The sequence below is a fragment of the Cibotium barometz genome, chromosome 11 (genome assembly GCF_041138505.1).
Source record: "Cibotium barometz isolate CiBa-2024 chromosome 11, ASM4113850v1, whole genome shotgun sequence".
NCBI lineage: Eukaryota > Viridiplantae > Streptophyta > Polypodiopsida > Cyatheales > Cibotiaceae > Cibotium > Cibotium barometz.
In genome coordinates, this window is record NC_141056.1 from 44,473,145 (window position 1) to 44,545,233 (window position 72,089).

General features: G+C 39.2%; 1 protein-coding gene and 1 pseudogene across 1 annotated transcript; one reads left to right on the plus strand and one right to left on the minus strand.

Annotated features, from left to right (window-relative positions):
• Nucleotides 1-17,322: 17,322 nt before the first annotated feature.
• LOC147634215 (jasmonate-induced oxygenase 4-like) lies at nucleotides 17,323-19,033 on the minus strand. The gene is made up of 4 exons (XM_086805640.1): nucleotides 18,758-19,033; nucleotides 18,388-18,641; nucleotides 17,863-18,187; nucleotides 17,323-17,442 (listed from the first exon to the last, which is right to left on the minus strand). Exons 1-4 carry the CDS (start codon nucleotides 19,031-19,033, stop codon nucleotides 17,323-17,325), a joined length of 975 nt encoding a protein of 324 aa, XP_086661766.1.
• Nucleotides 19,034-42,911: 23,878 nt separating this feature from the next.
• LOC147634216 (jasmonate-induced oxygenase 4-like) lies at nucleotides 42,912-44,638 on the plus strand (annotated as a pseudogene).
• Nucleotides 44,639-72,089: the final 27,451 nt, after the last annotated feature.

Here is a 72,089-nt window from a genome sequence, read left to right on the forward strand (position 1 = left end):
ATTGTAAAAATAAATAGTCAGAATTTAAGGCTGAATAGTTACCATGAAAAGAATATTTAGAATTCATGCTATCATGGAAAGTTCACGCAACCATGGGAGCATGCTCGTGTGTGTTAGGAAATTTTGGAGCATGATCATGCATGTGCCATGCTCTCTCTCTCTCATATGATTATCTTAATACAATAGAGCTCTCTCTCTCTCTCTCTCTCTCTTCTCATATGATTATCTTAATACAATAGAGCTCTCTCTTTCTTTCTCCTCATACGCTTGTCTTAACATATCTATGGAGATGACAAGAGAACATGCTGCACATAAAATCTATCTATTTCTAGTTTTCTCTTTCCAAATCTTCATGATCTCATGAGACGGATTATTCTAGCATGGCAGACACTTATTTTTCTTGTGCTGAGCTTCTTCATCTATCTCCCTGTGGCTCACAAGAGTTGTTCTACATTCATGAGCTCTTTCTATCTGTATGCTACACACACACACACACACACACACACACAAAGTGTATCTCCCTCCACTTCTCTCCCTATTTTCTTTCCTCCTAAGATAGCTAGATGGCTGCAAGGAGATGTACTACATTCCATCTCTCTCTCTCTCTCTCTCTCTCTAGCAACCTCCAAATCTCTCTCTCCCTATCTCTCTCTCTAAAACACACCGAAACACCCATTGCAACCTGAATACCTATTTTATGAGTAATCTTTTAAGGTCAAAAAAACTTGTAAAGTATGGTTGGTTAGGGCTAGAATATTCTAATACAATATTTTCACCTCATTTCAGGATGAATATTGATGGGCATGCAATGGGACAAGATGAATTTTTACACAATGTAGAGGTGCAAGAAAATGGAGGTAGGTTTATGCTTGGTCAGGAAGGCATTGAGAAAATAAAACATTATTGGGTTGCAAAGCAAAGGGAGATTTGATAAAAAGCCAAGGAGAAGTAAAGGGCTAAAGTGAATAGGTCCATCTTGAGGATGAGAAGGAAAGAAAGAAGATTTGTAGAGTTGTAGCTTGTTGAGATATCGAGCTTGTCTAGTGAGGCGATGGACACTGATGACCCGCCTGGGGGATAGGCCCCACACTTACACCACTGGCATGGTTGGTGAGATCTTGGGTGATATGCAGCCAGTGGGATGACAGGCTGTGTGACAGCCATTCTAGAGACTGGCATAGTTATAGTGCCAGCTCATTTAATCGGGTTCACACTATAGAGAACCCGTGTATGTATTGGTTGAGTACCTTTCATATTATGTGTACTCTTATCTTGTATATGGTGTGTTGAGTATTGAGTGAAGAAGAAGAAGACTTTCAACCTCTCACCTTGTGTGTTCTCTATTAGGGTTTTGTGAGTGTGTGTGTGTGCTTGTAAGATCTCAAGCTCTCTTCCCCCCTGCATCTTTTCATGGTATCAGAGCCTGGTTCATGCTAAGGGCTGAGCTGCAAGCAAGAGAACCATAGGAAGCGGTACGAGGGTAAGAACTTCAACTACTCTTCCCTATTTATGTTGGTGACTACACCCTTGTCTCAGGAGCTCTACGGGAGGCACCGACAAATGATCTCTGATTGAGGAGCTTTTTTCACGGGAGTAAAGCTATAGGGAAACTATACTATCCTATTGGGCCTCCATTTCTGGGCCGAAAACGCGTTTCGGGCGCATTTGGACCTCCGTTTTTCAGAAAGCAGGCAATTTCGAGCACTGCGCGAGTAAGTCATCGATTCTCTACATAACTTTGTTTTAAGAACTGCAGGAAGACAGATTGACAGTGCAGACACTGTGGGTGCTGCAAAGAGGTCAACAGTTACCATTGGGTGTATGTATGCACATTGAAGTCACTGGTTGTGACATTTGAGAGTTCTACAGTACCGCTGCAAAAAATACAGTAGTTTGTGCAGGGCAAATTAGAGTGTTGTTTCTGGTAAAATTGTGTGTTTACCAAGACGTCAAATGATGGGATAACTCAGATTGTGGCTGAGAAGCTTGATAAGAATAACTTCCATGCTTGGAAGTTCAAGTTAACGAATTTCCTGATGGGAAAGGGCTATTGGGACTACATAGAAGGTGAGCATGAAGAGGCACCAGAGATACCGGACATAAATCCGACTGCTAAAGATGTGAAAGAGTTTAAAGACTGGAACCAAGGAGCCAGGAAAGTTATGTATTGGCTTTCCATTAGTATACAGGACACCATGATTGGGAACATTTAGGATGCCAAGTCCCCCAAGGAGGCATGGGACACCTTGGTAAAGCTCTATGAAACAAATACCAAGGCACGTAAGATACAGTTGAAGAATGAACTTCATACTGTGGAGAAAAAGAGCATGTCTGCTGTGAATGACTATGCGTTGAAGATAAAGGGTATTTCACAGGCAGGGGGAGTCAAAGAGGCCGTGGAAATTGGCAAAGGCAATATAATGATGCACGTGAATGCTATTATTGTGGTAAGCCTGGACATGTGCAGGCAAAATGTTATTATTGTGGCTGACATGCAAAATGGCAAAGTGCAGCAAAACAACTATGTATCCTCAAGCAGAAATAACGAGGATAATGAAAGGTTGTTTGTTATGTAGCATGTCGTGAATGCCATGTCTGCAAATGTTGAAGCAACACAAAAAGATGATGTGTGGTATATGGATTCAGATGCTTCGAACAACATGACAAGTCATGGGGAGTGGTTCAAGGAGATGAAAAACCCGGAAAGATTAGGTTTTATGGAAACAGGGGATGACACTGCTCATCCAATTGCCCATGTTGGAGATGTGCCATTGTCTATGCAGGATGGCAAAGTGAAGTACCTTGCAGATGTACTTCACGTTCCGAACATAACAAAGAATCTGGTTTCAGTTGGCCAGATGATTGAGCAGGGTTTGCAGGTTTGGTTTAACCCTGATGGTTATGTTGAAGATTTTAAAGACAAGTACAGGTTGGTTGCAAAAGGCAATAGAGTGGGCAGAATGTTTACGTTGAATGTAGACATGCTTGAAATGAGTGCTGCGATGTTTGTAAATGGTTCAAGAATTGTTGCAGACACAGACATTTGGCATAAAATAATTGGACATGTGAATGTGCAGAGAATGAAGTCTATGCAAACTAAAGGAATTGTGACAAGGCTGCCAAAGTTTAAAGTGGAAGGTATGCAGAAAATATGTGAAGCATGCCAATTTGGGAAGCAAACAAAGCATGTGTTTCCACGTAACAGATATGTGAGCAAAAATGCACTAGATGTTGTGCATTCAGATGTATGGGGTCCTATGAAGACCATATCTATGGGAGGCTGCAGGTAACCCTCTGCTTGTTTCTTTGCCTCCTTCCACTCGCGTTTGTGCGCAGTGGTGGCAGGTTTCTCGGCAGGATAGCCACCCACAGCTACATTTAGCCGGTCATCGTACGCGAGTTTTTTAAGGTGAGATCTTTTATTACTTAAGATCTCCCTTATTCGCGTCCTTCCCCATACATCCGAGAATGTAGCATGTGGGGGATTGGGGTACCGACTATGTACAGCCTCTATCACCTCCCCAACTAATCGGCTATTTTGATCTTTAAATTTAATAAAACAATTTCTATATGAGTTTGATACTACCCCACGCATGTACTCCATTACCTCCCTCCCCCTCGCATCCACACTATCCCGCCCCTATCCGTCACATCATAGCAGACCACTCTCTCCATCTCTCTCATCTCCTCCTCTTTCGAACTGTCTCCTCTAACTCTTCTCCCTCTATCTCCTCTCTCACCGCGTGCCCTACTACCTCCCCCACCTCCCCCACCTCCCCCACCAAAGCACTCGCCGCATCCTCCACTCCCACTCTTCCTACTACTGCGGGTGGAGTCACGACTGGGGGATTGTCTACGTGACGGTGGCTGTGAGCCCCTGACGTGACGGTGGCTCTGAGGGAGCACGTGATGGTGGCTGTGAGGGTATACGTGAGTGTGTCTGGGACGAGGTATGTCTCCTCGGTGGACGTGGAAGAGGAGAAGCTGCATGCCGTCTCGTCGGACTCGGAGGAATAGACGGCACTGGAGTGCCTTGGATACTCGCGGTAGGGGTATAGACACCAGGTAGGGAAGGAGGGGGATGGGCATACATATACTCTGTAAGCTCAACTGGACCAAGATGGCGCCCAAAATGATTCAGCATCTCCATCAGCCAATTACTGTACGCAAATGAATCGGATGAAGAACCTGGAATATCCATAAAGAACCTGCAACAAACATCTTCATGTACATCATGGGCTGTCTCTTGACTCACACAAATATCATCATTCAAGTCAGTTGTGTTGCCTGCCAATCATGAATTCTGAAACGCAGTCTCGTGTATACACCCGTGCAGAAACGCGTGTATACAAACGTCCAAAAACGCGTGTATATCCGCGTGAACAGACTCTGCAAACAGAGTACACGCGCTTTTACACGCGTTTCTACACGCGACCTGCGAATTTTTTTTTTCAAAAGGACCGACCTCCGACAAAGACAAAGTGTCCTTATAAAAGGACCATTGTCGCCCCTGTCAGAATCATTCACCCAATCGTGTGCACAGAAGCAAAACGACGCAGACAAACCCAAAAAGCAAAAAGCAAATAGCATAAACAAATCTGAGGAAAGAGACAAGGCACAGGACAAACTGACTCACCTCTGAAAAAGTGAGTCTTCTTTCTTGCGCGGTTTCCTCCCGTGTGTGCTCCTTCTCTGCTCCCTCCTTGCACTTAGGTTTCGTTTCTGTTGGAAGAGGCTAAAATGAAAGCAGTGTTGATATGTTAGTTCAAAATCTATATTTGGGGAAGGCGGGCTATTTTTAGTTTAAACAGACCGTCGCGTTTATAAACGCGTGTATATTCGCATGTATGATATTTTAGTTGCGTTTATACACGCGTTTTGCAGGAATTACCCACGTTAATACACACGATTTTTAGGAAATAGCCGCGTTAATACACGCAATTTAGGATGTCATCAACCTCTTCAAGCAGTTCTGGGGAAGATGAGACAATGCGTCGTCGTAATCGCGATGTGTGGTTGGGACAACGGATCAAATGTATGTGTAATCGATGTCAAGGATGCATTGTATGACCACGTCGAATTACCTTGAATCACATCTCCATGTATGGAGAATGGAATCAAACAGGTTTAGAGGTGAGTAGATGTAAATTGACGGTATTCAAATGACTCATGGTATCCAAATTAAATTAATAGAGTTGTAATATATAAACTCTAATTGAAGCAGGATGCAGTACCACACCCTAACATGGTACCCTACGCGCGACGAGAGCACGCAAAGCGTCGACGAGATGATGCTGGAGCTTCGCGATCTATTGTCAGAGATGAGTGGGAAAGGGATGACAATAGCCCTGCACCCCACGAAGTTGTGGAAGAGGAGGTGCTTGATGATATGGTGCGGAATCTTTTTAAGGATGATCCCAAAGGTATGGACGACGATGATATGGAACAAGAGCATCTTTATAAGGCTTCATCGACACCGGTGTTCGAAGGGTGCACATTCTCTGTTTTACGTGCTTCACTTGAACTACTCAATATACAAACAGTTTATGGATGGAGCAATGCAAGTCTTGACGCATTATTGAAGTAAGCATTCTAACTTACAAATTTGAATTAGTGGTTTAAGGTTTAGGATTTAAGACTAATTATAATTGATGATATTAGATGTAGGTTATTATCAAACATGCTTTAAAAGGAAAATAGACTACCCACCTCAAGAGACATAGCGAGGCGCTATGTGACATCTCTTGGAGGACTTCGCTTGGTGTACATGAGATGGACACTACAAGGGATCGGGCTCATACCCGCGCTCCTAGCCGCTAAAAATGACTTGTGAAAAAAAGTAGCGGACCCGTGTACCAGCGCGTGTATCATCGCGGCCACAGACATGCGTATAAAAGCACGTGTATAGGACCTCTCAGACGCGCTTATACACGGGTGTATAGCCGTGTTCTTTTCACAGACGGGTTGATACAAGCGGCTATACACGCCTTTCTTTAATTTAGACGCGCTTATACACGGGTGTATAGCCGCATTCTGTTCAGTTCAGATGTACTCAGACGCGTTGATACCTGTGTCTACACACGCGTTTCTTTAATTTAGATGCGCTTATACATGCACAATTGTCACTTTTGATGCATTAATACACGCGTATTTTACAGATTATATGCGTATATACACTCGAGTTTTAGCAGTTCTGACGCGTTTATACACGCGAACAGAGAGCAAAAAAAAAAATCCAGAGAGTGCTATTTGGTGCCTGAATACTGTTCCAGCATTCCAGCACCCAATAACACTCTCTAGATTTTTTTTTTTTGTGCATTAGACCATCCATGAAGAACAGATGCACGAGGGAGATTAAGACAAGAACGACATGAATGCATACATTGTCAATACACGATTCAAGACAGACATGAATGTAATACTATCGATTCACGATTCAATATTACTATCAAAATTTCATACATGTATACAAGGGAGTCCATATCTCGAAGTAGCCCATGGCTTCAGTTTACAAAAAAATATATACAACCACATCCTTAATATGGAATGTGATACTATAAGTCTGAGTACTACTCAGATCCAGATGATGACTCGGTGCTCCCTCCATGCTCAGATGAGCTCACATCGATCGGAATGTCGACTCACGTCCACCCTCTGCAGTGGCGGCGGGTGGATCATCAGCAGCTTGTGCCTGTTCAAGTAATATATAGTATATAAGTATATATATATGTAATTCAATAAACCAAAATCATTGGTTTAGAATTTTCAAGTACCTGTCGACCGTATGGTCTCATGGCCATCTCAAACTGCGTGTCCGTAATACGTCCCTCGGCTCTGAAGATGGCCCACGTGTCACGTCTGCTCTTGCCGGCGAGCATACGCAGTATCGTGGGTTGTGGGCTTCCTCCCCGTAACCCGTTGTCGCTGTATCATAATCAACACAATTTGTAAGATTAAAACAATCATAGAATCAATGAATTAAGTAAACAATCAAATAAAGTGGCAAGATACTTACGAACTCTACCTCCCATGACTCGACGCCGCCAGATCCGAAATGCGAAGATCCAATGGTCTCCATCTGGATCCGTCGTGCCTCCACATGCTGCCTGCTCTTCACGCCACCCTCTGCTCGTTTCTTTGTCTCCTTCCACTCGCGTTTGTGCGCAGTGGCAGGTTTCTCGGCAGGATAGCCACCCGCAGCTACATTTAGCCGGTCATCGTATGCGAGTTTTTTAAGGTGAGATCTTTTATTACTTAAGATCTCCCTTATTCGCGTCCTTCCCCATACATCCGAGAATGTAGCATGTGGGGGATTGGGGTACCGACTATGTACAGCCTCTATCACCTCCCCAACTAATCTGCTATTTTGATCTTTAAATTTAATAAAACAATTTCTATATGAGTTTGATACTACCCCACGCATGTACTCCATTACCTCCCTCCCCCTCGCATCCATCACTATCCCGCCCCTATCCGTCACATCATAGCAGACCACTCTCTCCATCTCTCTCATCTCCTCCTCTTTCGAACTGTCTCCTCTAACTCTTCTCCCTCTATCTCCTCTCTCACCGCGTGCCCTACTACCTCCCCCACCTCCCCCACCTCCCCCACCAAAGCACCCGCCGCATCCTCCACTCCCACTCTTCCTACTGCTGCGAGTGGAGTCACGACTGGGGGATTGTCTACGTGACGGTGGCTGTGAGCCCTGACGTGACGGTGGCTCTGAGGGAGCACGTGATGGTGGCTGTGAGGGTGTACGTGAGTGTGTCTGGGATGAGGTATGTCTCCTCGGTGGACATGGAAGAGGAGAAGCTGCATGCCGTCTCGTTGGACTCGAAGGAATAGATGGCACTCGAGTGCCCTGGATACTCGCGGTAGGGGTATAGACACCAAGTAGGGAAGGAGGGGGATGGGCATACATATACTCTGTAAGCTCAACTGGACCAGGATGGCGCCCCAAATGATTCAGCATCTTCATCAGCCAATTGCTGTATGCAAATGGATCGGATGAAGAACCTGGAATATCCATAAAGAACCTGCAACAAACATCTTCATGTACATCATGGGCTGTCTCTTGACTCACACAAATATCATCATTCAAGTCAGTTGTGTTGCCTGCCAATCATGAATTCTGAAATGCAGTCTCGTGTATACACTCGTGCAGAAACGCGTGTATACACCCGTCCAAAAACGCGTGTATATCTGCGTGAACAGACTCTGTAGACAGAGTACACGCGCTTTTACACGCGTTTCTACACGCGACCTGCAAATTTTTTTTCTCAAAAGGACCGACCTCCGACAAAGACAAAGTGTCCTTATAAAAGGACCACTGTCGCCCCTGTCAGGATCATTCACCCAATCGTGTGCACAGAAGCAAAAGGACGAAGACAAACCCAAAAAGCAAAGAGCAAATAGCATAAACAAATCTGAGGAAAGAGACAAGGCACAGGACAAACTGACTCACCTCTGAAAAAGTGAGTCTTCTTTCTTGCATGGTTTCCTCCCGTGTGTGCTCCTTCTCTGCTCCCTCCTTGCACTTAGGTTTCGTTTTTGTTGGAAGAGGCGAAAACGAAAGCAGTGTTGATATGTTAGTTCAAAATCTATATTTGGGGAAGGCGGGCTATTTTTAGTTTAAACAGACCGTCGTGTTTATAAACGCGTGTATATTCACGTGTATGATATTTTAGCTGCGTTTATACACGCGTTTTGCAGGAATTACCCGCGTTAATACACGCGATTTTTCGGAAATAGCCGCGTTAATACACGCAAATGTATGTGTAATCGATGTCAAGGATGCATTGTACGAGCACGTCGAATTACCTTGAATCACATCTCCATGTATGGAGAATGGAATCAAACAGGTTTAGAGGTGAGTAGATGTAAATTGATGGTATTCAAATGACTCATGGTATCCAAATTAAATTAATAGAGTTGTAATATATAAACTCTAATTGAAGCAGGATGCAGTACCACACCCTAACATGGTACCCTACGCGCGACGAGAGCACGCAAAGCGTCGACGAGATGATGCTGGAGCTTCGGGACCTATTGTCAGAGATGAGTGGGAAAGGGATGACAATAGCCCTGCACCCCACGAAGTTATGGAAGAGGAGGTGCTTGATGATATGGTGCGGAATCTTTTTAAGGATGATCCCAAAGGTATGGACGACGATGATATGGAACAAGAGCATCTTTACAAGGCTTCATCGACACCGGTGTTTGAAGGGTGCACATTCTCTGTTTTACGTGCTTCACTTGAACTACTCAATATACAAACAGTTTATGGATGGAGCAATGCAAGTCTTGACGCATTATTGAAGTAAGCATTCTAACTTACAAATTTGAATTAGTGGTTTAAGGTTTAGGATTTAAGACTAAATATAATTGATGATATTGGATGCAGGCTATTATCAAACATGCTTCCAAAGGAAAATAGACTACCCACCTCAAGAGACATAGCGAGGCACTATGTGACATCTCTTGGAGGACTGGATTATGATCGCATACATGCATGCGTCAATGATTGCATTCTCTTTCGTGGGACGCATAAGGAGGCTCTACATTGTCCCACTTGTGGTGAAGCAAGGTATAGAATAGATATGAAGAGTTTTGATGTACCTCGTAAAGTTTTGCGACACTTTCCTATAATTCCTCGCATCAAACACATGTTCAAGTGCAAATCCATAGCAGAGCTCATGTCATGGCATTCCTCACATCGATCGGATGATGATGGCATGTGGAGAATTCCCGCAGACACTCCTGCTTGGAAGCATATTGAAGATGAGTGGCCCAGCTTTAAAACAAAGCCCAGAAACTTGAGACTTGGCCTAGGTATGGATGGAGTGAATCCATTTGGTTTCAAAAGCACCGCATACAGCGTGTGGCCAGTTGTGTTGGTGAATTACAACCTTCCACCCATCAATGGCGATCAAGAAGGGACATCTTATGTTATCCCTTCTAATTCCAGGGAAACATAAAGTCAAGCATATGGATGTTTATCTTGAACCATTGATTGAGGAGTTGGAGGAACTATGGAGAGGTGTTGCGGTGGTGGACATTAGTAGGCCTCCCTCCTCTCGACACTTCGACTTAAAAGCAGTGTTGATGTGGACAATGCATGACTTTCCAGGATACAACAATTGTTCTGGTAAGAATTCTAATTACCTCCCTACTCTATTACTATTGGCTATATATATTAATTATACATATTGACTTTATTATTCTAACTTTTATTTATATTTTAACAGGTTTGAAAACATCGGGTAAACATGCATGTCCTGTTTGTGGCCCTTCGTTAGTACATGAGTATGCTGACGGTTTGTGTAAGACTATATTCCATAATCATCATCGATTTCTCCCCTTAGATCATCCTAAATATGTTGCTAGTAAGAGTAACATTCCTCCACAAACACTTCGTGCAAAAGATTGGAAGCGTATTTGGGAGTCTACAACTATTCTTCCTCCAGATGGCATGAACAGGTATAGTAATGTTTTTTCAATCTTGTTTTGTGTAGTCTCTAATTGGATTAAAGGTCACATAGAGCAATCCCTTGTGTAGGTACTCCATTTTTTTTCGGCTGCCATATTGGACCCATCTTAAGATCAACCGTCTTCTTGATCCCATGCACATCTTCAAGAATGTGGGATCTGGTATTTGGGAACATATTATTGGTAAACGAGACAATGTTAGCGTACGTGAGGACTTACGGGTCGCAGGACGTATGCGTCAAGCTTGGCCACGAGAGGTGGGTGGGCACGTTCGTCTTCCGCCTGCACCATGGATTATATCAAAGAAAGAGGAGAAGCAGGTAAAGCAGGCCATCACCACTTTGCGTACTCCCACTGGATGCATGAGATCATTGAAGGGAGCCTTTACAACCACTAAGAAAAGAGGCGTTGAGCAACTATATGGGTTGAAGTCCCACGATTGGCACAAGATGCTTCAAGTAAGTGTTTTCCAAGTCTTATACGTACGTTGAAATTAAATTTTGTAATGCCATAAACCATACATACATGTGCTCTTATGTGCGCAGTTCATACTACCTACTAGCATCGACCATTGTGCAAATAAGAGTTTGAAAAAATGTATTTATAAGATGGGCGAGCTTGTGAGGTATGTAAAACCCATGCTCAGATCACCCTTCATTATACCTTGCAAAATGAACGTGCATGAGGTATAACGTACTATTTATTTATTTTTCAGATATGTTAGTTCCAAAGCAATTGATCCAGCCACGTTGGATGATGCGCGTGTTATGGCAGTGGAGGTGGTTTGTTTGGTAGTGGAGACTTTTCTACGAACCATTCTCACAAGTCAACTACATCTCAATTAGTGGACGAAATCGCTTTATGTCGTACTGTGCATGCACGTTGGATGTTCTTCCTAGAGCGCTTCATGAAGACCTTAAAAGACTTTGTGAGGCAAAGTGCAAGGCCTAAAGGAAGCATGGCCGAGGGTTGGTTGATACAAGAGTCTCTTGTATATATTTCAGAATTTCTTAGTCAGGTGGACAGCTCTTTGCCACGACTATGGAGCAATGAAGAGGACTTGAGGATGACCTCTATTGTGCCTCAAGAAAAAGGACAGAGTAAAGTAATTGATAGAACATTGATTGATGATCTCAATTTCACTTGTATCCTTAATAGTGATGTGATGAGCAGATGGGTTACAAGATATGAGGATGCAAAGACAAAAAGGCAAGCAGAAAGAGCTCTCTTTCGGAGGCAACATGGCTCTCGGAAGGCGTACCCTAAGCATCTAGCAACACTTCCGAATGATATCCATGTTGATTGGTTGCATGAGGAAATGGAGAGAGCAGAGAGCGACGAGGGGCTGCATATCACGGCGGAAGAATGGGAGTATGCACGAGGATGCATGTCAAAGGTACATAGAACTAATGTTTTGCATTAGTTGTAAGTGATTTGCTTTTAATATTTATTCACATTGCTTACACAAATATTGCTTCTATTTTGGTCCAGTGCACTATGTTCATTGCTATATGGTGTGAAGGCAAGCATTTTTTAACACAAAGAATTGATGAAAAGAGAAATACACAAGATTGCGGTGTCATTAGTAGCTTTGAGGGAGCTAATGGAAAAATGGATGATTATTGTGGCATAATCCAAGACATATTTAGGCTTGACTTTCGTCGCTTCTTTGTGTATGTTTTGGATGTCAAATGGCAAATGAACGTGGTGGAAAAAGGACCTGATGCAACGATAAAACGCCATGCAAGTGGATATGTAACTATTGACTCTACAAAGTTCTGGCAAACAAAGAAAGATAGGCTCGTATTGCCACAACAATGTGAGCAGGTATGCATTTTTTTACTAATGTGTTTCATGTACATATATATCTAAGCTCGCGTATCCCTTGACTTTTGATATGCTAATTAATTACTGTACTATGTGTATTTGAGTAGGTTATCTATCTACCAATGGTGCATGACATTAAATGGTGGTACATCATCCCTATTGCACCACGTTCCAAAGTGATGTATAATACATTCACTGATATGGAGCATATGGAGGATGTAACAAGTCGCAATGAAGATGATGTCGAACATGCCATTGAAGATGTTGTGATCGATGATCAAGAAATAAGAGATGATCATGATAATGAGGATGAGCATGCCATTTCTCATGATTATGAGAATGACCCTACCATTGAGGATGATGGTGATGTTGATGAGGATGATCAGGACATCGATACCATTATCAATGGAGTACAGAATATCGATAGTGGAATAAATTTAATCGTAGCCTTACAAATTGATCAAATGGATATTGATGTTGATCGTTTGGCAAGGATGGATCTTATTGAAGATGAGATCGAACCCTAACCAATCCGTCACTGTACGTTCTAAATTGATGACATTTTTATCATCTCATATGCATGATTTATTTTTTAATATATTTCATTGTTGTAAATGCATGTATTTCTTCAGTTTTTCTTCAGTTTTTCTCTGCCATGCGTGTATTAATCCGTGTATAGTGGCGTGTATTAATCCGTGTATAATAGCGTGTATTAATCCGTGAATATTAGCGTGTATTACTGCGTGTATATATACGCGTTGATAAATGCAAATATACACGCGAACTTAAATGCTAAAATACACGCGCCCGATTCTATTCAAATACAAGCGCGACCATACACGCGCTCGTAATTTATCGCGTGTATGAAACGCGTGTATGGCAGCATTGTCTTGTAGTGGGAGTTGAGCTCGAGGGGGAGTGTTGAGATATCGAGCTCGTCTAGTGAGGAGGTGGACACTGATGACCCGCCTGGGGGATAGGCCCTACACTTACACCACTGGCATAGTTGGTGAGATCTTGGGTGATATTATGCGGCCAGTGGTATGATAGGCTATGTGACAGCCATTCTAGAGACTGGCATAGTTATAGCGCCAGCTCATTTAGTTGGGTTCACACTATAGAGAACCCGTGTATGTATTGGTTGAGTACCTTTCATATTATGTGTACTCTTATCTTGTATATGGTGTGTTGAGTGTTGAGTGAAGAAGAAGAAGACTTTCAGCCTCTCACCTTGTGTGTTCTCTATTAGGGTTTTGTGAGTGTGTGTGTGTGCTTGCAAGAGCTCAAGCTCTCTTCCCCCCTGCATCTTTTCATAGCTAACTCTTGGTATGAGAAGATGAAGGGCCTCGACAAAGCTACCCCACAAGAAAATATTTGAATAATTCCTCCTCCATCCCAATTGCAAGAAAGCTTGAAGAAATGGGTTGCGAAAGAGTTGTGCTGGCCAACATTCGTAACACTTTGACACTAGTCAAAGTGCCCTCATCAAAAGATGAGCTTTTCTTGAAGAGGTCATCTCTAATGATAGAACTTAATGTTTATGATTTCCATGGACATGGTGGCAATAGAAAATCTATCAGCTTACCAAAGGCACCAAAGGTTCTAGTTATCCACAAGAGAATCCTTGCTGCCTAATCCTTGCCTATAAATAGAAGAGGATGAAGTCTTTCCCCTGCAAACATGCCAAAGATAGAAACCTCAAAGTAGCATCATGACACATAAAGTTAAAGATTTTTTTTTTGAATTTTGGAGATTAGAGACATGAGTCTCCCCCAACAAAAGAGATGTGTGTAGCAAGTCGATAGGGAGATGTTGTATTGTAAAGCATCCTATACATTTACGACAAACCTTAGTTTTGTACCCTACTTTTATCAAAGTCAGATTTAAAACACTCCTAGAGCACCTTAAGTAGAGTTAAAGTACTTTATACAGTGGCCCTAAAACATTTTTAACAGATTTGAAGCACTTTTAGGTGGTCCTATAGAACTTTCAATATCACAAAATAACTTATTTTAAAGTGATAGTGAAACACTTCCAAATGGTCCCAAAGTAATTATACATCATGGTCCTAAATTACTTTACGCTGGCCCTAAAATATCTTTAGTAGATGTAAAGCACTTTTAGGTGGTCCTACATAATTTTCAATGGCACAAAAGCACTTGGTGTAAGTATTTTAAAGTGATATTGAAAGGCTTCCAAGCACAAAAGAACTTGTTAGTACCACCTGGAAGTACTCAATATTTAAAATACTTACAAGTTCTTTTGTGCCATTGAAACTTGAAGTAATCAATATCTATTTTCTTTTATGCCATTGAAACTTGAAGTAATCAATATCTATTTAAAATACAAGTTATTTTGTGTTATTGAAACTTTCCAAGTGGTACTAACAAGTTCTTTTTTTGTGCTTGGAAGCCTTTCAGTATCACTTTAAAATACATTCTTTTGTGCCATTGAAAGCTCTATAGGACCACCTAAAAGTTCTTTACAGCTACTAAAAGTATTTTAGGGCCTATGTAAATTACTTTAGGACCATGTATAAGTACTTATACTAGTTTATAAAGTCGTTCGCAAAGTCCATGAAGTACTTTTAAGAGCTCTAAAGCACTTTCAGGTGGTCCTAAAGTGTTTTTAATATAAAAAAAACTTATAAGTAATTGAAAGTGATCTAGAGTACTTCCAAGTGGTCCTATAACAAGGTCTCTATTAATGCACATGATGTTTTTAAAGCTTAAAGTACTCATGTACCACTTAATAGTACTTTTGCATCACTTGATAGTACTTTTGACCACTTATTAACAATATTGTTAGACCACTCATTAGAAGTTCAGAACCACTAAATAGTATTTGAGGACCACTTTAAAATAGTTCAAAACCAATAAAAAGTAGTTAAGGACCACCTAAAAATAAAAAGGCTTTTTTAATGTAAAAATAACAAGGTAGATTTTTTTAACAAAAGGTGCCTAAATCATGACCATAAAAAAAGACTATGTTTTCAAAACCTTTTAGGCACTACATATTCTCTCTCAATGAATATCTTCTATATTAAAAATTTCTTCAAAATAAATATACTTAACTTTTTTTTTTCAAGCATTTCTTAAAGCCACAAGGTGGCTTTCTTTCTAACAAAAGGGGGTTAATGTTTTTTACATAAATTCACACAATTTAAAGTTTTTATGTGATAATGAGAGAGAGAGAGAGAGAGAGAGAGAGAGAGAGAGAGAGCTCACGTGCTTATCAACATAAAAGACAAGTCTTGCAATTTTGTGGAAATGAAAATGTCAACCAAAGTAAAATTTCATGACACTTTTTAAGAATAATTGGTTAGAATGCCTCTACCTATGGTGGAAGTTTTTGGGGAAAGAAAATTATATATCTAGTACTTTCTTATTTTAAAATTGCTAAAAATAACATAAAAATATTGCAATAGCCTTACTTCAAGGATACCTATATAAAAAAGTGTTTCTTTATTAAGTGATATAATGGACATGCCAATATCCTATGCACATATAGAATAGTTTTTAATCGTACAATTGTAGGTGTTGAAAAAGTATCTAATTTATTTACCTAAATCATGACTATGGAAGAATATGTTTGAAATGTTTTTGGCACTTATTCTGATCTCTCAATGAATATCTTGTGTTGATATTATTTTCTTGATATAAATATCTTTTAAAAAATAAAAATAAAAAATTCTTAAACAAAAATTTCTTAAAGCCACAAAAGTGGTTTTTTTCTACAAGACTAGTGCTAATTTCTAATATATAAATCCACCCAATATGAAATTATTGTGATATTAAGAGAGAGAGAGAGAGAGAGAGAGGAGGGGGGCGCTACTATTGTATTCACTCACTTTCAAAAGATGCCTAAACTTAAATTATCATCTTAAAAAGCATAAAGATAGGGGCTTTCCCTTCAAGGATCATACGAACATTATAATAATAGAAATGGTAGACTAGATATAAGGGGTCGAATTTAGTGAGGAATAGGTGGGCTTTACATGTGCACCTATTAAAAGGAACAAAGAACCATCATGAAAATGTTGACTCTTAATATGCGATCAGTAAAACTAGCTTAATAGATATTCAAATATTAATTTTTATATTTTCATTTATTCTGTTTCAGTAAAACCACTAGAGTGTTCCTTCTACAAAATCTATTCGAGCATTCCTTCTACAAAAATCGACTCTAGAAGAAGGAAGTAATGTCATAAGCATGAGATGATCCTAAATGGTGTATGTCACTATGGTGGAGTCACTGTGGTGGAGACCAAACAATTATTTATGTATTTCTCACATCTACATATAGGTGAAACAAAGTAGATTTAGAGAATGAAAAAGCAAACTAGAACAATTGACAATGTCTTGTGAAAAAAATATATAGTCATGGAAAGTTGAAACATGTTATCTATTCTTCATGTTTTTTGTGAAAAAATTGTCATGATCGTACTGTAGTAGTAGGCACAATATCCCATGCATATTGTATCCTAAATTGATTTTTTGGTTTGAGGGGGCACAAATCGAAATCGATTTTGGTTTCAAAGAAGACAGGAAAAATTATTCAATCTCGTGAGGTACAAGAGTCCCTATTTGTATATATTCGTAATAAAGAGTGCAAGATGAAAGCATGTACATATCCTTAATCCATCAAATCCATTCATACAAGATCATACGTTTATGACATAGTTAATCAAATTATGGCCACTATTAAAGCTCTTACCATTAATTCTCTTTTACAAGCTTTTCTCCTTAAGTACAAAAGCTATTCATGCTATTAGTGACATGCACATAAAATATCAATATCATTAAGCATGAAGTGTGATATATATGTCCAAGAACATATTAAAGCGTCTCAAGTCTCTATCTATATATGATATTTGATTATACGTCTAAGGGTTGCTACCACCTTCTTTAGGGGTGATCCATGCGATACATGTCTAAGGACAATTATGCTTCAAATTAAAGTGTCTCAATCTCTAGCTAAATATGATATTTGACTATAATGTGCCAATTAGTGTGTTGTTACAACCTTCTCTGGAGGATCCAAGTGTGCAACAAGGGTCATTATAGTTTGATTGTTGCTCACCACACCACGGTGTAATGCGCTTTTGTACTTGCCATTGGTTAGCATCTATAATCAAAAAATAAAAAAGAGTCAATATATATATCAAGATGATATCCTAAATTTACAGTTTTACAAAAGAGAAGCATGGCACAAGGTGTTCACTAGTGTGTAGCCTAGTAGTAAAAGGAATTCATCTTTTAGAAAAGAGAAGCATGGCAAAAGTTGTTCACTAAAGTGTAGCAAGGAATTCACCTTGTAGGATGAGGACCCCCTACTAAGCTACATCTATTAGAGTGTAGCAAGGAATTAACCTTGTAGGATGAGGACCCCCTACTAGCTACATCTATTAGACATGATCTTTGGGTATCACTAAATATTTATAAACCTTTTTTTTAAAGACAACAATATGGCACAAGTTTGGTGGTTTTAAGTGTGTTAATGATGTGGCTCTTACAAACTGGTTAACTTAGGGCTGGAGGACTTTACCTGTAATTGATCACCAATATTGATGACTAATGCGTTGGGTATGGGATCCACTGCGAACCATTGGCCATCCTTGCACACTTGAAGTCCATCCATATCTTTGTCTTGTAGTAGAACCGTCATGCATCCATGGTCCTTGTGTCCATGTGTCCCAAGAACAAGGTCAGGTTGAGGGCAAGGAGGGTAGTAGTTTGCTCGGAAGAACAAGTTGTAATGTTGAAAAGCCTTCTCTAGATGGTCATCCGTCATACCAAGGCTTTTGGACAATGCGGCGAGCAAACTTTTGAAAAGGTTCTGTAGCTCGGTGCCATAGGAACCCACCATGCCCCTAGAGTGGTCACATCACAAAGTGGTGTTGGGCCATGTGATATAATGGAAAAAAAAGTGTGTGTGTGTCCGTGTGTAAGGGGGGGTGTATGTGTGTACTGTCTCTGAGAGAGAGACTGTGTGTGTGTGTGAGAGAGAGAGAGTGAGTGAGTGAGTGAGTGAATCAGTGAGAGAGAGAGAGAGAGAGAGAAGGGGTTGGACCTTAATCCTTCGGGTTGGGAAGGCCACATGTCGAGTTTCTTCAATGAGGGGGGAGCCAGGTAGCCAAAGAGGGAGTCCATCCAGTCATTTGCGGCTCCTTGGAAGAAGTTAGTGTGGCCATATCCGAGCAAGCCTTCAGTGCTCTGATCCTTCACAGAGTAACCTTCCTTGTCGTCCATGGGGAGCTCAAAGAACTGCCTGGCTGCCTGTCTGGTCCCTTCAATAACGCTCGCGGGTATGCCATGGTTAACCACCTGCAGCACAGCAGCAAACAGTACAGACCACATCAGCTATACGCTTTTATCTCCTCTTCATTATTATCTAATCTTAAAAGCTAGCTAGCGCAGGCACGTTAATGTAATTAACCTACTTGGAAGAAGCCCCACTCCTCGCAGGCTTTGGCGATCTCTTTCAGGGTGTCCGCTTCCGAGTCTTCATGAAGGCCGGCCATATCCACGAAGGGAAGGAGGCCCGTGTTTCTTTGGGCGGGATGAGGCCGCTGCTCATGGGGGACCAAGAACTCCTGGGGCACCTCCGGCACGGCCATCTGGGATAATTTCTGCACAAGATGGCGTTTCTCGTGATCCGTCACCTTCTGTGCACTCTCCGGCACAGCTAGACGTTGGCTGGAGAAGATGGTGGTCATGGTAATTAACGACGTAATTAAGTGCTAATCGACGCTCAAGCAGAGAAGGCTTGCGAAATTCAGAGGAGATCTAATGCATTTATATAGATTGCTGATTGTGTAAAACCAGCAGGGAGCAGTGAAGCATGCGGCGCCCATCGGAGAAGGCGAGGTGGCCGGCGACATTGAAAAAATACGCTCCTAGCTTATTTTGATTGCGGTTGAAACTTTTTTGTTGTTGAAAAAAGGACAACAAACATTGATGTGTGGATTCTTGACTAGACGACAGGCCAATGCCAAGACGTCTCCTTAATTTGACCTAGTTGTTTGTAAATAATTTTATTAAATACTAGTTTCTTTCTTTCTTTTTCTCGGGAACAAGTAATTATATATATTAATATTAAAAAAAGACAGCCCTTTACAAAAAGTTCTCTTACAATCCTTCTCTTAGTTTTTTCCCTTTTTTAAGATCAATAATAGTTATATATATTAACTGAAACTGTTCAAAAACTGCAAATACAACCAAATCAGGGCTACAATGTCCATATTTACTACTCCTTCTCAACTTCATTCAGAATTTTACACAAAAATTCCCATCTCTCTTCTTGATGCTCCAAAAGTATTCTGGCCTCCATCATAGCTTCTGTAGTGCATCCTCCAGGGGACTGTTTTTCCAGCATTCCCCCTTTCTTGGACCAAACTTTAATAGTGGGTCTGGTTCGCACCTGGTTTTCTATGAGGGCGACAAATGTACGATCAACTTGTTTTTCTTTACGGTACCACCTTAGAGTTTTTGGTCCAAACTTGGGAGGTCTTTTCTTCCCTTCCCAAAATCTCACTTGCAGCACCATATAGACCAAAGTTAGGGGTTTATTCCTAGTATGTTTGAAGCTCACCAAACTCTGAGGCAAAATTCAGATCATATTCGTTTGCAGGTTCTAAATCACCATATCCAGCTCAAAACATCTTATTTTATTCACATTACACACCGACCAGCACATGTAACACACTTATGCATCAAGTCTGACTCTTGCAAGCCTGTCATACTGCCTTCCTAAATACAATTGCATTCCTGCTAGACCAGATTTCCATCAAGATACAAGCTCTGATGATATTAAAAACCAAACCAATATATTCATTACTAATTGACCATTTACCCAAGCTCCAGTCCCCCCAACATGTTCGCATACCCAAGCTCTTCTCTATCCATTTACACATTTTGGACCAAGTACCCCTAATTGCTAGGCATTCCCAAAACACAAGTGATGACCTACACCTGGGACAAATGCCAATAGATACATTAGATTTTAAAGCCAGCGGAATCATCAACCATATAAAGATCCTCCAATTTACAATTAGGTAATCTGCACATGAGGTCCCACCTTTCATCTTCCCAAACAAAAGAACATTGTCCCCATGAAATGTGATATCCTAGCTGCATATAGGCAATCATCATGGCTTCAGAACTGCAGCCCTTAGGAGATTGCTTCTCTAGGACCTCTCCACTTGACTAGATCTTCCAAATTAGTCTGGTTCCCAGGGGGTTCATAATAAAAACCACAAAAGTCTAGACAATGTGATGACGTGGCATGTAACATGCCACGTCTTCACCAATTTGGGGACTTCTTGAATAATCAAAATTTTCCATCATGATATATATACTTGGAAAGGTCTCGATGAATAGATTCCAAATGTGCAATAATCGCTAACTATTCATTTGATTTGAAAAAAATTCACCATGAGCCCATTTTTCTAGAGAGAGGAGGTGTGGAAATCCTTAAGGGACAAAAATGAGAGTCCAAATTTTACCTAATGGTAGATATAGGATACCAATGCCTCCTTCACTCTTTGGCATACTCACTTTGTCCCACGTAAGCAAAGCTACCACTCTCCTACTACTACACCTATTTCTCCATAGAAAGTCCCTTATTATAGGCCCCATACTTTTCTTGAGTGTTGCCAAAGTTAAGCACTAGGCATAGGAACATGGTGTAGGCATTTAAAACAACATTACAAATGGTCACCCTTTCATGAAAGGGAACCCTAACCCCCTCCCATTTATTCAAGTTCTAGATGAATCTCTCTAGGGTCCAATCACTTATTACAACCCTTATCTTAGATACATTAGATTTTAAAGCCACCAAAATCCTCAACCATATAACATCCTCCAATTTACAATTAAGTAATGTGCATATGATGTCCCACCTTTCATCTTCCCAAACAAAAGAACATTGTCTCCATGAAATGTCACGAGACCCTTTTGTATTTCTTGAAGAAATTAATTTAAAAAAACTCACAAATTATTTCATAATTGAAACAAAGATGTGAATTAATTTAAAAAACCAGATAACATAGCATAACACAAGGCAAGAGAAATAAAATAACATCACCATCAAGAGTAAAAGGAGTAAAGGATAGTGAATACCACACAGAAGAAAAGAGTGGGTGCAATCTTCCCCCTCAAATTTGTAGCTCTACTTCCACCACTTGAGTATTTAGAGAATTTTATTCATAAAAATAGCCCAAGGAGCTTAGAATAGATGTGCGTACAAATTGGGCTTTCTTTTCCCCAATTTTGGGTATTGCTTTACATATTATTAACCATATGAAGTCTCCCTAAGGTTTGTACATATAAAAACCTTTACCCAAATATAATTGCTAATGGGCCTTGTTACATAAAATAACTTTGTGCACATTTGCACATATAATAATGTTATACACATTTGCACATTCCATTAAGTTGAATCCTGCACAAATTAAATTAGGCATATTTTTGGATGATTATTAATTCATCAAAATATGATAAAATATATACCTAACAATCCTCCCATTTGGGGAAGCAACTGTCCTCCGTTGTGTAAGAAAATCATCGAGAGAATAAGATTATGCTGTAGGTATTGATGCCATAACTTGTAAGGTAAACTCAGAGGTCCGAACATGGCTCAAAGGCACAAAGGCATGGCTCAGAGGTTCTTATGGACATGGGATACCAACAAGAAAACTCATGCGACACCTAAATTGGTGATCATCTCACTGATTATCAAATAAAAAATAACATGCATAAAAAGTCTAATACATGATTTACAAAACAAAAATGATCATCATCTTCACACCACCGCTCAATCCACTAGCCATACGACACCTCAATTGGTACCCTCGTATAGTGCAATACCTCAATCGGTACCCTCACACATCTCGTGCAGTGGGACACCTCAATCGATACCCTTTCACTTTTCATTGGTTATACTCAGACACTGTCCACATTAGTTAAACAATTAATTGAACACATCAATTAATCCCAACTTTGTCTTGAGATATAGACAACCCATAAGTATTCAAATAACAGCCACACACATGTTTGCCAGGCGTAAGTAACCCGAGAATCACCCCTCCATACAAACCAATTGAAAAAAACAGTGGAGGCCCACAAGCATGCCATATACAGGCATCTCCGATATATAGTTGCATAAACGCATGAGAGGATGGCTTCATGATTGGTGTGGAAGACTAGATCTACACATAATGCATATGCAATGAACCAATCAAATGAATGTATGTAAGATGAGCCTAAGTGTCCCATACCACATAGGCACGTTGCACATACACGCATAGGATGGTAAAAGATAGAAGACCTAAATGTGTCTAGAGTAAGTATATAAAACCAATCTAATGTCCCAGACCACCATACATCACTTCCTTCAGAATAGAAGTTTTAGGCGGAGTGGCCAGCTCCCTCTGAAACTTAAATTCTGACACAAATTTTCTCTATCTAGAAATTTTATTTAATTTAATGAACTTCAACGAATCTTAATGTTGAATCTATGGTTTAGTAATTAGGTTTTTATGTTGGAATAATATTATAGAAATACTTATGAAAAAATTGTATAAAAGGAAGTGAATATATACATACCTCCATCATTAGTGTCATTGAAATTATCTATCAAAATAATTTTGACACTCAAAGAGACACGAGTTTTTAAACAAAATTCACGATGAGAAGCTTAACATTATAACAAATAAATTGATTATGGATAGGAAATACTAACCTTGAGTTGAAAAGTTATTTGGAAGCATGTGAAATTATAAATGAAGAGTGGATAAATTTGATTTCTCAAGAGCTCAAGCAAAAATTAAATATGAATGACTAGTAACAATTCTAACAATCTTGATTAATTAAACAAGTCTAGATGATGAAAGCTTAATTTTCATTTTAAGTTAAAATAAACTTGAATAATAAATATAAATTTAGCCATCATAAGGTTGAGTTAGGTGTAAGAGGATTGTACCTTACATATATTCGATTGACATGATGTTCTATATTGAGAAAAATGAGAAAGCAATACGAATGGATTGAAATATAATTATTCTTCCAAACATAACTAGGGTTATATTAAATTATTAATTTATAAGAAATAAAACTTATAGTACTAATATGGTTTGAAATTCTATGCATAAATGATGATATGGAGCCACACATGCAAGAGGATATTGAGCCACATGTACAAGAAGATTTTGTGGAAGAGATAATTGAAGCAATGTTTAAAGGTAATAGACACGATGGTCAAGACACAATGTCCCAAGAATTACATCTTCAAACTCTTGGATCAGTGTATTAGAATTATTCAAGTAATCTCTATATCCTCTTTCTCTTTCTTAATCTCATCCTCTTTAAAAATAAACTAGCTAACAACACATCATGTGTCACAATTGTGCAAGGTTGTTGAAATGTATAATATTACTGGAGAGAGACTCCATGCCTAAGCCATGAGATGATGGAAAGAATATTCTAAGTTCCATTAGCATGGAACTTAGCATGTACTTCATTAGCATGGAGTACATGTGTATACATGTCTACCCCAATGATTATTTTCTCTTCCATGCAAACACCAACTCTTTCACCTCTTAGCTAATTGAGTTGCCCCGTTGTTGTTGCTTGCATGATGATAGTAGAATATCTTCATTGGCCATGTCACGCACCCTAGATTTTGTCAAATATAACTTAGTCTCCTATACATATTCAAGAACCTTGACATGGCAGCCAAGTTTGGTTGAGAGGACTCCTTTTTTGTATCATTTACTAACATCATTAAACTGGACCATTTGAAAAACAATTGATCTATAGATTTTGGCCGCTTCACCATAGCAAGGCTATTGTGTACACCCCATAGAAGAGCTGCAACACTGTTCTCTTCATTCCCATATATGCCCCTCAAGGAGGGATGGCCAAGAAATCTCCTGAAAATGTCTCTTTTGATTTCTTCATCCATTCCAAGAGTCTGTCTCTGAAAATATCCAGCCATATTGCAAGATATCATCTGTCTGTTTTTGTCGTCAACATCATCCTATATGAAGACTTCATATCTTGATATTGATTTCGTATGCTGCTCTCTTATCCTCTTTTCTTCATATTCCCTTATTATCCCACATTGTTCCATAGCACACTGTGTACAATCCATTGATGCAGCATTCTTACATTTGCAAGGATTTTGTTGAAGTAATTTTGTTGGAATATAGGCAATATTATCCATCACACCTCAACCCAAACAAATAAAACCTGAACAAAATTCAATCAAAAATTAAAATTGGGAGAAACTAAACCTTTCAATAGAATGTGGAGTCTGAGCGACGATAAACATTGGTCGTGATAGTGTATTCAATTGTGTATTAAGAGAGAGAGAGGGGGGGAGAGAAGTGCAAGTCGACTCTCCTACAGGCAAAACGAGGAGAGAAAAATGAAGACAATCATACTTGAATCAAAGAATGTGTTTAGTTGTGCATTGAGAGAGAGAGAGAGAGAGAGAGAGAGAGAGAGAGAGAGACCTGATAGAGTATTCAGTTGTGTATTATTGAGAGAGGGATAGTGAGAGAGAGTCACTATAACTATGGGAGAGAGAGAGTCGATGTAACTAAGAGAGTCGATGGTTGAACGAAGCTTAATCTTGAAGGCATTGGCTTTCTTTTAGTATGAGAAGCTGAAAAATAGAGTAAACTGGGGTACTATGGGATGCAAAACAGTAGAGCAAACAGGGTGGGAAAGAAGGAGAAGTGGTTGGAAAAGAGAGAGAGAGAGAGACAGAAGGTGATGTGGGGAAGATGGCCCAATTTTTTTCACCTAAAATAAAGGCTGTTTCAAATGCATAACTCCCAAAGAAGAGTGGGAAAAAAATGCATATAATTTTAAAAAAAGAAACAATTCAAGTTGTTTTTGCCACGACTAATAGCTTGTGTTTTTTAGTACTATGGGACACCACTATTTGTGCACCTTAGCATGCATATACCCTGTTATGTTTCACCTTCTACACCCACTTACATCCAATTGCTTTCTTGCCTTCAAAGCATTGGCACCAAATCCTAAGTCTCATTTCCATACAATGCATCTTTCTCCCAATACACATTTCCAATAGCCTCATCAAAACATGTGGGCTCTATAACTTGAACACCTTTTGTCATGTAAGCAAAGTGAAGTGCCACATAACCATTGTAAGTCAACCTATGCACATGGTTTTTCACTCTTCTAGATCATCGTAACTTTGTGTTCATGGATTCCAAATCCTTCTTCACACCAGGTGTCCTTATTGTTGGTATCCCAAGCTCCTCATTAAGGCTCATTTCAGATCCACTAGACTCTCCATCAATAAGAGAATGCCATGCAGAAATATCAGGCATACCAAGGGACTGAGCCACTTTCTTTTTTCTATTATGTGATGTACCAACTACATTTCTAGGACTGGTATTATGACGTAGCCTGCCACTCCATGGTTTATCAATAGAACCGCTACATGAGGACTCTCCTAGTCCACTCAATGATTGTGATTGTTGACTTGCATTCTGTGCAACCACATTTCCACTTACATTAGTCCCAATAGAATCTTTTTCAGCAGCATACTAGCATTAGGAAAAATATGGACTCTCCATTTTGCCCCTTAAGGAGTGAATAAAAAAAGATTGGCCTGACCAATGAGAGAGCTGGGATTATAGATCCATGAAACATAGATCTGCTTGTCATATCTTTGCCCAAATCTCTTAAGACAATAAAATAATAGAGTCCATATCTTAAAAAAATAGAGAAATGTCAGATTCCATATCTTTCATGTCAGATGTACCTTGTGGTCAGCACATGGAAGTTTGAAAACCGAATTTCATTTTTTTCCTTTTTTTAATGTTTATCTTGTTACTCTCCTTCCTTTTACATTTCACTACCTTTTCAGTTCTCACCTTTTTTTAGCAAAATTTAATTTTGCCATATCTTCTACAACTCTAGTTCGTTCTTCACGAAATTTTGCAGGTATATTGTTCTCCACCTTAGCTCTATCTCCTCATAAAATTTTATCTCATTTAGACAAAACCTCTATGAGAGTTATGTACGTTTTCTCACATGAACTTTCTCTTCTTTGCGCCACAAATAGCTATCTTGATTTGAAGTGGCATCAAATTCTTATGAGTAATGATCATATGTTTAGGGTTTGTCTATGTTTTGTCTTGATGTAAGATAGGTTTGTTTATGTTTTGTCTTGATGTGTTGTTGTTTATTTTCACAGGAGCAAGGTTGTGAGCAACAAGATTGTGCAAATCAAAGCAGTAAGTTGCTGTTTATTGCATATTGTTTTAATCTTTATTGGTTTCTTATAATCTTTATTGGTTGCTTATAATCTTCTCTACACCACATATAACTATCTTGATTTTAAGTGGCATAAAATACTTGTGAGTAATGATCATAGGTTTAGGGTTTGTTTATGTTTTGTCTTGATGTGTTTATGTTCATTTTCATTAGTTGTAAGCAACAAGATTTGTCTTGCCTGCTGTGGGGCCATAAAAGGTTGTCTCACTAACAACATAAGGGATACAATATACAAGATTGGCATTGTGGTGCATTGGATTTCATTGAAGGAGATAAGAAAAGACACTTTGGAATTAGACCGCTTAAATGCCATAGAATCAATTGCGTTGGTGGAGAAGTTTCTCCCAACCAGCATCTTAACCATAAAAATGCATATCCTAGTTCATGTTGTGGATGAGGTGGGTGTGGCAGGGGTCGTCCATTCACGTTGGATGTTCTTTTTGTAGAGATTCATGAAGATTCTAAAAGGGCTTGTTCGTCAAAAGAGATCACCTAGAGGGAAGTATGACAATGGGATGGCTTGTACAAGAATCCCTCATATACATCACAGAGTTTCTTAGTACCATAGACCTTGAAATGCCTAAACCGTGGTCAATGGAAGATGATGATAGGGTAGTTGGAGAACAGCCACAAGGATAAGGGATTGAGAGAAGCATGGATGTGGCCTTACGAGAGATAAGATCAATAAATTTTACATCTTAAATTCAAAGAGTATGCAAACGTGGATCGAGCAGCATGGAGAGGCCAAGAACGAAAGGAATCAAGCTCATCAAGCTTTTCAAAGGATTCGAACTACAACTCGCCAACCATACCCTTCATTGCTTGCTATACTTCTAGACTTTCCACCAAGTAGATGGCTCCAACAAACCTTACAAGACACAAAACTTTGTGATAAAGTTATTACGGAGGATGAGGAAGTTGCATACGGTTGTGACTACCCGTTGCGTGTAGGTGATTTCATTCATTCTAAGCCTCGATATGTTCACATGTTTTCCAAATATTGTTTACAAATTCTCCTTAATCTAACGATGTGCTATTTTCTTTTATTACCAAAAATTTGTAGCACTGTGGTCACATGGATGCCATTTTCAAGTGCAGCGGATCGATAAGAAGAGAACAACATTCAATTGTGGTGTTAAAGCAAATTTCTGTAGGAAAGAAGGACTAGTGCAAGTGATTCAAATAAAGATGTGAACATGCTCGATTACTTTGGAACCATCCAAGATATCATCAAGGTTGGCTTTAGAAAGTTTCATATGTTTATCTTTGATGTTAAGTGGTTCAAGGTAGTCACAACAAGAGCTCGTGCAACCATATGAAGAGACAGACTCCCGGATTAATTCAAGTGGACTCCACAAAGATATGGAAAGACCAAAAAGATAGATTTTAAGGAGGACCCAAGAGATCTAAGATGGTGGTTTGTAATCCACGTGAAACCACATAGTATACAAATATATGAAGACATGGAATAGATGGAGATGAAGTAGATATTTGTGTGGGCTAACAAGATAAAGTTCCACTACATGTTGAAGTACAACAAGAGAAAGGGTTAGAAGAAGGTATAGAGATCAAACAATTAGACACGTGAGATGTTTCAGACACAGTAGACGGTGATCTTGACGAAGAGCCAACAACAAATGAGGAACCAGAGCTAGAGCTAGAAGATTTAGAGGCCTACATAGATGCATCGTCTATTCTCACACGATTTTAAGGTGGAGGGATTTTCCTTGCAATAGATCTTTTTGGGGCTAATGATCTTTCTCAAGATGAGAGAGTTGATAATAATCAATTATGATTTTGTAAACATGCAAATATTCTCACATGTTATGATTTGATGGAAATGTATTTATTGGTTTCATTTACTTTTACAAGTATTTTTATATACAAAGAGTGAAAAAGAAACATATATATTTATAAGGATATAAATAAGGTTTTTTTTAAAATAATTTTTGACTTTCATTGTGCCACGTTTATTAAGACGACAATTTTGATGATCTTACGGACATTTTTACTGATGCTAATATAGAAAGCATTATAGACATATATTTGGACGCCACGACAATCGTCAAAACATAGGCATCGTGTAGTAGTGAATCTCCCAAGGGCTGCAGTTCTCAAGCCATGATGATTGCCTGTATGGTGGAGCACAACAGTTTTGGCCTTAAATAGGTTAGGAGGAATAGTTATAAGGATTGGCTGTGTTGTATGGTGGGCTTAGGGGGGGTGTCTATCGTGGGGTGAGATGACCATTCTTTAAAAAAATCTTAAACCTTGTATAGTTTCAAATCACCCTAATGGTACGGTTCATGTAGTTTAGATCCATATTGGGGGTGAGAGGCTATGGGTGGTGAATGTGTATGGAGCTCACAACTATAAAGTAAGGTGTGGAACGTGGGAATGGATCTCCAACCTAGATATTCAGGGCCCTTGCATCCTGATGGGGGACTTCAACATGGTTGAAAGGCATTCAAAGAGTTGTGGGGGAAACACTATACTGATGGGTCAATAAAAAAACGAATTGGGAAGAGTTGAGGGGAAAAATGGAGCTTGCTAATGGGTGGAGCATGGGCAACTAGAGATTTGACCCTGGCCACACTTATTTTAGTCTATAATATTATGCCTCTTTCTCCATAATTGAAAGAGTATTCTTTAGCCAGCAAGCTGTATGGGTTCCTCACACCCTAAAGGTTGAAATTGACCCTTGCACTACCTTATCTAACCACATGCCCTTAAAGTGGGAATGGTATGTGAAATACTAGGAGGAGGAGAAACTGAACCAATTTCCTAAAAGGAAATTAAGGGTCAACAATCTTGTGCTCAAGGATGATTTGTTTACTGCCTACATTGAAGAAGCCATTAGTAGATTAAGAGAGAGAGGGAACAAGGAAGGTTCATGGAGATCCTTTGCCAATGATATGCGAGGAATTATCAGAAGGGTTGGGAAATTGAGAGTCAATGAGAGAAGGTAGGAAAGGAGAAGATAGAGTGAACAACTAGAGGCTGTTCAAAGGAAAAGTCAGGTTGGGAAATTGAGAGTTAATGAGAGAAGGTAGGAAAGGAGAAGATGGAGTGAACAACTAGAGGCTATTCAAAGGAAAAGTCAGGTTGGGAAATTGATTGAGGAAGAGATAAGCCTTTATACTAGATCTCAAGAATGCTTTAAAAATGAAGATGACAAGCTTGCCAATGAAGGCCTTGGAGGAAAAAGATGGAGAATGTGCAACACCAGGAAAAAACTTGATAGATACTTATTTAGACTAGTAGAAGGTAAAGGAAATATGTAACTAGTGGGATAGATCAGGGATGAAAAAGGGCAAAACTTGGGGGATATTGACTAGGTAGCAAAGAGATGGGTGGAGTTCCTAGGTTTTACTTTAAGCTTGAAAGAAGATTGTTAAAAAAAGGCTCCAAGCTAAGAACAAACTTTTAGGATTGATCAACCAGAGGGTGGATGCAAAAAAGGCTAGATGGCTAGAGAGAGAGGTTGAACTACATGATTGCTGGCTAGCCCTACTTAAGCTAGGGACAGTGAAGTCCCTAGGTTGGGATGGGCTATCTGTGGAATCCTTCATTGCCTTTTGGCCTTCATTAAAGGAATTGGTATGGAACATATGTAGAGAGGCATTCAATATTCGTATCCTAGATAAAGATCTAAAGGAGGGAGAGGTGAAACTTATCCCCAAACAGGCTCCATGCAATAGGTTTAACCATTGGAGACCCATAACTTTACTAACTAATGATTTACAAAATTCTTACCAAAGTCATTGCCTTGAGGATCTCTCCTATTCTCCAAGAGATTGTGTCTCTACGAAACAATAAGGTTTCATTATGGGTAGATCCATATATGATAACATATTTGTAGCTATGCTAGGGAGGGATGTGGCTCACAAGAATAATTAGAAATGCATTCTGCTTCAGCTTGGTTTGGAGAAATCATATGATTGGATCCATTGGTCTTTTGTGGTGGCAAGGGTAATGAAGAAAATGGTCTTTGGATTTAAGATGGTTTACTGTATTTATGCACTCACCCTTGGGGGACACTCTAAACTGCTTTTAAATAGAAGACTTATGTGAGGGTTTAAGGTGAGGAGGTCTATGAGATGGGGATGCCCTCTTTCCCCCTTGCTGTTTGCTAGTACCTCTCTCATCCCCTCATTGTGGCCCTTGAAGATGCCTATGAAAAAGGGAGGGTGACTGGACTAAAGTTGCGAAGTGGTAAGCAACAGGTAATTCAATGTTTTGCTGATGAATCATTGCTCTTCCTGCTGCTGAGAGCAGAGTGATAATTTGAGGAACACTACAAGGGATCGGGCTCATACCCGCGCTCCTAGCCGCTAAAAATGACTTGTGAAAAAAAGTAGCGGGCCCGTGTATCAGCGCGTGTATCATCGCGGCCACAGACATCCGTGTAAAAGCGCGTGTATAGCACCTCTTAGACGCGCTTATACATGGGTGTGTAGCCGCGTTCTTTTCACAGACGCGTTGATACATGCCGCTATACACGCTTTTTTTAAATTTAGACGCGCTTACACACGGGTGTATAGCCGCATTTTGTTCAGTTCAAATGTCTCAGACGTGTTGATACCTGCGTCTATACATGCATTTCTTTAATTTAGATGCGCTTATACACACGTAATTGTCAGTTTTGACGCATTAATACACGCGTATTTTACAGAGTATCCGCGTAGATACACGCGAGTTTTAGCAGTTCTGACGCGTTTATACACGCGAACAGAGAGCAAAAAAAAAAATCCAGAGAGTGCTATTTGGTGCCTGAATACTGTTCCAGCATTCCAGCACCCAATAGCACTCTCTGGATTTTTTTTTTGTGCATTAGACCATCCACGAAGAACATATGCACGAGGGAGATTAAGACAAGAACGACATGAATGCATACATTGTCAATACACGATTCAAGACAGACATGAATGTAATACTATCGATCAATCAATTCAATATTACTATCAAAATTTCATACATGTATACAAGGGAGTCCATATCTCGAAGTAGCCCATGGCTTCAGTTTACAAGAAAATATATACAATCACATCCTCAATATGGAATGTGATACTATAAGTCTAAGTACTACTCAGACCCAGATGATGACTCAGTGCTCCCTCCATGCTCAGATGAGCTCACATCGGTCGGAATGTCCGATGAGTAGTGCTCACGTCCACCCTCTGCAGTGGCGGCCGGCGGTGGATCATCAGCAGCTTGTGCCTGTTCAAGTAATATATAGTATATAAGTATATATATATGTAATTCAATAAACCAAAATCATTCGTTTAGAATTTTCAAGTACCTGTCGACCGTATGGTCTCATGGCCATCTCAAACTGCGCGTCCGTAATACGTCCCTCGGCTCTGAAGATGGCCCACGTGTCACGTCTGCTATGCCGGTGAGCATACGCAGTATCGTGGGTTGTGGGCTTCCTCCCCGTAACCCGTCGCTGTATCATAATCAACACAATTTGTAAGATTAAAACAATCATAGAATCAATGAATTAAGTAAACAATCAAATAAAGTGGCAAGATACTTACGAACTCTGCCTCCCATGACTCGACGCCGCCAGATCCGAAATGCGAAGATCCAATGGTCTCCATCTGGATCCGTCGTGCCTCCACATGCTGCCTGCTCTTCACGCCACCCTCTGCTCATTTCTTTGCCTCCTTCCACTCGCGTTTGTGCGCAGTGGCAGGTTTCTCGGTAGGATAGCCACCCGCAGCTACATTTAGCCGGTCATCGTATGCGAGTTTTTTAAGGTGAGATCTTTTATTACTTAAGATCTCCCTTATTCGCGTCCTTCCCCATACATCCGAGAATGTAGCATGTGGGGGATTGGGGTACCGACTATGTACATCATCTATCACCTCCCCAACTAATCGGCTATTTTGATCTTTAAATTTAATAAAACAATTTCTATATGAGTTTGATACTACCCCACGCATGTACTCCATTACCTCCCTCCCCCTCGCATCACTATCCCGCCCCTATCCGTCACATCATAGCAGACCACTCTCTCCATCTCTCTCATCTCCTCCTCTTCCGAACTGTCTCCTCTAACTCTTCTTCCTCTATCTCCTCTCTCACCGCGTGCCCTACTACCTCCCCCACCTCCCCCACCTCCCCCACCAAAGCACCCGCCGCATCCTCCACTCCCACTCTTCCTACTGCTGCGGGTGGAGTCACGACTGGGGGATTGTCTACGTGACGGTGGCTGTGAGCCCTGACGTGACGGTGGCTCTGAGGGAGCACGTGATGGTGTCTGTGACGGTGTACGTGAGTGTGTCTGGGACGAGGTATGTCTCCTCGGTGGATGTGGAAGAGGAGAAGCTGCATGCCGTCTCGTCGGACTCGAAGGAATAGACGGCACTGGAGTGCCCTGGATACTCGCGGTAGGGGTATAGACACCAGGCAGGGAAGGAGGGGGATGGGCATACATATACTTTGTAAGCTCAACCGGACCAGGATGGCGCCCAAAATTATTCATCATCTCCATCAGCCAATTGCTGTACGCAAATGGATCGGATGAAGAACCTGGAATATCCATAAAGAACCTGCAACAAACATCTTCATGTACATCATGGGCTGTCTCTTGACTCACACAAATATCATCATTCAAGTCAGTTGTGTTGCCTGCAAATCATGAATTCTGAAACGCAGTCTCGAGTATACACCCGTGCAGAAACGCGTGTATACACCCATCACAAAATGCGTGTATACACTCGTCCAGAAACGCGTGTATATCCGCGTGAACAGACTCTACAGACAGATTACACGTGCTTTTACACGCGTTTCTACACGCGACCTGTGAAAATTTTTTTTCAAAAGGACCGACCCCCGACAAAGACAAAGTGTCCTTATAAAAGGACCATTGTCGCCCCTGTCAGAATCATTCACCCAACCGTGTGCACAGAAGCAAAAGGACGGAGACAAACCCAAAAAGCAAAGAGCAAATAGCATAAACAAATCTGAGGAAAAAGACAAGGCACAGGACAAAGTGACTCACCTCTGAAAAAATGCCTACATCATGTTCCTGTGCCTAGTGCTTAACTTTGGTAAAAGTCAAGAAAATTATGGGGCCTGTAAGGGACTTTCTATGGAGTAATAGGAGTATTAGCATGAGAGTGGTAGCTTGGCTTTCCTGGGACAAACTGTGTATGCCAAAGAGTGAAAGGGGCATTGGTATCCTACATCTACCGTTAGGTGAAATATGGACTCTCATGTTTTTCCCTAAAGGATTTTCACACCTCCTCTCTCTAGAAAAATGGGCTTGGTGAATTTTTGTCAAATCAAATCAAACGTTGGCAGAGATTGCACATTTGGAATCCATTCATCGAGACCTTTCCAGTGATATATATCATGATGGGAAATTTTTATTATTCAAGAAGTCCCCAAATTGGTGAAAACATGGCATGTTACATGCCATGTCATCACAATGTCTACAGTTTTGTGTCTTTTATTGAGAAGCCCCTGGAAACGAGACTAGTTGTGAAGATCTAGTCAAGTGGAGAGGTCCTGGAGAAGCAATCTCCCAAGGGCTAGTTCTGAAGCCATGATGATTGTCTGTATGCAGCTAGGATATCACATTTCATGTCATGGGACCCTTTTGTACTTCTTGAAGAAAATAATTTAAAAGAACTCACAAATTAAATCATAACTAAAACAAAGACTTGAATTAATTTGAAAAACCAAATAACATAGCATAACACAAGGCAAGAGAAATAAAATAACATCACCATTAAGAGTAAAAGGAGTAAAGGATAGAGAATACCACACAGAAGACAAGATTGGGTGCAATCCCCCCTCAAGTGTGTAGCTCCACTTCCACGACTTGAGTATTTAGAGAATTTTACTCATAAAAATAGCCCAAGGAGCTTAGAATAGATGTGCGTACAAATTGGGCTTGCTTTTCCCCACTTTTGGGTATTGCTTTACATATTATTTACCATATGAAGTCTCCCTAAGGTTTGTACATATAAAAATCTTTGCCCAAATATAATTGCTAATGGGTCTTGTTATATAAAATATCTTTATGCACATTTGCACATATAATAATCTTGTGCACATTTACACATTCCATTAAGCTGAATCCTGCACAAATTAAATTAAGCATATTTTTGTACGATTATTAATTCATAAAAATTATAATAAAATATATATCTATAATAGTGTGTGTGTGTGTGTGTGTGTGTGTGTGTGTGTGTATATATATCCATCGTCAATCCTAGGTCGATGGCCATGAATGCACGAATATAGAGTGGCACAGGTTTTTAAAATTAAAGGTAAATGTTTAGGAGGACTCCATGTCTCTTACATGCTAGCTGCTTTATAACCTTTAGTGGTTTTACCTCGAAACTAAAATTCAAGCTTTTAATAGCTTTAATAATCTTTCTAAAAAGCTTAGATAAAACCTAGGAAAAACTTATTACTATAAGCTTCAAAAATCTTAATACCAATATAAATATAACTCTAGGGTACACACTTTAAATTTTTATAACACCAAATATTTTCATAGACCCAAAGAGAAAGGAAAAGAAAAGTCTTGTAAAATGACCATCGTAGGGTTAGACAAGTAGTCTAGTGAAGCCTACATTAAACTATCCAATTTATCACTCTCGCAAAAGAAAACATTTATAAACTTATCCTCAAGATCCCTCAACTCACCTCATCTCTAATTTAATTATACTGACTACTCATATGTTTTATTCTTTCTTCATCTTAACAAATTTTCAGTGCCTTCTCACTATGTTTAATAGTAAAGCATAGCATATAAATAGGGGTAGTTTAAAATTATGCTTTTTGTTCAATTGTTATTTTTTTTTTCTTGATTGAATGTTTAAGAGACGCTTACCTAAAAATTTAGATAAAATACATTTACTTACAAGCTTCTTTGTCTTGTAAAGTTCAACTATTTTGGGCTTAAAATCAATATCGGTAAAATGGCTGGACAACCCTCGACCCGACCACTTTTATTGGTCCTCAGAGAGACTTCTGGACCACATATCTATCTTCTAGTATAGAAACTCACCAACCATGAACCTCCCCCATGGCCATTCTGTGAGGGATGGACTTCTATCACTCTATGGGTGGAAGGAATCGTTAGGGACTCAACAACAAAAGTCATGGATTTGGACATCACGGTAGTTACCCATAATACCTTTCTTGATGCCTTACCTAAGGTGTACAATCTATACTTTTTTGACATGGTTTCTAAGCTGTACAATCTATACTTTTTTGACATGGTTTCTAAAATTTATATCCACGTACCCAACTATTTGGAACACCATATTAGATAATTTGGGAAAAATCCCATTCTCATTTGAAAAATGGGATCATGGTGAACCTATCCAAGCTTTTCAAAACCCCATCATGTGACATATCATTGGAAAGATCTTGAAGAGTAAGATCTAAATCTATAATGTCCGACAAATTTGGAGTTAATATGCTCAAGATATGCCAAAACTATGTTAAAAAGGTAATTCCCAAAGTATGAGATTTTTCCCAAATTATCTAATATTGTCTTTTGGCAGCATTCTCCATACTAGCTATCACAAACCTCATGAATACTTTTCCCCTACATCTTTTTAGACTGTTTGAGTAGGACTCCTGGCATCCTTAGTCCTAGACAAAGGATGTAATTAAATTTATTTTGTCTTGAAATTGTGTTCCTTCCTTTCGTCTTTTTTTCAATCTAGATTGTTAAAATTGCTATTAGTTTTTCATTGTATTTAAATCATAATAGTGCATAACCTTAAGACTCTCAAAAAAACCAAAATTAATTACACAACATCGCACCAACTACACTCAACAAGTCCTCATGACAATTTGTTTTTTTAACTATAGCATTATGACAATTTGTTTTTTTGACTATAGCATTATGACTTGATCATCATCTCATGATCCTCATACATCTTTGGAGCTCATGTGACTCATGACACAATGCACCCATTTAGCATATATATCTGAATGAAATCATGCTAATTTTCAACAGCTACTACGACCGACAACAAGATGAATGGTCAAAGATCTGGATGCATGATGACGAAGAATGTTTTGTTTTCATAGCCATTGGAAACACCACAGTTTTTACTCCAAACATATGCTTTTGTCACCTTCTAAAGCGGATCGACATCATACGTGGATATTCTATAGAAGATGATTCATCTCGATAATAATAGATGAAGAGTTTATTAATCGACTCCATTACCTTAGAACCAAATTAACCCCTGAGAAAATGATAATAGCTGACCATACATGCATCATTAGAAGAATGTAAATATTGTTCGACTTCTTGTATTCATTTCTCTTGTTATTTTATAACTTTTTTTTGAAGTTGGTATCTCTTTATCTTTTTCACCATAGCAAATTGTTTCTCCATTTTCCATAATTTTAATCTTCATAGAAAAATATGCTTGTAGTATTTGTGTCCTTTTCAATAATGTATCTTGTAGCAGAACTAGTCAACACCTACATTATAACCTAGTAAATAATTCTTCCAATATTTCTATGTAAGTTTTTTCTTTCTGACAGTGATTCAAACACCTTCCAAGTAAGTTTCTCATTTATATCCTTACAATAATGATCACGCTTAAATATTTATGCATGGAATTTCAAACCATATTACTATAAGTTTTATTTCTTATAAATTCATAATTTAATATAACCCTAGTTACATTTGGAAGAATAACTATATTTTGATCCATTTGCATTGCTTTCTCATTTTTCTCAATATAGAACATCATGGCAATCGAATATATGTAAGGTACGATCCTCTTACACCTAACTCAACCTTATGATGGCGAAATTCATATTTATTATTCAAGTTTATTTTAACTTCAAACGAAAATTAAGCTTTCATCATCTAGACTTGTTTAATTAATCAAGATTGTTAGAATTGTTACTAGTCATTCATATTTAATTTTTGCTTAAGCTCTTGAGAAATCAAATTTATCCGCTTTTCATTTATAATTTCACATGCTTTCAAACAACTTTTCAACTCAAGGTTAGTATTTCCTATCCATAATCAATTTATCTGTTATAATGTTAAGCTTCTCGTGAATTTTGTTTAAAAACTCGCGTCTCTTTGAGTATCAAAATTATTTTGATAGATAATTTCAATGACACCAATGATGGAGGTATGTATATATTCACTTCCTTTCATACAAATTTTTCATAAGTATTTCTATAATATTTTTCCAACCTAAAAACCTAATTAATAAACCATAGATTCAACATTAAGATTAGTTCAAGTTCATTAAATTAAATAAAATTTCTAGATAGAGAAAATTTGAGTCAAAATTTAAGTCTCAAAAGGAGCTAGCCACTCCGCCTAAAACTTCTATTCTGAAGGAAGTGATGTATGGAATTAATCTGGTGGTATGGGACATTAGATTGGTATACTTACTCTAGACACATTTATGTATTCTATCGTTTACCATCCTATGCGTGTATGTGCAACGTGCCTATGTGGTATGGGACACTTAGACTCGTCTTACATACATTCATTTGATTGGCTCATTGCATATGCATTATGTGTAGATCTAGTCTTCCACACCAATCATCATGAAGCCATCCTCTCATGCATTTATGCAACTGTATATCGGACATGCCCATATATGGCATACTTGTGGGCCTCCACTGTTTCTTTCAATTGGTTTGTATATGGAGGGGTGATTCTCGGGTTACTTATGCCTAGCAAACATGTGTGTGGTTGTTATTGAAATACTTGTGGGTTGTCTATATCTCAAGATGAACTTCGAAATGCATTTTCGGCCCCCAAAATGTATAGGACAACAGAGTTGCCCTAGCACAGCTTTAGTCCCGCGAAGAAAGCTCCTCAATCAGAGATCGTTTGCTGATGCCTCCCATAGAGCTCCCGACAAGGGTGTAGTCGCCAACACAAATACGGAAGAGTAGTTGAAGCTCTTACCCTCGTACCGCTTCCTATGCTTCTCTTGCTTGCAGCTTAGCCCTTAGCATGAACCAGGCTCTGATACCATGAAAAGATGTAGGGGAGAAGAGAGCTTGAGCTCTTGCAAGCACACACACACTCACAAACCCTAAAAGAGAACACACAAGGTGAGAGGCTGAAAATCTTCTTCTTCTTCACACAACACTCAACACACCATATACAAAGATAAGAGTACACACCATATGAAAAGGTACTCAACCAAATACATACTAGGGTTCTCTATAGTGTGAACCTAACTAAATGAGCTGGCGCTATAACTATGCCAGTTTCTAGAATGGCTGTCACACAGCCTGTCATCCCACTGGCCGCATATCACCCATCTCACCAACCATGCCAGTGGTGTAAGTGTGGGCCTATCCCCCAGGCGGGTCATCAGTGTCCACCGCCTCACTAGATGAGCTCGATATCTCAACAACCAACTATCGTATGGTACTTTTATCAATAGCTCAAGAGCATTGGTAAAATAAGCTAGAATGGATTCTCTCTAAATGTACTTCATATGCATGTATTATGAGATTAAGCATTGTATATGAAAAGGTCATGTATGAGCCTTGGGTGCTTGATCTACCATAGTTTAAGTATGCGTGAACACACTTACGCAACATAGTCTCCCATTGTGCAATCAAGTCTTTCTCTTACTAATGTTCTTCTCTAATGCATGCTAGTGAGTGTGTGTGTGGCATGAGGTGAGAGGAGGAACAAGGACCTGTAGTCCAACTTAATAGCGTGACAATGCTTGCCACCTAGGAGACAATGATAGAAATAGCTACCCAATGAGGTGTGGAGCTCTTGAAGTGGTGTGCTTGAGCTCATTGCTACTTAACCTAGGCCATTAGAAATATCCACATGATGATGATTATGGGATTAATTGATGTATTCAATTAATTGTTTAACTAATGTGGACAGTGTCTGAGTATAGCCAATGAAAAGTGAAAGGGTATTGATTGAGGACAGTGTCTGAGTATAGCCAATGAAAAGTGAAAGGGTATCGATTGAGGTGTCTCACTGCATGAGATGTGAGAGGGTATCAATTGAGGTGTCACACTATATGAGAGTACCAATTGAGGTGTCGTATGGCTAGTGGATTGAGTGGTGGTGTGAAGATGATGATCATTTTTGTTTTGTGAATCATGTATTAGACTTTTTATGCATGTTATTTTTTATTTGATAATCAGTGAGATAATCACCAATTTAGGTATCGCAAGAGTTTTCTTGTTGGTATCCCATGTCCATAAGAACCTCTGAGCCATGCCTTTGTGCCTCTGAGCCATGTTCAGACCTCTGAGTTTACCTTTCAAGTTATGACATCAATACCTACAGCATAATCTTATTCTCTCGATAATTTTCTTACACAACCGAGGATAGTTGCTTTCCCAAATGGGAGGACTGTTTACAGGTATAGATTTTATCATATTTTTTATGAATTAATAATCATCCAAAAATATACTTAATTTAATTTGTGCAGGATTCAGCTTAATGGAATGTGCAAATGTGCATAAGATTATTATATGTGCAAATGTGCACAAAATTATTTTATGTAACAAGGCCCATTAGCAATTATATTTGGGTAAAGGTTTTTATATGTACAAACCTTAGGGAGACTTCATATGGTTAATAATATGTAAAGCAATACCCAAAATTGGGGAAAAGAAAGCCCAATTCGTACGCACATCTATTCTAAGCTCCTTGGGCTATTTTTATGAATAAAATTCTCTAAATACTCAAGTCGTGGAAGTAGAGCTACACATTTGAGGGGGAAGATTGCACCCACTCTTTTCTTCTGTGTGGTATTCACTATCCTTTACTCCTTTTACTCTTGATGGTGATGTTATTTTATATCCCTTGCCTTGTGTTATGCTATGTTATCTGGTTTTTTAAATTAATTCACGTCTTTGTTTCAATTATGAAATAATTTGTGAGTTTTTTTAAATTAATTTCTTTAAGAAGTACAAAAGGGTCTCGTGACATTTCATGGAGACAATGTTCTTTTGTTTGGGAAGATGAAAGGTGGGATATCATATGCAGATTACTTAATTGTAAATTGGAGGATGTTATATGGTTGAGGATTTTGGTGGCTTTAAAATCTAATGTATCTAAGAGAAGGGTTGTAAGTGATTGGACCCTAGAGAGATTCATCTAGAACTTGAATAAATGGGAGGGGGTTAGGGTTCCATTTCATGAAAGGGTCACCATTTGTAATGTTGTTTTAAATACCTACATCATGTTCCTATGCCTAGTGCTTAACTTTGGCAAAACTCAAGAAAAGTATGGGGCCTATAAAAAGGGACTTTCTATGGAGAAATAGGTGTAGTAGTAGGAGAGTGGTAGCTTTGCTTACGTGGGACAATGTGAGTATGCCAAAGAGTGAAGAAGGCATTGGTATCCTATATCTACCATTAGGTAAAATTTGGACTCTCATTTTTGTCCCTTAAGGATTTCCACACCTCCTCTCTCTAGAAAAATGGGCTCATGGTGAATTTTTTGCAAATCAAATGAATAGTTAGCGATTATTGCATATTTGAAATCTATTCATCGAGACCTTTCCAAGTATATATATCATGATGGGAAATTTTGATTATTCAAGAAGTTCCCAAATTGGTGAAGACGTGGCATGTAACATGCCATGTCATCACACTGTCTAGACTTTTGTGGCTTTTATTATGAACCCCCTAGGAACTAGACCAATTTGGAAGATCTAGTCAAGTGGAGAGGTCCTGGAGAAGCAATCTCCTAAGGGCTGCAGTTCTAAAGCCATGATGATTGCCTGTATGTAGCTAGGATATCACATTTCATGGGGACAATGTTCTTTTGTTTGGGAAGATGAAAGGTGGGAAGGTCCTGGAGAAGCAATCTCCTAAGGGCTGCAGTTCTAAAGCCATGATGATTGCCTGTATGTAGCTAGGATATCACATTTCATGGGGACAATGTTCTTTTGTTTGGAAAGGTGGGACCTCATGTGCAGATTACCTAATTGTAAATTGGAGGATCTTTATATGGTTGATGATTCTGCTGGCTTTAAAATCTAATGTATCTATTGGCATTTGTCCCAGGTGTAGGTCATCACTTGTGTTTTGGGAATGCCTAGCAATTAGGGGTACTTGGTCCAAAATGTGTAAATGGATAGAGAAGAGCTTGGGTATGCAAACATGTTGGGGGGACTGGATCTTGGGTAAATGGTCAATTTTAGTAATGAATATATTGGTTTGGTTTTTAATATCATCAGAGCTTGCATCTTGATGGAAATCTGGTCTAGCAGGAATGCAATTGTATTTAGGAAGGCAGTATGTACAGGCTTGCAAGAGTCAGACTTGATGCATAAGTGTGTTACATGTGCTGGTTGGTATGTAATGTGAATAAAATAAGATGTTTTGAGCTGGATATGGTGATTCAGAACCTGCAAACAAATATGATTTGAACTTTACCTCAGAGTTTGGTGAGCTTCAAACATACTAGGAATAAACCCCTAACTTTGGTCTGTATGGTGCTGCAGGTGAGATTTTGGGAAGGGAAGAAAAGGCCTCCCAAGTTTGGACCAAAAACTCTAAGGTGGTACTGTAAAGAAAAACAAGTTGATCGTACATTTGTCGCCCTCGTAGAAAACCAAGTACGAACAAGACCCACTATTAAAGTTTGGTCCAAGAAAGGGGGGATGCTGGAAAAACAGTCCCCTGGAGGATGCACTACAGAAGCTATGATGGAGGCCAGAATACTTTTGGAGCATCAAGAAGAGAGATGGGAATTTTTGTATAAAATTCTGAATGAAGTTGAGAAGGAGTAGTAAATATGGACACTGTAGCCCTGATTTGGTTGTATTTGCAGTTTTTGAACAGTTTCAGTTAATATATATAACTATTATTGATCTGAAAAAAGGAAAAAAACTAAGAGAAGGATTGTAAGAGAACTTTTTGTAAAGGGCTGTCTTTATTAATATTAATATATATAATTACTTGTTCCCAAGAAAAAGAAAGAAAGAAACTAGTATTTAATAAAATTATTTACAAACAACTAGGTCAAATTAAGGAGACGTCTTGGCATTGGCCTGTCTTCTAGTCAAGAATCCACACATCAATGTTTGTTGTCCTTTTTTCAACAACAAAAAAGTTTCAACCGCAATCAAAATAAGCTAGGAGCGTATTTTTTCAATGTCGCCGGCCACCTCGCCTTCTCCGATGGGCGCCGCATGCTTCACTGCTCCCTGCTGGTTTTACACAATCAGCAATCTATATAAATGCATTAGATCTCCTCTGAATTTCGCAAGCCTTCTCTGCTTGAGCGTCGATTAGCACTTAATTACGTCGTTAATTACCATGACCACCATCTTCTCCAGCCAACGTCTAGCTGTGCCGGAGCGTGCACAGAAGGTGACGGATCACGAGAAACGCCATCTTGTGCAGAAATTATCCCAGATGGCCGTGCCGGAGGTGCCCCAGGAGTTCTTGGTCCCCCATGAGCAGCGGCCTCATCCGGCCCAAAGAAACACGGGCCTCCTTCCCTTCGTGGATATGGCAGGCCTTCATGGAGACTCGGAAGCGGACACCCTGAAAGAGATCGCCAAAGCCTGCGAGGAGTGGGGCTTCTTCCAAGTAGGTTAATTACATTAACGTGCCTGCGCTAGCTAGCTTTTAAGATTAGATAATAATGAAGAGGAGATAAAAGCGTATAGCTGATGTGGTCTGTACTGTTTGCTGCTGTGCTGCAGGTGGTTAACCATGGCATACCCGCGAGCGTTATTGAAGGGACCAGACAGGCAGCCAGGCAGTTCTTTGAGCTCCCCATGGACGACAAGGAAGGTTACTCTGTGAAGGATCAGAGCACTGAAGGCTTGCTCGGATATGGCCACACTAACTTCTTCCAAGGAGCCGCAAATGACTGGATGGACTCCCTCTTTGGCTACCTGGCTCCCCCCTCATTGAAGAAACTCGACATGTGGCCTTCCCAACCCGAAGGATTAAGGTCCAACCCCTTTCTCTCTCTCTCTCTCTCTCTCTCTCTCTCTCTCACTCACTCACTCACTCACTCACTCACTCTCTCTCTCACACACACACACACAGTCTCTCTCTCAGAGACAGTACACACATACACCCCCCCCCCCTTACACACGGACACACACACACTTTTTTTTCCATTATATCACATGGCCCAACACCTCTTTGTGATGTGACCACTCTAGGGGCATGGTGGATTCCTATTCACCGAGCTACAGAACCTTTTCAAAAGTTTGCTCGCCGCATTGTCCAAAAGCCTTGGTATGAAGGATGACCATCTAGAGAAGGCTTTTCAACATTACAACTTGTTCTTCCGAGCAAACTACTACCCTCCTTGCCCTCAACCTGACCTTGTTCTTGGGACACATGGACACAAGGACCATGGATGCATGATGGTTCTACTACAAGACAAAGATATGGATGGACTTCAAGTGTGCAAGGATGGCCAATGGTTCTCAGTGGATCCCATACCCAACGCATTAGTCATCAATATTGGTGATCAATTACAGGTAAAGTCCTCCAGCCCTAAGTTAACCAGTTTGTAAGAGCCACATCATTAACACACTTAAAACCACCAAACTTGTGCCATATTGTTGTCTTTAAAAAAAAGGTTTATAAATATTTAGTGATACCCAAAGATCATGTCTAATAGATGTAGCTAGTAGGGGGTCCTCATCCTACAAGGTTAATTCCTTGCTACACTCTAATAGATGTAGCTTAGTAGGGGGTCCTCATCCTACAAGGTGAATTCCTTGCTACACTTTAGTGAACAACTTTTGCCATGCTTCTCTTTTCTAAAAGATGAATTCCTTTTACTACTAGGCTACACACTAGTGAACACCTTGTGCCATGCTTCTCTTTTGTAAAACTGTAAATTTAGGATATCATCTTGATATATATATTGACTCTTTTTTATTTTTTGATTATAGATGCTAACCAATGGCAAGTACAAAAGCGCATTACACCGTGGTGTGGTGAGCAACAATCAAACTATAATGACCCTTGTTGCACACTTGGATCCTCCAGAGAAGGTTGTAACAACACACTAATTGGCACATTATAGTCAAATATCATATTTAGCTAGAGATTGAGACACTTTAATTTGAAGCATAATTGTCCTTAGACATATATCGCATGGATCACCCCTAAAGAAGGTGGTAGCAACCCTTAGACGTATAATCAAATATCATATATAGATAGAGACTTGAGACGCTTTAATATGTTCTTGGACATATATATCACACTTCATTCTTAATGATATTGATATTTTATGTGCATGTCACTAATAGCATGAATAGCTTTTCTACTTAAGGAGAAAAGCTTATAAAAGAGAATTAATGGTAAGAGCTTTAATAGTGGCCATAATTTGATTAACTATGTCATAAACGTATGATCTTGTATGAATGGATTTGATGGATTAAGGATATGTACATGCTTTCATCTTGCACTCTTTATTACGAATATATACAAATAGGGACTCTTGTACCTCACGAGATTGAATAACTTTTCCTCTCTTCTTTGAAACCAAAATCGATTTCGATTTGTGCCCCCTCAAACCAAAAAATCAATTTAGGATACAATATGCATGGGATATTGTGCCTACTACTACTAGCACGATCATGACAATTTTTTCACAAAAAACATGAAGCATAGATAACATGTTTCAACTTTCCATAACTATATATTTTTTTTACAAGACATTGTCAATTGTTCTAGTTTGCTTTTTTCATTCTCTAAATGAAATACATAAATAATTGTTTGGTCTCCACCATAGTGACATACACCATTTAGGATCATCTAATGCTTATGACATTACTTCCTTCTTCTAGAGTCGATTTTTGTAGAAGGAATGCTCGAATAGATTTTGTAGAAGGAACACTCTAGTGGTTTTACTTAAACAGTATAAATGAAAATATAAAAATTAATATTTGAATATCTATTAAGCTAGTTTTACTGATCTAATATTAAGAGTCAACATTTTCATGATGGTTCTTTGTTCCTTTTAATAGGTGCACATGTAAAGCCCACCTATTCCTCACTAAATTCGACCCCTTACATGTAGTCTACCATTTCTATTATTATAATGTTAGTATGATCCTTGAAGGGAAAGCTCTATCTTTATGCTTTTCAAGATGATAATTTAAGTTTAGGCATCTTTTGAAAGTGAGTGAATACAATAGTAGCACCCCCCTCCTCTCTCTCTCTCTCTCTCTCTCTCTTAATATCACAATAATTTCATATTGGGTGGATTTATATATTAGAAATTAGCACTAGTCTTGTAGAAAAAAACCACTTTTGTGGCTTTAAGAAATTTTTTGTTTAAGAAAATATTTTCTTTTTGTTTCAAAGAAATTTATATTAGGAAAATAATATCAACACAAGATATTCATTGAGAGATCATAATAAGTGCCAAAAACATTTTAAACATATTCTTCCATAGTCATGATTTCGGTAAATAAATTAGATACTTTTTCAACACCTACAACTATACGATTAAAAACTATTCTACATGTGCATAGGATATTGGCATGTCCAATATATCACTTAATAAACAAACACTTTTTCATATAGGTATCCTTGAAGTAAGGCTATTGCAATATTTTTATGTTATTTTTAGCAATTTTAAAATAAGAAAGTACTGGATATATAATTTTCTTTTTCCAAAAACTTCCACCATAGGTAGAGGCATTCTAACCAATTATTCTTAAATAGTGTCATGAAATTTTACGTTGGTTGACATTTTCATTTCTTCAAAATTGCAAGACTTGTCTTTTATGTTGATAAGCACGTGAGCTCTCTCTCTCTCTCTCTCTCTCTCTCTCTCTCTCTCTCTCTCTATCATAAAAACTTTATATTGTGTGAATTTATGTAAAAAACATTAACCCCCTTTTGTTAGAAAGAAAGCCACCTTGTGGCTTTAAGAAATGCTTGAAAAAAAAAAATTTTAGTATATTTATTTTGAAGAAATTTTTAATATAGAAGATATTCATTGAGAGAGAATATCTAGTGCCTAAAAAGTTTTGAAAACATAGTCTTTTTTTATGGTCATGATTTAGGCACCTTTTGTTAAAAAAAAGCTACCTTGTTATTTTTACATTAAAAAAGCCTTTTTATTTTTAGGTGGTCCTAAACTACTTTTTATTGGTTTTGAACTATTTTAAAGTGGTCCTCAAATACTATTTAGTGGTCCTGAACTTCTAATGAGTGGTCTAACAATATTGTTAAGTGGTCAAAAGTACTATTAAGTGATGCAAAAGTACTATTAAGTGGTACATGAGTACTTTAAGCTTTAAAAACATCATGTGCATTAATAGAGACCTTGTTATAGGACCACTTAGAAGTACTCTAGGATCACTTTCAATTACTTATAAGTTTTTTTATATTAAAAACACTTTAGGACCACCTGAAAGTGCTTTAGAGCTCTTAAAAGTACTTCATGGACTTTGCGAATGACTTTATAAACTTGTATAAGTACTTATACATGGTCCTAAAGTAATTTACATAGGCCCTAAAATACTTTTAGTAGCTGTAAAGAACTTTTAGGTGGTTCTATAGAGCTTTCAATGGCACAAAAGAATGTATTTTAAAGTGATACTGAAAGGCTTCCAAGCACAAAAGAACTTGTTATTACCACTTGAAGTTTCAATAACACAAAATAACTTGTATTTTAAATAGATATTGATTACTTTAAGTTTCAATGGCACAAAAGAAAATAGATATTGATTACTTCAAGTTTCAATGGCACAAAAGAAAATAGATATTGATTACTTCAAGTTTCAATGGCACAAAAGAACTTGTAAGTATTTTAAATAGATATTGAGTACTTCCAAGTGGTACTAACAAGTTCTTTTGTGCTTGGAAGCCTTTCAATATCACTTTAAAATACTTGCACCAAGTGCTTTTGTGCCATTGAAAATTATGTAGGACCACCTAAAAGTGCTTTACATCTATTAAAGATATTTTAGGGCCAGTGTAAAGTAATTTAGGACCATGATGTATAATTACTTTAGGACCATTTGGAAGTGTTTCACTATCACTTTAAAATACTTACAAGTTATTTTGTAATATTGAAAGTTCTATAGGACCACCTAAAAGTGCTTCAAATCTGTTAAAAATGTTTTAGGGCCACTGTATAAAGTACTTTAACTCTACTTCATACTAGTCTGAGAGTGTCTTAAGGTGCTCTAGGAGTGTTTTAAATTTGACTTTGATAAAAGTAGGGTACAAAACTAAGGCTCGTCGTAAATGTATAGGATGCTTTACAATAGCACATCTCCCCTATCGACTTGCTATACACACATCTCTTTTGTTGGGGGAGACTCGTGTCTCTAATCTCCAAAATTCAAAAAAAAATCTTTAACTTTATGTGTCATGATGCTACTTTGAGGTTTCTATCTTTGGCATGTTTGCAGGGGAAAGACTTCATCCTCTTCTATTTATAGGCAAGGATTAGGCAGCAAGGATTCTCTTGTGAATAACTAGAACCTTTGGTGCCTTTGGTAAGCTGATAGATTTTCTATTGCCACCATGTCCATTGAAATCATAAACATTAAGTTCTATCATTAGAGATGACCTCTTCAAGAAAAGCTCATCTTTTGATCAGGGCACTTTGACTAGTGTCAAAGTGTTAGGAATGTTGGCCAGCACAACTCTTTCGCAACCCATTTCTTCAAGTTGAGCTTTCTTGCAATTGGGATGGAGGAGGAATTCTTCAAATATTTTCTTGTGGGGTAGCTTTGTCGAGGCCCTTCATCTTCTCGTACCAAGAGTTAGCTACAACTCTACAAATCTTCTTTCTTTCCTTCTCGTCATCAAGATGGACCTATTCACTTTAGCCCTTTACTTCTCCTTGGCTTTTTATCAAATCTCCCTTTGCTTTGCAACCCAATAATGTTTTATTTTCTCAATGCCTTCCTGACCAAGAATAAACCTACCTCCATTTTCTCGCACCTCTACATTGTGTAAAAATTCATCTTGTCCCATTGCATGCCCATCAATATTCATCCTGAAATGAGGTGAAAATATTGTATTAGAATATTCTAGCCCTAACCAACCATACTCTACAAGTTTCTTTGACCTTAAAAGATTATTCAGAAAATAGGTATTCAGGTTCAATGGGTGTGGTGGTGTGTTTTAGAGAGAGAGAGAGAGAGAGAGAGAGAGAGAGAGAGAGAGAGAGATTGAATATAGTACATCTCCTTGCAGCCATCTAGCTATCTTAGGAGGAAAGACCATAGGGAGAGAAGTGGAGGGAGATACACTTTGTGTGTGTGTGTGTGTGTGTGTGTGTGTGTGTGTGTGTGTGTGTGTGTGTGTGAAGCATAAAGATAGAAAGAGCTCATGAATGTAGCACAACTCTTGTGAGCCACAGGGACATAGATGAAGAAGCTGAGCACAAGAGAAATAAGAGTCTGCCATGCTAGAATAATTCGTCTCGTGAGATCATGAAGATTTGGGAAGAGAAAACTAGAAATAGATAGATTTAATGTGTAGCATGTTCTCTTGTCATCTCCCTAGATATGTTAAGACAAGCGTATGAGGAGAAAGAAAGAGAGAGCACTATTGTATTAAGATAATCATATGAGAAGAGAGAGAGAGAGAGAGAGAAAGAGAGAGAGCATGACACATGCATGATCATGCTCCAAAATTTCCTAACACACACGAGCATGCTCCCATGAGTGCGTGAACTTTCCATGATAGCATGAATTCTAAATATTCTTTTCATGGTAACTATTCAGTCTTAAATTTTGATTATTTATTTTTACAATTCTTAATATTCTTTCTTACTAGTTTGTTATTACCTTTAACCTCTCCTTGTTAGCACTTAACAAAGGAATGTCAATGACACCACTTTTTGAACCACCTAACTCTTGCTTTGACCCTATATGGCTTGAAGCATGCACCTAGAGTATGGTCAAATAAGATATGATAGCATCTTGTTACTATGGATTTTAGATATCTATAGATTTTTCACTTCACTCACAAGGGCATTATGCTAGTAGTCATATATGTTAATAACTTGATTGTCACAAGGGACATTGATGTTTACATTTATGAGGTGAATATGCTCCTCAAGAAGAAGTTTGAGTAAAATATTCAGGTGAGCCATGATTCTTCCATACTTTCTAGGTGGTATAGAGGTGATTAGATCATGTGATGCGATTTGACTTTTACAAAGGCAGTATGCCTTAGACATATGTTATCAAAGGTTTAAATAATAGGTTGTAATATAGTCTTAGTGCCATTAGAGCAAAGAGCATAAAATTTTGCTACATATATAGGTAATCTTTTGGAGGACCCTACATTGTGCATGCACATTGTAAGGAGTTTGATTTACATGACTATCAATAGGCCAGATTTGAGCTATGCTATTAGATTAGTGAGTCAGCATATGTAGGCCTCAAAGAAGCTCTACTTATGTGTGACTAGGAGGATAAGGTACACAAAGTCCATAGTACAAGGTGTGAGAGAGAGTTAGCAAGGTGTGAGAGAGATGGGAAAGAGGTGAAAGAGTGTTGGAAATATTAGAGAGAGAGAGAGAGAGAGAGAGAGAGAGAGAGAGAGAGAGAGAGAGAGAGGCAAGAGCCTCTTGGGGTGTTTTGTTTTTTTTGAGAGAAAGAGGCATGAGACTTTTGGGTTTTTTGAGTTTCAAACAAAAACAACTCACAAAACATATCCTGTTTCTTAATTCTTTGTCATCAGTGTAAATGTTGATGCTAATTTTTTTACAATGTCAGTATACTTGTCGGTATTAAGGGTTGGTATTATTGTCAACAACTATGGATGCCCTTATGTCAATGGTTAAAATGACGTCGTAAGTTATGAAATAAATGGATAAAAATTAACAAATTTGACTCATAGCTCATGCTCCTACTTAAAAGAGACCCACATTTTCATATCCCCATAACATTTCTCTTCATCTCTCTGAGAAATGCCCTTGATCTCTCTTGATCCCCCCTAACATTTTCTTAATATCTCCTCCTTTTGTCAATGGAGTATGTAAACAATTTTATGTCTTCAAGGAAGAACCTACCTCTCATAGTGAGATCATTTTAATAGAATGTATATTGATGTATGGACTAAATGTGAGTTATGTGTCGGATGAGGCCATACAATTGTTTTTTAAAATGGATGTGAGCCACAAGGTATGTAATATTATTCACATATAGAGGATAACAATGATAACATTGAGAAGAATTGGTGGTTGATGATATGGAGCCACACATGCAAGAGGATATGGGGACACATGTATAAGAATATTTTGTGGGTGAGCTAATTGAAGCAATGTTTAAAGTAATAGACAGGATTGTAAAGGCACAATGTCCAAAGAATTACATCTTCAAACTCTTGGATCAGTTTCTTAGAATTATTCAAGTAATCTCTATTTCCTCTTTCTCTTTCCTAATCTCATCCTCTTCAAAAATAAACTAGCTAACAACACATCATGCATCATAATTATGTAAGGTTGTTGAGATGTATGATATTAAACTCCATGCCTAAGTCACGAGATGATGGAAAGAATATTCTAAGTTCCAATAGCATGGATTACATGTGTATACATGTAGGATCCAATGATTATTTCCTCTTCCATGTGGGGATGCTGGTGAATGCTCACTCACTAACATGTGCAAAATGTGTGTAAAATCTGGTGCTCATAGTGATATGACAAGATTTCCAAGGTGGAACCATTATTCTAAGGCATTTTCTAATCATTCTAAGAATCCAACACATGTTCAAGTGCAAGTCGCTAATGACTTAGTATGCTAAAAAACTCGATCCATTGATGGCATCTTATACAAACCTTGTTGCATATGGAGACACATTAAGGATACATGGCCTAAGTTTAAAGAAGAGCCTCATATGCCTAGATTTGGCAATGGATGGTGTTAACTGTTATGTGGACTGCACACTACAAGACCGCACACCGCAAGTACGGACTGCAAGTGTAATGCCACATGCGTACCTTAAATGAATAGTCATTACAAGATCTCAAGGGGTGTAAATGGGAGGTTGTGTGCCTGTCTGAATCCCATGACCATGTAGCTGTTTTAAAGGCTGTATACATGTGTATTCAAGGGCCATCAATGAGTCAATCAATCATCCTTTCATGCAAAAATTTAGCAGTCTTCTGTGTTAATGAAGCATTAATCATGTCGCACTGTGTATGATCAGTTATGTATTCATTTATCAATAAAGGTTACCTTTTCAATTAATGATATATGCTAAGAGGGTAATCATTCTCGTATTACTGTACTAGTGCTTAAGAACATAATACACTTGGCAACCATGATGTTCTCTTGATGATGTGGTTGCATGCGCACGCGTTCTCAGGGACCTCCTGATTTGGTGGTTCCTACTATGGGCGGCCGCGGCGTCGTCGTTCGAAGGATGATTAGTGATAATGCGGCGAATGATTCTCCTTCTTTTTCTTCACAGTTTTTAGGGTGGGATGCAACTCCCAGAGTCAATCACTAGGAGTGCAGCCGTTCCTTCCCCCCTCCCCATGTTCCGTGGGTAGAGAGGCGGTTGCTAATTTCACCGATCTCACCTACTACGGTAGTTTGGCAGTTGTTCTTGGGACCGACACAGCCAGCCTCAAAGAGCTCTTTCCATAGATATGTCACATGATATGGTTTTGCCCACTCAATTTTAAATTCAATTTTGGCGGAAAACTTTGAAATTCAAACTTCTAGCCATTTGAAGAATAAGAAGGTATCTAGCCATTTGAAGAATAAGAAGGTATCTAAAGTCAAAGAAACTTAACATTTTAACAAAAAGTCATTAAAATCATAATATGGCAGCTTAAAGGACCCCTATAGACCTCAACCTTCCCCTAATGGTACATTTACAAATATGGAGCATATGGAGGATTATCATGGCCATGGAGGTGATGATGACCGTGATACGAGAGAGGAGGATGATCATGTGATAGGAGATACAGATATTGAGGCCATTACCCCTGAGGACGAGCCTACCATTGGTGATGCTGATTTCGATTAGCACATGAGTAACACAAGTAGTAGTGGGTTGAATGTATTTGTCGATCTAAACACTTGTTTCGATTTTGAAGTAGATAGTCTGGCAAGGGTTGATCTCATTGAGGATGAGATTGAACCGTAGCCCATCATTGATATTGGCTAAACTATTTTACATATTGTCTCATTCTCCTCACCTCACTTATTTTTTGTATATGTGGGTTTGCAAAAAAGCATTGATGTTTTTGTTAAAATTATGTGCTTTGGTAATCATGGGCAATTTTTGGAAAGCAGTGATATACATTTACCAGCCTACACCAAAAGCTCACTTTTTGTACTCTCTGTTTTGCGTCTAAATACGCGTCTAATTCTCAGTGTAGATGCACTAATAATGCCCTAATACATGCGTTAATAGATACCCTAATACACGTGTAAATAGACGCGATGTTAGACGCAATGTTAGATTCTTAGTGTAGACGTCCTAATAGACACATCAATACATGCGCAAATACACGCGCTATTAGATGTGGCTGTAGATGCACCCATAATTTCTCTATTCAAGCAATGCCTATAGACGCGCCTGTTATTTTGCGCATCTATCAAGCGCGTCTATAGTTGCTTTGCGTTATTGTGCATGGAGATAGATAGGCCAGGTCTTTGAAGACCTGGCATGACGACCTGCCTTGTCTGCGTAGACCTGGCAAAAGTAAAAACTCCTTGGGTGTGAACCCTCATCTTTCTAGACCTTTGACAGTTCTGTGAACTCCAACACCCACAGATAGGCCAAGTATTAATAGCATGAAGACCTGCCTTATCTGTGTAGACCTTGTGCTAGTAGTGGTGGTGATGCTTGGGTATTGGCAAGGTGAGGGTCGGAGTGGCACAATGGTGTTGATGCTCGATGTTGCAAGGTGGTGTTGGGAATGGTGGTGGGCTGCTGGTTTGGTGCCATGCTAGTGTGCCACGAGACCTTGCACAAATGTTTGAACTTTGGCACCCACACACACGGCAAGTGTTAATAGCATGAAGTCTTGCCTTGTCTATGCAAACCTTGTGGAGAAAAAGCTCCTGGCTAGGCAGTGGCAGTTTGGGCTGGAGAAGCGCGACGGTGGTGATGCTGCTCGATGCTGGGCAAGGTGGTGTTGGGCATGGTTTGGTGCCATGCTAGTGTGCCACGAGACTGCTGCAATAGGGCATTCAAAGTAGTAGTAGAATTTCATATGGTGGATCACTTCAAGGGTTTCTGTTAGTAGGTGTTGTGTTTAGTTTGTTGCTGCAGTTGAGACCTAATGGCTCCTAGAGGTTAAAAGCTTTCAGTTTACAATGTCTAATTGCATGTAATATGTAGTTATTTTGACATAGGAGGAATTGTTTTGCCGAGTATGTACTTCTTACATTATGATATTAGCTTTAGAAATTGTATGGTTGTGCCTGTGCTTTCCCTCTTAAGGACGGCTTTGCATTTGCAGAAGAAGAGATGATGGGTCTTAACTTTGAATCTTATTAATTTCATTGAGTGAGTTTTAACCTTATTAACTCTGATGGGCCTTAACTTTAAATCTTTTTATTTTTTAGCAGATGTCTACATCTAGCCGAGGTGATCGATACCCCCTCAGGTCCCAATGAAACTCAAAGGTCGCTAAAGCTGCAAATCCACATGGTAAGCAATTAGAGGTCTCCTCAGCTCACACCTCTACCCTACCTCACCCTGTCCTTGAAGTGCAAGAAGAACATATGCAAAGGTCTCAAGGAGTAAGACAAAGTGTTATTCATGAATTACCTCCACGAAGTTTGGGATCATTGGGTGAAGCATCAGGTAGTCACCAACTCATTGAACATCAAGATAATGCTTCTAGTCCACCACAAACAAGAAAAATGGATGCAGGGGTGGCAAGATTCAGGAGGCACATTCAAATGGACATACTGTAGAAATGTATGGAGTCTATAACTGTTTGGGTTGAAATTGAACCACCTTATGTCCCTTTATGTCGTCTTATACCTAATCCTTCAATGAGAACAAATTGGAGCCAATATTACACTTCTGGCTTCCAATTTTGACTCCTAGGATTATGATCCAACAAGAGGAGACTTTCTTGTGTAATTGAGTAGGATAGAGAAACCAAAAATGCTACTATCAGATGATGATGTTGCCAGTTGGGGTAGTTGGGGGGGCCAGTTTGGCAGAGTGTAAATCAAGTGTTTGAGGTTGATCTTATAAGAAAGCGTGAGTGGACACATCTAAGTGGAAACAAGTTCCTTGTATATGGGATGGAAACCATAGGTTGAAAGCATGGGGAAACCAAATTAGGAGAGGTAAGATTTTAGTTTCTTTTACTTATCATAATATCGTAAATTAGTAAAGAATTGTGCTCACAGTTTGTTTTTCCTTTTTATAGTGTGGAGGGAAAACAAAAAAAAAGAGGCATGTACGAGTACGATGCAAGTTTCTCTCCTTTGATGTTCGTCACACGAAGGAGAGGTCCTTCTAACTCTTACAGAAGTAAATAGCCTAATCTTTCCGCATCCATATCGTAGGAATCCCACCTATCTTCGTATCTTTCTGACCGCTCTATTTATTATCCGTATCTGCTTCTGTTTGTTCCTCCCCTTCCAACTATGCTGGGTTTTCTATATCGATCTCACATTGGATGGTGCACCACAAAGTTTTTCCCTTTGTTTCATGTACATGCAAAAACATAGTCAATAAATATGTTGATGTTCCTATAGGTTGGTTTGTACTCATGTGCCACATACTCTTCCACACCAATGACATCTTTCTCATGTGTAAGTTTGGTCCATCTAGAATGGATACTCTTATGCACTATTTTAGTGAGGAAGAATTGATGGATCAATCAAATTTTAGCACAAGAGAGATTGGCTAGAACAAAGCATTGGTACAATATGTCAATGTCAACACTCTCTCAATTTGTACTTAGAGTAAGTAACATGTTTGTTCTCTTTATTTTTCCTCTTACTCTTAAATTCATTTACTTTCTTGTTTGCATTATCTCACTGCATTTGGTGCTTTCTTTCAGGAGGAGCTCAACAAAAAATGTGAAAAAGAAATGTCAAAAATTGACTTTACGACTCTATCCTTGGAAGAGTGCAAGGAAACAAGAACCAAGGCAATGAAAAAGGTAAAGGACAAGGTGAGGATTAAAGGATACAAGCAAGCATCCTTAGAAAACCCAAAAAATGGTGAAGGATTTTTCCAAGTTCCATACTGAGTGAATTGGGAAAAGGCAAAGGCAGTCACAGAGGACAAGCTTGGAATGCTTGCAGCGGTAAAAATCTCATGCGAGAAGTGGGTTTTCTTATTCATTTGAATTAAGTGGACTTTAAGGACATTGTTGGGACTCTCTTATGTATGAATAATTCTTTTGTTAACATGTTGTAGGAAAAAGAGATCTTGATTGTCCTCCTCACTAAGGATGAGAGGGAATAACTGGATTGGGGCCTGCCAAGGGACAACATATCTTGGAGGCAGTACATTTCTAAGGAAACATACTAGTCCCAAATGATAGACCTTGCACGTGATCTAGTTATGCAACTTGATGTGGATGTTAATGGAAGGGGAGTACAAGTTCTAGGTGATGCAGTTAAGTACTTTAGGTCTTGTCGACAGTTGCATTTCCATGAGGCATTTGTAGAACTTGTAAGTGAGATGAAGAGCTCTGCTGCTTCGGAGAAGTAACCATAGATTCAAATGTCGGTACATTGTCTTGTGTATAGGTAATCTCAAAGTATTGATGCTTTTTTGTCTCCATGTATTTGTAGCATGTTCTTACTTGCCGTTATAGTTTTTGGGTGGTTGCATGCGTGGTAGGAAGAAGGAGGCCTCACACAATGGGAGGTCATGGTTACACCATGGTGGCTTGAGTATCCTTCTAGAAATGTTTATTAAAGTGAAGAAGGTTGACGTAAAGGTGGCGACTTCATTAAACGTTTGTAACAAATGTAAGAACATCATTTAGTACTGATAGTTATTTTTTATTATTATTTTCATAAGACTTTCAGAGCTATACTCAAAAGCAAAAAGGAAAGCTAGAAGACCAGTCTTCAACAAAGAAGATGAAAAGGAGAAGAGAGATTGAGAGAAGGGCTTGGACAAACCAGCCACAAAAAGGGGCTTGAACCTTGAGAAAGACAGTGAGACCTCACCAAGAGATGAACATTTTGAAGACGAGGAGAACTTGGATTATGATCAAGGTGACATGTCCAACACAAAAGTAGTATTCATTTCATTTTATGTAATGTACACTGATGTGTTTTGCTAAGAAGGTCATGGGGGTGATAGTGGGGAAGAAGACAACTCACCCCAAGTTTATCACGTTGCTATAAAAGCAAACATTTTAACAACATCTGAGTTCATTTCTTCTCTTCGACCACATCGGTGAGTGTAGAAAAGAAAGAGGCTAAATAGGTTAAAGAAACTATGATAAACCTATGGGATCTAATTTGATGCCCATGTGTGAGTTGTGTAGGGTGTTAAAGAAGCTCTTTAAAAATGTGGAACACCCCTATGTGTACAAAGGACACAATACTGTATTTTCTACAAGCTTATTATGGGCTGACTTTCCCACATCTACGAGAGTAGAGAAATTTTGGAGTTCTCATGTGATTCCCACTAAATGGAATGTCTTTACCCCCCTGAGCTTGCCATAGTAGTAACAACAACATTTGTGCCGATTATGTAGTTCCAGGTTGGGGTTGGCTCATTTGTACTTGCTTGCCACAACTAATGCATGATGTGCAAAAGTGAGCAATGGAGAAAGGATTTTTTCTTCTTCACACTATATATGGTGGTGTATGTCGAGAGTGGATACTCACAAAGTTGTCCATAAGAGGAGGTAAGGGAATTGGCTATAGTGAGGTTGTTCATGGTAGAAAAAGACATGATCACACTATGTACTAACCTCCACTTTGAATGGGTGGGTGAATTGGTTGGTGCTCAGTATGTTTATACGTGATGGTTGTCAGCCATCTTGTTACAGGAAATCAAGAGCATAGTTGTGTGAAAGGGTCAAATTGGATTAGGGAGAGTGATTTTGGTGGCGGTCATCCATCAACTCATGAAGGGAAGCATGTACGTGGTGGGGCCGAATGTCAAATAGAACTAAGCAGGTTTGTTACGCAACTACTTTTTTTTATAAAGATGCTTATAATCATACATCAAGCCAATAAAAACCTGATTGATTTTTTTTTGGGGGGGGAGATGTTATCAAAAACCACAATGGCCAATGCGAATGTAGCGGGAAGGCAACAAAAGAAAGACAGAGAGCACGTGTCTCTCTTGTGATCAACACAAGAGATAGTGGTTGCCGTGGAGTGAGTCGGCCGTGTTGCGGGTGAATAGTTCGGATGGTGGACGGTGGTGCGCTAGAAAGGACAGAGTCAGGCTTGCCTGCGCTAGAAAGGACAGAGTCAGGTTGGAGAGATCGGCCACTATGCGTAGAAGAGACCGGGGCCGACCACCAGGCGGCGGGCCTGCTTGGGCGATGCCTTGAAGGCGGTTGGCTGTGAGGCGTCATGATGATGGAGCCGCCGTCCATGGTCGGCCAAGCACACGGCTGGGTGCGGTTCGCAGTGCTTAATTCGCTCCTTGTGCAGAGGTGCTCGCGCTGTCCATGCATTTGCGGTCCTCTGCCTGTAGGCCCATGCTACCATGCAGGCTCTTCATTAGGGCTTAGCGATCACTTCCCCCAGAAAGAGAGAGAGACAAAAGAGACAGAGAAACGCAGCTTATCAAGGTGTCAAGAAAATAAAATATTAAAGAAAGGAGGGGGCTTATGAAATTGATTGATGTTCTATTTAATACTATTTCAAAGATAATCAAATCATAGAGGAATCTATTTGATGTTTAGGACAAAGTTTGAGATGCGGGATGGTCCAACATGTAGGAGATGGGGCTTGAAGCAGTATAAGAATTTTATTTGCTGGGTTGAACATTTGGATAGTAATATGGTGGTTGATAAATCAATACGTTTTATCCCTTTGGAACCAATCAAGTCCTCCCAAAGAGCGCTTCCCACATTTTTGAATATATGTTTGGGATTTAAAAGATGATGAATTAGAAAATCACTCTAATAAGGGAGTTGATAAAAGATAGAGAGCATCGTCATTCCAACTCAAGGTAAATTAAGACATTGTTCCAATAAGGGCGTTGATGAAAGGAGTTTTAACTTTTTGCCCCTTCTCCTGTGCAAACCTTACTCTCATCTCCTACCCCCTAAGCTCCAACCATTATGTGCTTGCTCCACTAACAAAAAGGTAAGCTCCCAATCCTAGCCCTGATCTTTTGTTATTTTGTAGTTTGTTTTTTAAAGTTCTTCAAATTTTCTTGTTTATGGTATTTTGTGTGCACTTTACAGGACTCCTCTCCTTTCATGCTCATTTTCTCCGTCTCTCCCTTGTAAGCAGTTAAGTCTCTTGTCCATGTTTATGGTTTTGTTTTCCCTTAGATTCTACTAGTTTTTTGTAATTTGTGTCTTTTTTCAATTTGTGCAGATTTAGTCTCTCTCTCTCGTTCCCTAAAGTCCTTAATGCATAGTCCTTAATATATGCATGGGGTCTCTGCTCCCATGTATGTGCCTTGTGCATAGGCCTCATGCATACATTATGGATGATGCATTCTATGTGTGGCCAGTAATAGAATGCATTAAGGGCTATGCATAAGCATATCCTCTATGCATAGGGTTTATGCATGGCTCATACCAAAGCCTATGCATAGGGAATATGCTTATGCATAGCTCTAAATTCATGGCTATCCTTACTCGCATGCATGTTGTTGTGGGCCTCTTTAAACTCTGGAATTAATCTCTTTCCCTTTTATTGCATTACAGTTTGAAATAGAGGAACCAGAACATGTCCCGGACATGACATAGAAGTTAGGCACAATTTATGGTTCCTCATAATAGTCATTGTTGACTTCCGACTAGAGAGAAAATTCACTTTCTTCTAATGGTTCCTCAATTAACACGCGGTTGATTTTGGGGTGAGCTTAGGTGGTGGGGGCTATGGTGGTAGGATTTGTGGTGGCATATGTAAAACAACTAGTACCCTATATATCCCTCGTTAAAGGGTTGGTGAGGGTATGGTACACCTTGTTTAGCCTAGCCAATGGCAACATTGGCTTGAGTCACTGGTGTTGCTAAAGATAAAGATGCTCTTGGTGTTGCTAATTATGCTACAATTTAGGCTCTTGGGTATTTACACATGGAAGTTTTATGAATTTCCAATCACAAACAATGTGCACAATAGAGAAATTATCTAGGCCTGAGATGACGACATTCAATGCTATGTGATTTTATCTTCAAAAATACCACCAACTCAACTTTCTGTGAGAGTAAAGATAAGAATTCTCTAATGTCTCCCTTACCTCCTTAGTCCTTAGCTTTTCCAAAATGGACATACTTATTTCTTCAACCGTCATTCCACTAAACTAGTTTATCACGATTACCCAAGTCATGGCAGCTCGAGACTCGTGATGGTGGAATCACAAATGGCATCTTGGCATCCTCTGGTTGTGGTAATTCTTGCATATATTGTTTTCAAATTCAAAGGTCAACTTGCAACATGCATCCAGTGTTGTTGGGATGGACAAAAACAAATAATCATGCATCTTTGTATCCCGTACTCGCTTTTAGAAACATGGTAATAACTGATATCATCATTCAACCTCTCTAAACTTTTACAATAAGAATTTGAGAGATGTAGTATCTCATGGACTCGTGCTTGTGCTGCTTAATATTGTGGAGTTGTGCCACTGGGTCCACTTATCACCACTTCTTGTAAAGCATGTACGAACACATTTTTCAATGGAGTGAAGTTAACTTTATCCTAAGGTTTCAAGGTTCTATACCATTGTTGAGTCTTTCCATCTAATGTTAGGGAAAAGAATGAATCTTCATAATATCATCAACTAGCCCACAAGTCTCACAAGTTGACTCAAATATCTCTATATGTTGCATGGGGTCACCATCCTTAATGAATTTCTTCATGAGCTTTGTGATATGATGTGGTTTTCTCTTAATCTCTTCTTGTGCCATTGATTTCGATCCCTCCTTGGGATCTTCACAAATTATCTCTAAAGGGGAAATTCCCTCTATTTGTTGCCTCGGCAATGTGATTTATTGTGTCATTAGGAGTTTTCCCTTCCTTTTTATGCAACCTTACCAAAAGTAACTTGTCGAGTTCCATATGTTCAACAGTAATTTTGCGTATGTCTAGCTCTTGTTTTTTTAGTTTTAGCATGCATAATTGATGATAGGCATCTCTAAGTTTAAATCCAATGTCTAGCTCCTCCAAAGTGGGGAAAAAGACTTCTCCGATTCTGAAAGCACTTGATTTGTCTTTCCTCAATGTAGGGGTAATACCCTAGGTCTCAATAGGTTTATTTCTTTTGAGCCAAAAGCTTGCACCTATGGTGGTGTTTGCACAATAGTCCCTACAAACATGGATATAAATTCATTTCTTGTTGCTAGATCCTTATTCATTGAGTGAGTTCAATAGTCCTTTTGCTATATCCAATAAACTAAAGGATTTAGTTGGAGAAGAGGTCACCCTCTCCTTTGCATGTTTTGGGATTCCTAGAGTTTCTTCCATGGATTCTTTGCTACTAGTGTCTATGGATGTTAGGTCTCTTTAGGTAAAAGTACTCAATTAAGTGCTTGTTGAATGTCCTGAGCCAATAATTATTTGGTTAGGAAGATCCTAGATGATTCAATACACTTGTTGGGTTGTGAGGCATCCGGAGATTGGACAACCACCGAGCCAGAAAGCCATCAGAACGTCAGATCCAACGTACTTAAACACCAATTAATTAGGTCAATATTACTTCTATAAATTAGCGCTTATCAAAGCACTTTTGTACCACTCTATGACCGTGCGTATGTAGTATAAAAGATGTAATCAAAACTCTGACAAGGCTATTACATATTGCTATTCCTGTAATATTTTTCTTTGTGAATCAAAGGAGAGCGTTCTGTATCATTTTTGTATATTCGTCGTGTCTATCTTTCTTTTATGTATATCCATCCTGTCTATTATATAATGTGAATCCATTTGTTAAGTTATCTAAATCTTCCATTACAATCCATATTTTACGCATGAGTCGATCAGTCTTAAGTAATCATCTCCATTTGCACAGTCACTTGTAACCGATAAGCTATTTCTGTGTCGTCTTCTTGTGCATGTTTTGTTATAGACTAGTGTATTACTGCCTACATAACCAGAGACACTCAGTAGGTTGATCAGGGTAGCAAACAACTCTCAACAACAACAGACACACTCAGTAGGTTGATTAGTGTAGCAATCAACTCCCGAAAACACTTTGGCGACCACGATATGTCTTGCTACATGTTTCAAATGATGCTTCACTTGTTGCTTGATTTTCTTTAAGTTCAAATCAATCCTTCATGTGAGCACATGAACTGCACTACTTGGCGTAGCTTGAATCTTAGAAACTCTAGTTCGCTAGACCCAAAGAAGAATCGATAACTCCACCACCACTACCAGTATTCATACCACCACCACCACCACAACCCCCACTACCACTACCACCGCCACCGCCACCAAACCACCTCCCTGTTGAAATATATGATGTACAAGTGAAAGAGTGAGAGAAAGAGGTCATGTATGTGTGAACACACCCCAAATAAAGCATGTGGGTGGAAAAGGGATCTAGGGTCGGCCCAACCCTAGCCCTTGGTGAACCCTATATAAAGGGCAGGAGGCTTCACTTTTTGTAAAACAAGTAACACAATCAAGACATCTCCTCATAATAATCATAGAGAACGCAATCATTAGGCACCACCAGGTCATTAGGCTTATCCACAAAATCTTTAAGGACAACATTTGCCCTTTGCATAATCTTTTCTCCAGAGTGACCTCTTTTCGAAGCCAGCTTCAAATAAAAAAAAATCACATCACAAAGTAAAGTATGCATATTACATATTTGCAAAAATTGTAAACAACTAAACACAACAAGTAATAGAAAACCATGACTTACTGTCTATAGATATGATCTCCACACACAAGGCTAAAAATATTTTTGGTTGTTTTGTTTGCCTCCAAAAAACCCAACCAAAATATTTTGGACTCTATCGTCGATACATCACACAATGCTAATAAATTCAGCTTCTCCAGTGTTGCAAAGCTATCCACATCCCACTTTAAGGACCACACTTTTTTCCGCCATGCATCTCCATGCTTAGGATCAATATTGTTAAGGATCTACACAAATGGAAACCATTCTTAATTTACTATGTCAAAATTTAATATTGTCTTTAAACACAATTAGAAATACACTATATTAATCTTATTAGTCATGCAATTCACAATTGCAAAACACACTACAAATTACCTTCCCTATGCGGTCACCATATCTCATGGCCAATTCCTCTCTCCTTAGCTTCAATTTTTTCCACCTCATCTTCTTCCATGGCCAAGTGCACTTGCTCAAGATTTCTGTTCAAGGATTGATTAATTTGAACCTTCACATAACATCGAATCTCATCACATGACAATTTAAAGCAAAGCTTAAGCTAATAAATACTCACATTATAAACAAGCTTTACCAAGCACCTACAAGTAAGAGAGTACCGAGGCTCAATTCCCTTTGTGTTCTTCTTTCTAATAAAAGTAATTAACTTTCTATCGCTCTCTAGCAAATCTTTTGTGTAATCATCATGATTGGCATCATCATTGGCAGCACTAATGTTGGCATAGTTTACAATCACATCCCACAAGGTTGTGGGTTACCAAAGCATGTGTGAATAAGCTTTAAAAAACGAACACAAAAAACTATAATTTGAATGAGCAAAACACCACATTATCAAGGTCTCAAACATAAATTTATATGCAACTTACTAATTCATCCTTTGCAGGCTTTCCAAGAGAGTGATCTCGCTCACACATGAAGGATCAATGATCGTTCAGAATACATGATGGTGCTTTGCTCTTGTTTGAGAAAATCATTCTTTATTGGCTGTTGTCCAAGCCACCATATGATGGTTTCACTCCCACATGTAAAACATCCTACCCTCAAGCATTTTCAACTTTGGTCTACTTCTAACCTCCTCCTCAAATTCCCTGTTAATGTCATGCCAAATTGCATCCCATCCACTAGTAATCTCATCATTAACAGGTAGTCTCTTTTTCACATGTCCAAAGAGAAACTATAAGGTATTGAAATATATGATGTACAAGTGAAAGGGTGAGAGAAAGAGATCATGTAGGTTTGAACACACCCCAAATAAAGTGGGCATGTAGGTGGAAAAGGGATCTAGGGTTGGCCCAATTCTAGCCCTTGGTGAACCCTATATAAAGGGCAGGATGCTTCACTTTTTGTAACACAAGTAACACAATCAAGACATTCATAAAGTGAAGGTCAAGCCAACTTTGGGGTGGCTGAAATAGAAGGTAATATAGAAGCTTTCTATACATCTTGTGTTCTTGCTCTCTCTCATATATGTTGCTCTATTTTGCCATCAACTATTGCTTCCGTTGTGCATACTCCCCATGATTTTGACACTCCCCACTTTCTACATTACAACATGCTTCAACGATCAGCTGTCTCATGGACAAGTATCCAAAATTATTTGGGAAATCCAAAGAGGATGTAGTAATCACATCTGTCTCTTTAACAATGCCTGGCACATGAACATCCTCGGCCCGATGGATCGGAACTTCAAGAAAGCCACTTTTGTCCCAACTTTACAAAAATGTGCCGCTCTTTGGGTTGCTTAGTATGCTCATTTCCCCACATATGATGCAATCAAGGATGCCTTTCTTCAAAGATTCAGGGAAGATAAAACCTCCATACATGTGCTTGATAAGATATGTCGGATGAACCAAAAAAGCCTCACGGCTATGCTGCTAAGTTTTGGAAGCTTCTCCAAAGACTGGATGCGTCTAATTGGCCCACGGAGGAGAACCTCAATTCCTATTTCATGAAGGGATTAAGCAAGCAGTTGAAAAGGGTAGTGACTAGTTCTGATCTCGCCACAATGACTCTGGATGGTTGAAAAGGGTAGTGACTAGTTCTGATCTCGCCACAATGACTCTGGATGGTTGAATCAGCTCTCATGGTAGAGTGCATGTTGGTAGGGTCCATCAAGAGCAAAGGCAAGAGCAAGAGCAAGTGGAAGTCCAAAAGTTCCTCTTCCGACTCTGAGGAGGAGAAGGAGGATGATTTTGATCACTCAACTTCAAGTGAGGAATCAAAGGAGGAGAAGGAGGATGATTCTGATCATTCAACTTCAAGTGAGGAATCAAAGGAGGACGAGGAAGATCGCAAGGCAAGGTCAAAGAGAAAGAAGGCAAGAAAGACAACCAAGGAACTGATTGAGCCATGGCTCAATTGACGAGTGATGGAGTGAAGTCCCCTAGTCAGGCACTTGGTGTGTTCGAGGTGTCAGAATCATGGCTCTTGTGTGCCATTTGTAGAATCACCACACATACCACAAAGGCATGCAAATACAATGGGAGGAAAGCACATGTAGTCTAAGCAAACATTGTGGAAAGCTCAACCCGCCCCACTAATGGCTCCACAGGATTCATACAGAGAAGGCCACCAATCCACCCACGTGGGAATTTTCCTCCCCGAGGTATGTGCCTGGAGCTCAACGACCCACTTTCACATGGTTCTATTACATTGCCCCAGGTCTTCGCAAATCTTACTCTGAGATTTGGAGGAAGCATAGGGTAGAGGTGGAAGAAGCCTAGGCTTCAGTATCATGCCTACAGGCAGTAAATCTTATGGAAATCGAGGCTCTAGATGAGCAAGAATTAATCAAGCCGACCATAGAGGTGGCAGAATCATCCGCTCTATGGTGGTGACAAGATCCATGCAACCCGAGACTCCAAAGGTGGGGAAAGAACCAACCTTGGATAAGAGGGGGAAGCAAAAAGGTTGTCACCTGGCAAGAGTAGAACAAGGTATGGACGGAGGTGCCCAATTAGGTGGAAATGTAGCAGGATCGAGAGACATTGCAAAAAAGGAGCAAGAAAGGCCAAGGCCGATCTACTATCAGCAACAAGAAGCCAAAGTCATCATACTACCGATGAACCCAAATGAGGGAGGCAAAGTGCCCTCACCATAACCAGATGGGAACCAGGAGACGCTACCACATAATTTGTGGGAAGATCTTAAGTGGTAGCTCCTCACATTAGTGCCGAACTTCAAGGAGTAGCTACTATGCCGCCTGATGCCCTAGGAGGAGAAGATGGCACCCTCATAGCCTCTGGAAGCCATGCACATTGAGAGGACAAAAACTCTCTCCCAGGGAAGCCCCTATTTATGATGAAGCCATCTTGATGATCCAAGTCAAGTTGGCCACAGTGGACATAAAAGAAATACTGTTGGATGGTGTATCAGGACTCAACATTTTATGGATACGACATGCAAAATGCTTGGGTTGAGTAGATGGGATCCAGCCCCGTTTGCCATGAAAAAGGTGGATCAAAGGTGAGTTCAGCCACACAGATTAATTCGCGATCTCACACTGTAATTCTCTAGATTAACTTTTGATATTGCAGTAGTGGTGCTCCACTTGGAGGACATAAAAGGTGCCTACTTGATGTTACTGGGCAAACCATGGCTTAGGTAGGAAAGGAGTAAGCAAGACTGGGATGTGGAAAGGATAACTATCTAGCGCGAGGAAATAAGAAAGACAAGATTTTTGTAGTCGGTCAAAGGAAAGTGGAGAATCCTTCTCGATCAAAAGTAGCTGAGGGAGTAAACATGCTTGACAGATTAGACCTCAATGAAGAGGAAGAATATCTCCAGTAGAATGCAAATATGATCAGCCTGTTTGAGGTTGATGTGGTTTGAATCATGGAGAGACATTGACAAACCCTTCATCACAAGAATGAAGCCACAGCAAGGATGAGCCCAATCCACTGAGTGAAGGAAAATTTTATGATTAGGTTGAAGAGTTTTATGAAGCCTTAGCAAATGATGGCAATACATCGAGTTTGCAACAAATCATTACAGCAGTAGACAAAGTCTTTGAAAGAAACCTAAAGTGACCCAAACGTGTCAGAGAAGATGAAACACTGAGTCATGGTAAATGTTCACAGTCGTGCAAACGTTCACTCGACTCCATTTTGTTGAAATTTAAGCATTGTGATGAGCTATGGTGGTGGATCAAACACTAGAATCAACATCATTAACAAAATGATTAGCAAATAAATTAAGACGTGATTAGGAAATAAATTAAGACGTAATTAGTGGGTAATTAGCATAATGCCACTCTATCCCAGGTGCCTTTTTTTTCTGCTCTTCTGATTTTGGGCTCTATTAGAAGTATCGCTAGGTCCAACATTTTCTTCCATCTCAAATAACCTATTCAAGCAAGCATACAATAATGAATACACAAATGAAGTAACAACAAAGCCACTCACATATTACAAAACATATATCACCACAGAAACATAGAAGCCTTAAAAAACCAAGTGATTACTGAAAAGCTAAAATGTAGCCAAGCAAAAATATGAAACTAGTTTGAATCGATTTTTACAAAAATAAAAGATCATCATATATGTTGATAATCATATATGTTGTTTATTGTTTTTATTTTAAAAGAGAAAGACATCCATGACGATTAATGCTATCTTCAAAGGATGATTGAAAGTTTTTTGCTTATAGGAATTTTATTTTTCAACTTACAGAATCGTAGATATTAATTTTTGCTAGACGAATGCATAAATGTGTATTCTAAGATTAAGATACATGTAATTGACAGCATGCATACAATGCACATTTCACCCCCGATGAAGGATGTCTTTCGTACCCAATTAAGGATACTTTAAACAAATCAAAGATCTATGATTGCCCAATACTCTAGTATAGGACAAAAGACCTTCTCTAAGACTCTGACATTGACAAAGCAAATCAAAGATCTTTGTTTGCCCAACACTCTAGTATAGGACAATAGACCCTTGTCTAATAAAGACTATATCAAATATCAAGAACCAATACAAGCCCCAAGGAGGACTCTTGGCTCCATCCATTTATAGAGCAGAATAAGGTAGACTACCTGTGCTGCTCGAACGCAAAGTTGAAGTGACTCCAACTTTGTCCCTAAATCTCCGCGAGTACTAGCTACAAACCACACTCTGCCCACAATTCAAAGAATTGAGGACTAGTGGCTAGTGGCTCAGTAGCCTTAGGAGTGCCAACAAGGAAACATAATAGTCCGTAAGATAAGGACGTTCTTCCCTAGAGGACGCTCCTAGCCAACCGAGAGCTCTATAAGCACTCCAAGGAAAGATGTGACGCCCCCAAAACAAGGACAATCTTCCTGAAAAGCCGGCTGAAGGGTGACGGGCACCTTTTATTATTAATAAGAAATATGCCCGCCGGGATTCTTTGTTTCCTAGCGGGCCCGCCGGGAAACAAAGAATCCTGGGCGGGTTTACAGGAATGGTAAGTTTTGGCCGGTAAGAGATCGTCTTGTGAATATATGTTGTGATCATCACATGTTTTAGAATGTTAATAACACGTTTTGTTAACGTGATCACAAATTTGTGAACACGTTTATGAAATCCCTGTCACCACCAATTCTTCTCAATGTTATCATTGTTATCCTCTATATGTGAATAATATTACATACCTTGTGGCTCACATCCATTTTAAAAAATAATTGTATGGCCTCATCCGACACATGTTAAACTCACATTTAGTCCATACATCAATATACATTCTATTAAAATGATCCCACTATGAGAGGCAGGTACTTCCTTGAAGACATAAAATTGTTTACATGCTCCATTGACAAAAGGAGGAGATATTAAGAAAATGTTAGGGGGGGATCAAGAGAGATCAAGGGCGTTTCTCAGAGAGATGAAGAGAAATGTTATGGGGATATGAAAATGTGTCTCTTTTAAGGAGGAGCATGAGCTATGAGTCAAACTTGTTAATTTTTATCCATTTATTTCATAACGTATGGCATCATTTTAACCATTGACATAAGGGCATCCAGACAATAATACCAACCCTTAATACCGAGACAAGTATACTGACTGTAAAAAAATTAGCATCAACATTTACACTAATGACAAAGAATTAAGAAACAGGATATGTTTTGTGAGTTGTTTTTGTTTTGAACTCAAAAAACCCAAAAGTCTCATGCCTCTTTCTCTCAAAAAAAACAAAACACCCCAAAAGGCTCTTGCCTCTCTCTCTCTCTCTCTCTCTCTCTCTCTCTCTCTTTCTCTCTCTTTCAAATATTTCCAACACTCTTTCACCTCTTTCCCATCTCTCTCACACCTTGTACTTTGGACTTTGTGTACCTTATCCTCCTAGTCACACATAAGTACAGCTTCTTCGAGGCCTACATATACTGACTCACTAATCTAATAGCATAGCTCAAATCTGGCCTTTTGATAGTCATGTAAATCAAACTTCTTACAATGTGCATGCACAATGTAGGGTCCTCCAAAAGATTACCTATATATGTAGCAAAATTTTATGCTCTTTGCTCTAATGGCACTAAGATTATATTACAACCTATTATTTAAACCTTTGATAACATATGTCTAAAGCATACTGCCTTTGTAAAAGTCAAATCGCATCACATGATCTAATCACCTCTATACCACCTAGAAAGTATGGAAGAATCATGGCTCACGTGAATATTTTACTCCAAACTTCTTCTTGAGGAGCATATTCACCTCATAAATGTAAACATCAATGTCCCTTGTGACAATCAAGTTATTAACATATATGACTACTAGCATAATGCCCTTGTGAGTGAAGTGCAAAATCTATAGATATCTAAAATCCATAGTAACAAGATACTATCATATCTTATTTGACCATACTCTAGGTGCATGCTTCAAGCCATATAGGGTCAAAGCAAGAGTTAGGTGGTTCAAAAAGTGGTGTCATTGACATTCCTTTGTTAAGTGCTAACAAGGAGAGGTTAAAGGTAATAACAAACTAGTAAGAAAGAATATTAAGAATTGTAAAAATAAATACTCAGAATTTAAGGCTGAATAGTTACCATGAAAAGAATATTTAGAATTCATGCTATCATGGAAAGTTCACGCAACCATGGGAGCATGCTCGTGTGTGTTAGGAAATTTTGGAGCATGATCATGCATGTGCCATGCTCTCTCTCTCTCATATGATTATCTTAATACAATAGAGCTCTCTCTCTCTCTCTCTCTCTCTCTTCTCATATGATTATCTTAATACAATAGAGCTCTCTCTTTCTTTCTCCTCATACGCTTGTCTTAACATATCTATGGAGATGACAAGAGAACATGCTGCACATAAAATCTATCTATTTCTAGTTTTCTCTTTCCAAATCTTCATGATCTCATGAGACGAATTATTCTAGCATGGCAGACACTTATTTTTCTTGTGCTGAGCTTCTTCATCTATCTCCCTGTGGCTCACAAGAGTTGTTCTACATTCATGAGCTCTTTCTATCTGTATGCTACACACACACACACACACACACAAAGTGTATCTCCCTCCACTTCTCTCCCTATTTTCTTTCCTCCTAAGATAGCTAGATGGCTGCAAGGAGATGTACTACATTCCATCTCTCTCTCTCTCTCTCTCTCTAGCAACCTCCAAATCTCTCTCTCCCTCTCGCTCTCTCTCCCTATCTCTCTCTCTAAAACACACCGCCACACCCATTGCAACCTGAATACCTATTTTATGAGTAATCTTTTAAGGTCAAAAAAACTTGTAAAGTATGGTTGGTTAGGGCTAGAATATTCTAATACAATATTTTCACCTCATTTCAGGATGAATATTGATGGACATGCAATGGGACAAGATGAATTTTTACACAATGTAGAGGTGCAAGAAAATGGAGGTAGGTTTATGTTTGGTCAGGAAGGCATTGAAAAAATAAAACATTATTGGGTTGCAAAGCAAAGGGAGATTTGATAAAAAGCCAAGGAGAAGTAAAGGGCTAAAGTGAATAGGTCCATCTTGAGGATGAGAAGGAAAGAAAGAAGATTTGTAGAGTTGTAGCTTGTTGAGATATCGAGCTCGTCTAGTGAGGCGATGGACACTGATGACCCGCCTGGGGGATAGGCCCCACACTTACACCACTGGCATGGTTGGTGAGATCTTGGGTGATATGCAGCCAGTGGGATGACAGGCTGTGTGACAGCCATTCTAGAGACTGGCATAGTTATAGTGCCAGCTCATTTAATCGGGTTCACACTATAGAGAACCCGTGTATGTATTGGTTGAGTACCTTTCATATTATGTGTACTCTTATCTTGTATATGGTGTGTTGAGTATTGAGTGAAGAAGAAGAAGACTTTCAACCTCTCACCTTGTGTGTTCTCTATTAGGGTTTTGTGAGTGTGTCTGTGTGCTTGTAAGATCTCAAGCTCTCTTCCCCCCTGCATCTTTTCATGGTATCAGAGCCTGGTTCATGCTAAGGGCTGAGCTGCAAGCAAGAGAACCACAGGAAGCGGTACGAGGGTAAGAACTTCAACTACTCTTCCCTATTTATGTTGGTGACTACACCCTTGTCTCAGGAGCTCTACGGGAGGCACCGGCAAATGATCTCTGATTGAGGAGCTTTTTTCACGAGAGTAAAGCTATAGGGAAACTATACTATCCTATTGGGCCTCCATTTCTGGGCCGAAAACGCGTTTCGGGCGCATTTGGACCTCCGTTTTTCAGAAAGCAGGCAATTTCGAGCACTGCGCGAGTAAGTCATCGATTCTCTGCATAACTTTGTTTTAAGAACTGCAGGAAGACAGATTGACAGTGCAGACACTGTGGGTGCTGCAAAGAGGTCAACAGTTACCATTGGGTGTATGTATGCACATTGAAGTCACTGGTTGTGACATTTGAGAGTTCTACAGTACCGCTGCAAAAAATACAGTAGTTTGTGCAGGGCAAATTAGAGTGTTGTTTCTGGTAAAATTGTGTGTTTACCAAGACGTCAAATGATGGGATAACTCAGATTGTGGCTGAGAAGCTTGATAAGAATAACTTCCATGCTTGGAAGTTCAAGTTAATGAATTTCCTGATGGGAAAGGGCTATTGGGACTACATAGAAGGTGAGCATGAAGAGGCACCAGAGATACCGGACATAAATCCGACTGCTAAAGATGTGAAAGAGTTTAAAGACTGGAACCAAGGAGCTAGGAAAGTTATGTATTGGCTTTCCATTAGTATACAGGACACCATGATTGGGAACATTTAGGATGCCAAGTCCCCCAAGGAGGCATGGGACACCTTGGTAAAGCTCTATGAAACAAATACCAAGGCACGTAAGATACAGTTGAAGAATGAACTTCATACTGTGGAGAAAAAGAGCATGTCTGCTGTGAATGACTATGCGTTGAAGATAAAGGGTATTTCACAGGCAGGGGGAGTCAAAGAGGCCGTGGAAATTGGCAAAGGCAATATAATGATGCACGTGAATGCTATTATTGTGGTAAGCCTGGACATGTGCAGGCAAAATGTTATTATTGTGGCTGACATGCAAAATGGCAAAGTGCAGCAAAACAACTATGTATCCTCAAGCAGAAATAACGA

Bases quoted from the DNA above. Each gene is read 5' to 3' on its own strand.
- LOC147634215 (XM_086805640.1), bottom strand. From the start codon at position 19,033: ATGACCACCATCTTCTCCAGCCAACGTCTAGCTGTGCCGGAGAGTGCA. The intron at 18,642-18,757 runs GTAGGTTAATTA...GCTGTGCTGCAG, and splicing joins AGGAGTGGGGCTTCTTCCAA to GTGGTTAACCATGGCATACC. The intron at 17,443-17,862 runs GTAAAGTCCTCC...TTTTGATTATAG, and splicing joins ATATTGGTGATCAATTACAG to ATGCTAACCAATGGCAAGTA.